General features: G+C 37.8%; 3 protein-coding genes and 2 long non-coding RNA genes across 9 annotated transcripts; 4 read left to right on the top strand and 1 right to left on the bottom strand.

Annotated features, from left to right (window-relative positions):
• Positions 1–14,215: 14,215 nt before the first annotated feature.
• LOC122030185 lies at positions 14,216–15,247 on the bottom strand. Its single transcript, XM_042589387.1, has one exon. The coding sequence runs from the start codon at positions 15,245–15,247 to the stop codon at positions 14,216–14,218; it is 1,032 nt and encodes a 343-aa protein (XP_042445321.1).
• A 5,568-nt stretch (positions 15,248–20,815) lies between these two features.
• Positions 20,816–34,925, top strand: LOC122043185. Of its 2 annotated transcripts, XR_006129462.1 has the most exons (6): positions 20,816–21,452; positions 21,543–21,642; positions 31,872–31,946; positions 33,387–33,503; positions 34,255–34,380; positions 34,446–34,925. It is a non-coding gene; the product is annotated as an uncharacterized LOC122043185 (long non-coding RNA). The 2 variants fall into 2 exon arrangements; XR_006129461.1 differs by lacking the exon at positions 31,872–31,946 and having other exon boundaries at positions 34,446–34,921.
• A 911-nt stretch (positions 34,926–35,836) lies between these two features.
• Positions 35,837–39,186, top strand: LOC122051620 (auxin-responsive protein IAA27-like). Of its 4 annotated transcripts, none has more exons than XR_006131482.1 (4): positions 35,846–36,073; positions 36,151–36,852; positions 37,820–37,924; positions 38,818–39,186. XR_006131482.1 is itself a non-coding variant. In XM_042612832.1 (3 exons), the coding sequence occupies exons 2-3, from the start codon at positions 36,449–36,451 to the stop codon at positions 38,876–38,878; spliced, it is 465 nt and encodes a 154-aa protein (XP_042468766.1). In that variant the 5' UTR covers positions 35,837–36,073; positions 36,151–36,448; the 3' UTR covers positions 38,879–39,186. The 4 variants fall into 4 exon arrangements, 2 of the variants coding, with proteins under 2 accessions (XP_042468766.1, XP_042468771.1); XR_006131481.1 differs by having other exon boundaries at positions 38,271–39,186; XM_042612832.1 differs by lacking the exon at positions 37,820–37,924 and having other exon boundaries at positions 35,837–36,073.
• Positions 39,187–39,227: 41 nt separating this feature from the next.
• Positions 39,228–40,548, top strand: LOC122043128. The gene is made up of 3 exons (XR_006129453.1): positions 39,228–39,388; positions 39,464–40,274; positions 40,489–40,548. It is a non-coding gene; the product is annotated as an uncharacterized LOC122043128 (long non-coding RNA).
• A 25,759-nt stretch (positions 40,549–66,307) lies between these two features.
• On the top strand, positions 66,308–70,433 carry LOC122051612 (zinc finger CCCH domain-containing protein 25-like). The gene is made up of 5 exons (XM_042612824.1): positions 66,308–66,465; positions 66,628–66,877; positions 68,822–68,931; positions 69,026–69,219; positions 69,815–70,433. The coding sequence occupies exons 2-5, from the start codon at positions 66,705–66,707 to the stop codon at positions 70,121–70,123; spliced, it is 786 nt and encodes a 261-aa protein (XP_042468758.1). The 5' UTR covers positions 66,308–66,465; positions 66,628–66,704; the 3' UTR covers positions 70,124–70,433.
• Positions 70,434–72,089: the final 1,656 nt, after the last annotated feature.

The following is a 72,089-nucleotide window of genomic DNA, read 5'->3' as shown; positions in this document are numbered from 1 at the left end:
AGTTCAATAATGACCCTTTAGTGGTATGGGTTATTATTGATGAACTTGGGTTGGGTGTTCGGGTCGAACACAGGAAGCTTAAGTCCATCAGGAGGCCAAAACCAATTCCTCATCTCGGTCCCTGTTGTAACCTCTCTATATATAAAGTCTCACATCCACCCAAGCCCTGCTTCTTACCCAAGCAAGGGGCCGGCCAAGCCTTGCTTGTTGCCCAAGCATAGGGTCGGCCAAGCCTTGCTTGGTTCCCAAGATAAGGGTCGACCAAGCCTTGCTTGGTGCCCAAGCAAGGGGCTGACCACAATAGGAATAAAAGGGATATTTTATTTAAAACAGAATTTTATTAAAAAAATTTCTTTTATAGCTATTTACAATGGTTTAAAATAGAGATTTTAATTTTGTTAAAATCTTTCCTTTTTTATAACCATCCACAATAGGAATAAAAGGGAAATTTTATTTAAAACAAAATTTTGTTAAAATCTTTCCTTTTTAGCCGCTAGCAAAGATTATAAAAGAAGAGAGGGTGGTGCCCAAAAACTAACCTAAGAATCCTCTTCTATTCTCTTGTGGCCGGTGCCTCTCCTCTCTTATTTTCCCCTTGCTTCTTTCCCATCCTCTTCATTAGGGTCGGCACCCCTTTGGAGAAGAGTTTACTTTGTGGACGGTTGCTTGGAGGAGAAGGAGAAGAGAATGAGGCATCCTATTCTAGCATCTCTTGGTGGCCGAAAGATTGGAAACAAGAAGAAGGAGTCGGGTGGGTTTGTCTTGGAAGATCGTCGCCCACACGACGTCCAAGAGGAGAAGAGTAATACAGCAGAAGATCAAGAGGTCTTAGCATACGAGGAAAGGTACAACTAATTCTTATTCCGCAATGCAATTAGTCTGTTTTTCTTCGTATGGATCCTGAACACCAACACAAGAGGCCAGCGATCTTGTGCTTCGATCAAGGTGCGCTTTGATCAATCAAGAACTTGCTTGATTGATCACACACATGTCTGATCGAATATGTGGGTTGCTAGGAAAGGTTCTGTACTCATACAAATTTTTGTACAAGGGATTTATACAGAACGGAATTCCCAGTGCCAACATTTGGTATCAGAGCAGGTTTTCTACCTATGAGTGTTTGGTTTTAGATTAAATTATGAACTGTTCATATATAATTTAGGCAGGATAATAGTAGGATATGCAAAAATAGATTAACTCTGTGGTTGCAGGCATCCTAGTTCCAACTATTATGGCCTATTGTATTTGTATGTGATTTGAACCCTCGGGCATGTTGGTGTTAACCATTTCCATGTCACGTGGCACATCAAATTAATAAAGATTAAGAACTCGACCAGCTAAAGTAAACTCGTGTAATATTGAGTCCCAAGTCGTATTTTTCCGAGAGCTACTAGTGAATGTGTGATGCCTAGAATATAAAATTCATGTTGAACTTTATTCTGGAAAGGAAGTTTGAATTTGTTTCAAATTCAGAATTTAAATTGCTAACTCTCACAAACAAATGCAATATAATTAAAGGAGATGCATGTTGGATCGAGACCACGCTAGAGGGGGGGGGGGGTGAATAGCGTTTGTGGCTATTTCTTTCGATTCGTAAAACAAACGAGTAAAAACGCAGCGGAATAAAGAAATAACAAACACAGAGAGACAGGAAGATTTACTTCGTTCGGAGCCTAAAGCGACTCCTACTCGAAGGCTCGCGATCCTTGATCGCTTTCCGTGGGCAACAACTATAAGCACGATAAAACTATTACAGATTAACTACAATTTAAAGCAGTAAACAGATTATACCGACAACAAAAGACTAAATCGAAGCTCCGGGTTGTCGGGGTGTCGTTGCAGCACTTTCTGGATCGAGTCGTTAGCAGCTTGTCGCAGGGAGATTACTTAGGTTCTTGTGTGTCTTGAAGCTGCACCTTGACCCTTCTTTTATATGATATTCCGGGCGCCTGGATCCCTTCCGGGCGCCTGGAGTGTGACGTGGCCAGCCAACCAGGATGCTGCACGTGTCACAGTCACGATCAGGATAGAACTTGTCCTCCGGGCGCCCGGACCTCCGGGCGCCCGGATCCATTCCTAGCGCCCGGACAATCTTTTCCAGGAGTTCCTTCTCCTACAAGAAAGAGTTAGTCCGAGCAAATATATATCTTGCAAAACAGAGTTAGAATCTAACAAAACATCAGTAAAAGAATTGACAGTCTTCGGATCGTCCGAATCTGACTTCGGATTTCCAACCGAAAATCCTAGGTCGACCCGACGCCTACTGTTCCCTCTACGGGAACGCGTCCTCACCTACTCCACTCAGGAGAAAGACTGATGCTTCGACTTCTGGACATCCGCTTCCCGGCTAGTCCAGACTTTCACCTGGTTCGCGACACCAGGACTTTCCACCTAGGGTTACCACCCTCTAGAACTTTTGCCTGAAGCCATCGACCTGCCAAGACTTTTCGCATAGGGTTACCACCCCCTATGACCTAGGATTACCACCCCCTAGGGTTTTTCCCTTTGCCTAACCGCAGCTAGGACTTTCCTGAAATACTCATTCAACCATGTTAGATTACAACAACCCTTAACTTTGAATCCTTTGCCATTATCAAAACTCAGGTTCGATCGTCGGATGCTTCCCGCACCAACAATCTCCCCCTTTTTGATTATGACAACCCAAATTCAAAGTTAAGTGAAAAAACAAATGCATAAGTATATTAAGCAAGCTTAAGTATCTAAATTCAAATGAACGCCTAACTTAAGCTAACACTTAAACTTTTTGTAAACTTTTTGTGAAGTTCCCCCTTAATATAGGGTTTCCTTTTTTCTTTAGAATTTCTCTACTTTGAATTTCTCTACTCTCCCCCTTTGCCATATATCAAAAATGAGCTAGTTTTGAAAAACTTAATTTTCAAGACACAATTAAAAACATTTTAACTTAGGCAAGGAAAGTGAAGGACAACACCTTAGAATTTATTTTGTTTGAATAGACATAGAAAAACATGAGCTCTTTTTGAGTCTATAGAGTCTATAGAAAAACATTGATTTCCAAAATTTTCATAGAAAAATTTTCAAAATACAAGTTTCAACTTTAGAGATTTTCAAATAAATTTGCAAGGAAAAATAATTTTTAAAGCTTTAACAACTTAATGAATTTTCAAAAGGGTTTTAAAAAAAAATTTCAAAGAAGAAGATATTTGAAAGTTAAGTTTGGAGAAAAGGAATGTTTTTGAGATAAATTTCAGGAATACTTAAGGCAAAGGAGAAGAGATAACCTTAATTTAGTTTTAGTAAGGTTTCAGTGTTCTAAAAGTCCAAGCATGAGTCAAGATTTGGTTTTGATCAGGTATCAGTGCCCTTAAGTACAAACATGCTTAAACTTTAATATTGCCTCCACCAACTGTCTAACCATTTAGCTACTTGCTGATTGCCTAGAGGGCAACAGTGTTCACCTGGTTAGTCAAGTCAAGTCAATTGATCCAGTTAGATTTGACTAAGGCTGGAAGACTTGATTTGATTACTGTTAATTATGTATTTAATGCCCAGACTCATATTGATGCACAGAAATAAGCATTCTTGAGTCCAGGCTGTACCCTATGCATCTCACACCGTTCTATGTTTTACAAACACAATCAAGGTAAACCTAGGTGTTTGTGAGATGCTCTGGCTGAGTCCTGGAGGAACATGATTTCTAAGGGTACAATCCTAGACTAAATCCAACTTTCGAAAGTCTAGTAAAGTGGGGATTTTGGTAAATCAATTTTGCCTAGAATTTTGAAAATGTTATTAAGAGACTGATATATTAGATTGAGGTATAGTCAATCAAGTCTGAAGTAAAACAGTCTATTAGATAAATAACACAGTAACAAAATAGCTGCTATCTGCTGTACTAGGGTCATAATAAAGCTATAGTCAGAGCTACTGAGATGATGAGGGTGGTGGTCCGGAACCCAGCGACCGGAGTAGTGTCAAGAGCTCAGTGTGACGAGCTCGGTCGTCATCTCGTAGATCTCGGCGCAGGTTGGAGAGCTCCTGTCGTGCGTCTCGTCGTAAGTCGGAGACCTCCTGTCGGACCTCTCGTCGAAGATCGGAGACCTCTCGCCGTATGGACTGATGAAACTCGGAGGTTTCGTGCTGAAGACTCGACATAGCCCTCTCTAGTCCGAAAACTCGATCGCCTAGAGTGCGGGGAGCTGGGTGTGGTGCTCGAGGTGGTGGTGGGGCAGGAGCAGCCTCCTCAGGAAATAGTGCTAACATGAACTCATCATGCTCCGCGTCCTCCGCCTGCTGGTGCTGTGCCCCTCTACGCCAGGACATGGTACCCTCATCGTCTATATGGATATGTGCTAGGGAGAAGTTCCTAGCTCCTATGATGTCAAACTCGGTCATGTAACGAATGTCACCTCTGGTGATATCAATGTGTAATGAGGACATGAAGGCTGTCAGTATGTGACAGTAAGGCATATGTACTCGTCTGCTGGTCACGTATCCAGATGCGTAAATAATAGTAGAAAATATGTGCAGGCTGATGTCTATGTCTAACCTATGACATATGGCATAGAGAAGAAAGGAGTGAAATGGACGCATTACCGCAATGTCGTGAGTGGTCAGTGGTAGAATACAAAGTACTATAACCCTATAAAGGGCATAGTCCTGAATTCTAAGGTTAAGGGACCTAAACTGGGTCTCAGTGGGATCACGCTGGTCCTCGAAGAAATACGAATAGATCGTATCGAGGGTGATATGTGAGTAGGGATCTCCAAAAGGTAGCTCCCTAGGGGGATAACATAAAAAAGTGCAGGATGACTCTCGTAAGCCTAGAAACTCACGAATGGTAGTGGGAGATAGTGAGATGTCCGTGCCACCTGCCCTAGTGGTATAGTAGTAGTCGTCTATTTTCACTAGGTTGTTGTAAAATTCGGCACATAAACTAATGTTTACTGGGCTGGTGCACTCAACGAGGTTTCGCAACCTATAGTGGTTTATAGCCTCGGAGACTGGGATACACGATCGTAAAAAGAACGATCTATCTATACATTTGGTCCTAATGGCCATGTAATTTGTGGACATAAACTTAATTCTAAGTTCTTCGGTGGGAAACCTAGGGTCAATGCTAGGGGTAGAGGGCCCAGCACCAGATTTAGTACGCTTCCTAAATTTCAAACTAACATTACACTAAGAAAAAAAATTATAAGAAAGAAAGTTTAGAAGAGGATAAAAATTTTACCGAGGAGCCATTGTAATAAATTTTAGAACTGACGACCTCGGTTGAGTTACGACTCCGGATCAACCACGGAAAATTTTAATTTTCAAAATCTTTGCAAATAATCTAGGAAGCTAAGGAGGAAGATTTGTGTGCAAGGGTAGGGGGCGCCTGCTGCCCCCTATATATAAGGGGTTCCGGGCGCCCGGACGTGTTCCGGGCGCCCGGGGTCGTGTGAGGCGGGGCGCCCGGGATCGCTGCGGGCGCCCGGGGTCTGAATACCGGGGGCTCCCGCACCCGATTTTTGACCTTGTTTCGTTCAAATTTTTTTTTTTTAATTATTATTATTAATTTAACTTGATTAACACTGTTTAGGTTGGAGATACCAATATTTGAATTAATTTGATTTTGAAGGATGTTTAACTTAACTTTAAGTAAGATTTAAAATTTAGTTTGCTTAGTCATCTCACCCGATCTAAATTGTCAATCAGGGAATCCTATAATTGATGTGAGATGATTTATTGTTGAATTCAAAGGTCTGGTTTAACTTTGTATTAGATTCAGGTTTAACTTTGGGTTCAACAAGTAAGCATTCTTTGGATAAACTTCTGGGCTATGGTGAGTTACACGGAGTTCATTAAAGTAACCATGCCTTCGAGGTTTTCCAAATAGTCCTACCCACTGAACTTAATACTAACCCTTGGTCTAACTAGTTATGATCCATTTTAAGGGTAGCTTCGGTCAGTTTCACTTGGCCAAATGCACCAGGTCGATGCTCAAGCTTCCCTAACGTACTATCATCCAAAAAATTTCACCAGTACCGTGGGTCAAGTTAAACCTAGGCCCATTTTACCTAACCTCAATTACCCTGCCGGGTGGTCTACTCTTGGTTACCCTTATCGGGTATATTAAGTTTGTAGGTGCCAGATAATCTGGAGCCTTCCTTTTAATTTGATTTGAATTTTGAATTTATAATTTAATTTCGAATTTTGAATTTAATTTTTGAATTTATAATTTAATTTTGAATTTTGAGTTTCATTTTTGAATTTATAATTTAATTTCGAATTTTGAATTTAATTTTTGAATTTATAATTTAATTTCGAATTTTGAATTTATAATTTAATTTCGAATTTTGAATTTAATTTTTGAATGTATAATTTAATTTCGAATTTTGAATTTAATATTTGAATTTATAATTTAATTTCGAATTTTGAATTTAATTTTTGAATTTATAATTTAATTTCGAATTTTGAATTTAATTTTTGAATTTATAATTTAATTTTGAATTATTGTTTTTCTTTTTACTCCCCTGGATCACGGCCTCGATATGGTCTATCGAGGTAATGTATTTGATCCTTCGGGACCCAGTATTGACCAAGTCCAACTTGATTGATCAATTTGGACTTGGGGACCCATGCTTGGGCTGTGTTACTACTTTGTTTGTTTATTAAGGATAAGTAAGATTTATATTTACTTTTATATCCTAGCCCAGTTCTATTGTAAATGGCCCTTTGTGTCCCAAGAATTAAGTCCAAGTTCTTGGAGCCCAAAGAAAACCGTTCTAAAGTAGTTTTTAAATCTTTAACCTGATTTTTTAGACTTGAATTTTCTTCCTCAAGTTTATGAACTTGAGTTGGAAATTCAGTCTGACTCTGGTCAGGTAAGATTTTAGTGTCAGCCACTTCTTTAAGGATAGATACTTCCTTTAGAAGTGACTTAACTTTCAAGTTTGACTTAGCTAATTTGCGCAATAAATAACTAACTAAAATGTTTAACCGGGAGATACTTACAGCGGGGTCTGGTCCTTCGGAGACGGATACGGATCCGTGGCTTTGCTCGGACTCGCTCTCGCTTCCGGATTCGACGATTTGGTCCCGGGCCATTAATGCGAGTAGACTCGTCTGTTCGAGCTCGTCGTCGTCGTCCTCCGATGAAGATTCGTCCCATGTTGCCTTAAGGACCTTTTTCCTTCTTTGCTTTTTGACCTCCTTCAGGTTAGGGCAGTTGGATTTGATGTGCCCTTTTTGTAACTTCAAACTTCATCTTTGAGTTCTGTGAACCTTCCTTCGTTTTTACTGCCTTTTTTAGATCTCTTTTGTTGAAGCCCTTCGTTTTGTAGAGCTTCTTTACGAGGTTTACCAGCTCGGTTGTAATTTCAATGTCTTCATCGTCTGAGTCTGGTTCAACCTCCGACTCCGGTTCCGTTCTTCGTCGTGATCTCGGTTCCCGTGTTCGACTTGTACCTGCAACCAACGTAATACCTTTCTCGGTTGGATGTGCATTAGTCTGCTCATGAAGTTCAAATTCACAAAATAATTCATCTAATTTTATTGAAGACAAGTCCTTGGAAACTTTGTAGGCATCTACCATTGATGCCCACAATGTGTTCCTTGGAAATGAGTTTAAAACATACCTTATGACGTCCCGATTCTCTATCTTCTGTCCGATTCCGTGAAGAGAATTGAGGATGTCTTGGATTCTCGCATGTAGAGAACTTGCCGTTTCGTCTTCCTGCATCTTTAGATTATATAATTTATTAAGTAAAAGATCTCTTTTACTTACCTTGGTGTCGTTAGTGCCTTCGTGGAGTTCGACTAGCTTTTCCCAGAGCTCCTTTGCGGAAGAGAACGGGCCGACTCTGTTGAGTTCTTCTTTGGTAAGGCCGCACTGGAGGGTGCAGGTAGCTTTGGCGTCGGCTTCCACCTTTTTGATTAGAGAGGCGTCCCACTTCTCGCAGGGGGTTGGTTTGTCGTCGTCATCGGAAGGTAGCTGAAGTCCCGTCTTAATGATCATCCATGTTTCGAACTGAATCTTCAGATACGTCTCCATTCTTCCCTTCCAATAACCGAAATCATCTCCGGAGAATAGTGGGGGACGAACAGTACTGAACCCCTCTTGTTGAGCCATTTGTAATATGCAACAAAAACAACAAAAATATATGTTCCAAGACTACGTCTTGGATTAGTAGTGCGGGAATAAAGAATAGTAGTAATAACGAGCTCGAGTGGTGTTGCACCAACTTCGGGCAAAAGCTGATTCGATAAAAGAATTAGAATAAAGCTTTAGGCTAAATTCTAATTGACTCCGAAAAATATAAAATCGAAAGAAAATTTTGTTTTGAAAGGTGGTTGCACCAATTCAAAACGACCCCGCTCTGATACCAGTTGTTGGATCGAGACCACGCTAGAGGGGGGTGAATAACGTTCGTGGCTATTTCTTTCGATTCGTAAAACAAACGAGTAAAAGAGCAGCGGAATAAAGAAATAACAAACACAGAGAGACAGATTTACTTCGTTCAGAGCGACTCCTACTTCAAGGCCCGCGATCCTTGATCGCTTTCCGTGGCAACAACTATAAGCACGATAAAACTATTACAGATTAACTACAATTTAAAGCGATAAATGATTATACCGACAACAAAAGACTAAATCAAGCTCCGGGTTGTTGGGGTGTCGATGCAGCACTTGTTAGCAGCTTGTCGCAGGGAGATTACTTAGGTTCTTGTGTGTCTTGAACTCTGACCCTTCTTTTATATGATATTCCGGGCGCCGATGCCTGGAGTGTGACGTGGCCAGCCAACTAGGATGCCACGTGTCAACTTCGCGCAGGGATAAACTTTGTCCCGGGCGCCCGGGCGCCCGGATCCATCCCGGACAGCCTTTTTCCAGCAGTTCCTCACCGCAAACAAAGGTTAGTCCGAACAAAATCACCTGTAAGACAGTGTTAGAATAAGACAAAACATCGTGAGTCTGACTTCTGATTTCCAACCGGAAATCCTAGGTCGACCCGACGCCCACTGTTCCACAGGGGAACGCCCCTCACCTACTCCACTCGGAGATTTACATTGCCGATCCTCCGGATCGACCGACTTTGCTCAAGACTCGATGCTTCGGACTTGGACATCCGCTTCCGCTAGTCCACTTTCACCGGTTCGCGACACTGGACTTTCCACCTAGGGTTACCACCCCTAGGACTTTTGCCTGAAGCCATCGACCTGCCAAGACTTTCCGCATAGGGTTACCACCCCCTATGACCTAGGGTTACCACCCCCTAGGGTTTTTCCCTTTGCCTAACCGCAGCTAGGACTTTCCTGAAATACTCATTCAACCATGTTAGATTACAACAACCCTTAACTTTGAATCCTTTGCCATTATCAAAACTCAGGTTCGATCGTCGGATGCTTCCCGCACCAACAATGCATGCTTAATAGAATTTATTTTGTGCTAAAACTTTTTATCCGAAATAAAACTAGCTTGGACTTAAAGAGCTAATAGCAACTGATCTTAAGCTTGAATTCCTATAAAATCTAAACTACTGATACAAATCAATTAAATCCTAACTGAACTTATTGCAAATTTCTGTAAAATCAAAATTCAAACTGCAATGTATCATAGAGGAATCAAATTAAGGAAACAAATCTTGACAACAATTCTAAACTAAATTGAAATCTAAGAATTTGAAACTCATTAACAGAATTGAATCTAAATCACGAATTAAAAGTTGAATCCTAAGTATGAATTCAAACCCTAACTTTCTATTTTTGATTTCATTTTCAAACTAAACTCAATTCTCTACGACAGAAATTCAAACAACAATTCATCATGAAATCTAACATAACACATTCACTGGGTTTTTCTCGTAACGGAAAAAAAAATGAAATCAATAGATCTAACAATCGAAACTAAGTAGAAACACAATTAAGAAACATCCACAAATTCAATCACACTTAAGCTCTGTCTCCCTGCTATGTCACAAAGAAGCTCAAGAAAACTCCCTTGAACAATCACAGCAATGATCAAATTCCGTTGCTAAAGTTTATGTAAATTGAAGCTAGCAAAAACCTCCCTACGAACTTGCAATCACATTAGATATTCATCATCCGAGAAACAGAGGAAATGACGTCACGATCCCCAATCGATTGATCGGTTCGAATCTGAAATCGCGAGTCCCTGATGAACGGAATATCGACAGGTACTCTGGAAAAACTCCTCCGAAGCTCCTGCGATTTGATAGGATCTTCCGGATCTAGAAACCTCCCTTGATCTGGATTTCCTGTGAATGGCGAGATATGATGATCACAGAAGAGAAGAACTCCCTCTACTGTGATCTAACGATCGGAAGATGGTCGCTGGTTCTTCAATCAATCGCCGGAGATGACAGAACTAGAATGTGTCTCGAATTGTGGATGGAAGCGTCGGTGTCACAGAGGAAGAAGACGATGAACAGTGGCGTTGTCGCGATGAATCCGAGCTTGAGGACACTGTAGCTTCTCGCTTAAATCCTCCTCAGTTCTGATCCAACGGTTCAGAATCGTCGAGTCCAGATCAACGGTGGGAAATAGCCTAAAGCCTGATCCAACAGTGTTGATTCTAATCTACGGTCCAGATCTTCTCCTCATTAGGTCGGATGTATCAGATGCTTGACGGATGGCCCAGATCTCTCCAATCTTCAATGGACGGTCCAAATCGATCCAGAGCTCAATCGCCTCGTTAAAACTCCGATCCAAGAGCAAATCTGGTTCCAATCCATCCCATCCGAGATCATTTGATGCCTATAATATAACAATCAAATATTAGCATCAAATTAACCCATAGTAAAATAATTTACAATTAAGTCCAAATTCGATACAATGATTAAAATAGGATGTAAATATGGGTTCTATATATGAAAACTACATCAAACCATGATTGTATGAATGAGAATAGCGTAGTAAAATCATGGTTATCAAATTCCCCCATACTTACTCTTGAACGTCCCGTGAAAGTCAAGAAAAACTAAAATTCCTACTTAAATGACACCCCCTAAATAAATTCCTAAACATGATTAGAAAATAAAGAAAGTAAACCATCTAAGATTATCACATTCCAAAATCTCAAGCATTCATGGACTTAAAACTTTACTCTTGGTTAACCACATAATAATTTCCATCTATCATGAGTAAATTGAAATTGATTTTACACTAAAAACCTCACTAGATAAATTTTTTATGGCCCTCATCCTATCTCACATGTAATCACAAAAATAGAGGGCACTCATGCTACTTGTGCTTCTTGGACTACCATATGCTTGCTTATCTTCTACTCTCTACCATGATCATAGATATCAATCACGTTTATAAAAGTTAATCATGGAAAAGAAAAAAAAATGTAAGAAATATGAATCAAGTGCCAATCAAAACATTAGTTGCACTAAAAGATAAGAAAAGGAAAATTTTGCTCAAAGAAAAGATAAGCAAGAAAGATTTAGCTTTAGTGGAAGACATGGATACAAAGAATGCTATATAAATGAATTCTGGCCACCACTTCCAATTTCATCTCAACTGTTAGTTAATCTCATTTCCAAACAATTCAGCAACTTCAATTCAGAAAACTCAATGTTAGATGTGCTGTTTTAAATCTAACTATCTGAGCTTACTCCCTTAGATTCAATCATAGAAAGACATCCATTCACTCTCAGTTGAAGTATATCTTCTTAACTTCCTTTCCATTCTCAGCCCTTTGAATTCTTGGCACTCAAAACAGCTTCAATTCAAATTTTTCTTACAATGCAGCTTCAATTCTATCAACATTCCTGCATATAGCTTTGCAGATTCCAAGATTGATATGATCATATTTGCAACTTGTAACTTACTTACTTAACTTCCTTCCAATTACATAAACATCAATCAACAATTTCAGTTCTCATTCCTTTAATCCAATGAATGTAACTCTAAGAATTCAATTCAGCTTAGCAAGGTTATTCTTCTTTTCATATTCAGAATTCTGCTGAGATTACATCCCTAAAAACTAACCCTTGAGAAACATTTCATTCCTTCCCAATTCCAGTAATATTCATTTACTTATCTTCAGTCCTTAGTCTTTCACAATTCCGGCACAAAACCTGCACAATTTCAAAAATCACACTGCCTTCCTGAACTTGTAACCTCACTGTCAGCTGCCTATTTCTTGTAATAGACAACACTTCCAGAGATAAGGAGGATTGCTACACATTTGTCTCAAGCAATAAAAGACCTTCAAATAACTCCTCACTGAATTAAAGACTAATAATATCAAGTTGATACAAACTTTGACATTCCTTGACACTAAATTCTGTTTTGTTTCCTGAAAATTAATTCTGTTTCCAACACTGGATTGAACGCTGACAGCAATTGCAAGTTTTCTGATTTCTGTACAGCTTCTAAATTTTGTATCAACACATCATCTGGCCTCTTAAAATCCCTATCAACTTAAATTTTTATCCATTAAATCAGATTCAGCAAGCTCACTGTTATCTGCAGATTTTAAGCAATGAACATTTCCATTTCCAGCTTGTTTCATTTCCAGCATAACTCAATTCCAAAATTCAAATCCACTGCTCGACTTCAAATAAAGCTCAAGCTCTCCCCCACACTTAAACTTCATTCCGTCTCGGATTGAATTAAGATGACCCCAACTCTAGATTCTGAAATTCTTTACAATTCCAGATTCTGAATTTCTTCTATTCTCTTTTCTTTTCAGCCATTGATCATTTAATACCATTTGTCTATTCATGTTGACAGATTTCCCATAAACATTATCTTATGCTTGATGCTACTTCCAAATCTTGATACACATTTGATCACAGCAAACACAAGGTTCCTGACTTAACAGCACAGTCCAACAAGCTTCAGCAAAACATTTCTTCAGTACTGCCCAGATTCAGCTCTTCCTATCATTTTGCCCTCTATTATTAGCCTTGAAATCAATTCCGGAATTGAATCTTAGCAAAACATTGATACTAAATCCTTTATTTCTGAATCTCCAATTTCAACATCTTCCTTACAAAAAAAAAAAAAAAAATCTTATCTTTAGATAGTTAACAAATTCCTTCTCACATTGGCATACTTGAATCATTCCCATTTCAAACATCTACAATTCAAGGTCTGTTTCATGAAAATGCAAAGAAGATGCTCATAGTTTCAGTTACTGAAATTTCCAGCCATAAGTTTACAACTCACTTTTCCAGCATTTTTATTTCCTAATCACCATGCGATTGGAACTACTAAAACTTAAGGTTCAAAAAACTGTTGGATCATTTTTATTGCACATTTGATGAAATGTTATTGTTACTATAAGAGTGCATATAACAATACATATTTATTTGTCTTATCATGCTTTTGTTAATTTAATTCATGATTTTTTTGTCAACTTACTGTGTTTTGATTTAAAGTTTTCAGTTACAAAACATAACATGATGGTTCTTTCTAAATTGCAGTTTGCAGGTTGTGTGAAGAACCAGTACTATACGCAGACACAATATGATGAAGTGAGAATTGAATGGAGTGAATTTGTGTACTCGTATTTGAAGTGAATTGCAGGTTGTGTGAATGAACCAGTACATGTTTTTGGTTTTTTTATGGCTTATTTTGATCATATTTAGGGAGATTTGTTTTGTATAAACATATGCTGAAATCATGGCTTATTTTGATCAAGGATTATGAAGTTACCTTTTGTGATGCTCAAAATTACTGAAGTCTAAAAATAATGAAGTAAAAAGAGAAAAAAATACTTCACTTTATTCATAAAATCCGAAGTAAAATCTACTTATAACTTCGAAGCAATACAATTTGTTGATGTAAAATAGTATCAACTACTTTGGTTATTACCAAAAATTCCGAAGTAGTATCTATCTATTACTTCGATCCAGAACGAAGCTAAATGTAATTTAATCGATAATTACTTCAGGAATTAACGATATATGACGAAGTAAAAGTAATCCATTACTTCATTTTTAACCGAAGTTAAAGTAGGTATATTACTTCACAACAAATACTAAATGATGAAGTCGAAAAGGATTAATTACTTCGGTGTTTTTAAAAACCGACGAAGTTATATGCACTTTTTACTTCGTAATATGTCCGAACCCGACACCCAATACGACTTCGTTTTTTCTAGGCCTACGACTTCAGAGTTTATCCGAAGTAAAATGAATCTTTTTACTACACGCGTGTCTACTTTGGTAAAAATAGGTCTTTTACTTCAGGTAATCAACGAAGTAAAAAGTCATTTTTCACATAGTGAATGTCCATCCAATAGCTCTCCTATGTTGCCTCAAAATCTCCAATAATCTTCTTTCTTGATCTGGTTCTAAATTTTGAGCTATGATGACAAGTAACTGTTGATTCTCTCCCAAATAAGCATACTTTAAATGTGGAGGCAATGGCTTCAATTCATCCTTAGTCTGGTCAACTGAAGGTGATCCTAGGGATAGAGCTTCTCCTAAGCAATCCCCTACGCATAATTCCTCTTCTCTGGGCGATCCTAGGGATAGAGCTTCTCCTAAGCAATCCCCTACGCATAATTCATCTCGCTCACTTGGAAATAATCCACAAGATTCATCATCCACTCCCACGGCTGAAATACCCTCCAAAACCGAAGATAATACATCACTCTGATCATCCACTACGAAATCTGAATCACAACCTGAAAAGAAATCCATACTATTCGGCTCCTCTGAAATATCTAGGCTAAGAATAGAATGATCTTCTCTAGGATGCTTCATAGCGTTAAAAATACTGAACTGGACCACTGTATCTCCTATCTCCATAGAAAGTGTGCCCGCATGAACATCAATCTTAGTCCTTGTTGTCTTCAAAAATGGGCGTCCTAAAATGAGTGGGGACCTACTGGCCAGATAGTCTCCCTCCATATCAAGGATATAAAAATCTGCAGGAAAGAATATAAGTTCCCTCACCTTAACCAATACATCTTCAATAACTCCAGCTGGGTGAGTCTGACTGCGGTCTGCCAACTGAATCACAACCCCTGTAGGTAATAATGGTCCAATCCCTAAAGTCTGAAAAACTGATATTAGAATCACGTTAATTGAAGCCCCCAAATCCAACATAGCATCCTTAAACAAACTACTCCCAATCTCACAAGGTACTGTAAACACTCCTGGATCTTCGCATTTCTGGAGAACTGGTTGAATAAGAGCAGATACATTCTTTCCCAAGCTGATCAATTCATTCCCCTTCAACTTCTTCTTATGCACACAGAGATCCTTAAGAAACTTTGCATATTTTGGAATTTGCTTGATCATTGTAAGTAAAGGAACATTTACCTCCACCTTGCTAAATAAGTTCACTAGCTCTTGAAATTCCTTAGCTCTCTCCTCTTCTACATTCTTCCTTGGTTGAGTTTTCCATTGAGGAAAAGGTAATGGAATGCTTGGCTCTAAACCTTCTTGAACAGAATTCTGAATCCCTGAATTTCCAGTTTTGCTGGAATTTAGCAATTCTGCTGGAAACTGTTCAGCTGGCAAAATGTTACTGGAAATTTCTGGATTAGAACTTCTATTCCCTTGTGCATGTTCCAAGTTCAAAGGATCGACAAGAATTGGATTAAAATTTGAAGATGGTACATTCTGATCTCCTCAAAATTCTTCACTGCTAAAATCAAATTGCTGGTTTTCTGGAAAATTTTCAGCAGCAGTTTCTTCACTTGAAAAATCTGCAACTCTTCTCCCACTTCTCAAAGTTAATGCACTAACATTCCCTTTAGGATTAGGAGTTGTTTGAGATGGAAATTGGCTCGATCCCTATGCTTGCATTTGATTAATGCTGGAAGCTAACTGCCCAATTTGCCTTTCTATATTCTGAATTGCTGAATTTGTCCTTTGTTGGTTCTGTTGCTGTTGCAACATATTTTGCATCAATTCTTCAAGTTTTGTCTGTTGAAACTCTGAATTTGAAGCATTACTAGAGCTACCTTGAGTTAAACTCAACCTTGAAGGTGCTGGAAGTGTTTGCTGCTGCTGGAATTGAGTTGCAGGCTGAAATTGTGAGTTCTGAAAATTCTGGAAACTATGCTGATTTTGCTGATTTTGATTGGGTATTTGCTGATATGACTGAAATTATCTCTGAGAAGGTTGGAATGGCTGCTGGAAACTTTGTTGAGGCTGCTAGAAACTCTGATTCAAGGATGGTTGTTGATGAAATGAATTACTATACTTCAAATTTGGATGATCTCTCCAACCAGGATTATAAGTAGAGGAATATGGATCATACTTTTGGGAAAATTGGGCTCTAGAAAATGTTGCTAGAGACTCATCTTGATGAAGATTAGGACATAACTCTGAATCATGATCTTGGCTAGAACAAATACCACAAACTCCCCTTGATTGATATGGAAATTGTACATTCGGCAAAGTGGAAGTTTGATTAACATTATTCAACGCCAATTGCTTCACTAAAGATGTCAACTCTATCAATGAATTTCTTATCTCCTTTTGTTCATTAGAAAACATTCGCACTTCTCCTACTCCTCTTGTAGTTAAAGCTCTACTTCCAAATTGTTGAGAATTTTCTGCCATATTAGAAATGAGCTCTCTAGCTTGTTCTGGAGTTTTATTCACCAAAGCTCCCCCAGCTGCTGCATCAGCAGGTTTTCTACCTATGAGTGTTTGGTTTTCGATTAAATTATGAACTGTTCATATATAATTTAGGCAGGATAATAGTAGGATATGCAAAAATAGATTAACTCTGTGGTTGCAGGCATCCTAGTTCCAACTATTATGGCCTATTATATTTGTATGTGATTTGAACCCTCGGGCATGTCGAGGGTATTTTGTGTGTGCATGATTGTAATTATTAAATACAGCCGGAGTTGTATTAGTTTATTTTACATTTTCTTCGATCTAGATTACATGTACATTCCTTCGTGGAATATATGATCGAGAAATGTAATTTTTTATTTCTTATTATTGCGGCTTGCTATCCGTGGTGCTACCTTGAGGTCCGGAGGCGCGACGAAGAAGGAAACAAGATAGACTCGATGACATAAACCCTAGGGTCGGCAGCTAGGTTTTCTCCTCCTCACCTGGCTAGGGTTGGTGGCAAACGGAGGACAGCGATGGATGAGACCATAATAGTTGAAAATTTATTTTCATATTTATTGTTGGACCCCGTGGTTGTTTTGATGTAATCAACCAAGTTAGTTAGGTCATGTTTATTTTTGATCCCTGTGTCTAAGTGTGCAGGAGCTTAGGAGCACAGGAAGTCGAGCGAAAGACGCAGCTAGCGAGAAGGACGACACGGGAAGGGACCCGACGGGCTCGGTGCTCCGAAGGATGAAAGAGCTGCGGAAGAGTACACCGGTGGGCGAGCAGAATGTGCATGACGTTCGAGGGACGTAAAGCCGGGACGGAAGACTGCTCGAGGAAAAGGCCAGAAATTGGGTTCGGGTGAGCCCTATTTCGGTTGGCCGATATCACCCAAGCAAACGGAGCTTCGGAAGTCAAAGTAAAGGAGAAAGCAAGCTGGAAATGCAGCTCAAGGCGCCTCCATCAAGATTGGAGGCGCCTCCACCTTTGAGGTGCCTCAATCAAGCATTGGATGCGCCTCAAACCTTTGAGGCGCCTTCAAGCTTGTTTGAGGCGCCTCAACCCGGGTCAACTCGACCGTTTATGCGCGGATAGAACTTTATCCGCTTGACTTGGCTTGAGGCACCTTGAACCTTGTTGGAGGCGCCTTGGACCCTCGAGATAGACTTTTCAGGAGCTATTTAAAGGCCCCTGGAGCTAGGAAATATTCATTCATTCAAGCAATCAACTCTGTAATCATTCCTAGCAACCTCTGAGCATTCTAAGTGTATAAAAATGCTTCTCTGCCTACAGTGAAGAAGATACTCTAGTAGAGTTGTTCAACCGCCTTGGATTAACAACCGTCTTGGTTGTAACCAAGTTAATTTCTGGTCTCCTTTTTATTTTTGCTCATTTTACTTTTTATTAGTGTTGCATTTTTTGAAGTTGAAAGCCTTGAGGAGGGTATACTCTTATTTTGCAAGCAATTCACCCTCCTCTTGCCGACCCTGCTGCACCAACAAGTGGTATCAGAGACCGACAGCCTCAGAAGGACTAACCGCCGACTGAAGCACAAAGATCAAGATGATGGCCGGAGTAAACATTCATCCCCCGAAGTTCGACGGAGACTTCGCTACGTGGAAACACAAAATGAAGGTATTTTTTAAGACCAAATTTGATATTCTTTTAATAATGAAATATGGATATACAACGCCGAAAGACAAAGAAGAATGCAACTGGACGAAGAAGGAGCAAGCCGATTTCGTGGCCAATGGAAAGGCGGAATTCCACCTACTCAGTGTGCTGCCGCCCCAGGAGGTAAGTCAGATCGGGAGCTACGATTCCGCTAAAAACCTCTGGGATAAATTCCTAGAGCTTCACGAAGGTACCTCGGAAGCTAAGCTAGCGAGGCGCGACATCCTCCTGACCCAGTTAACGAACCTTCGGATGAACAATGGTGAGAAGGTAGCGCAACTCTAAGCGAGGATCAAGGAGCTGATAACGCAACTGACGAATCTCGGAGAATCGGTAACGAACCGAGATTCCATCCGGTAAGCGCTCAACGCCTTCCCCAGAACTCCGGAATGGGCTTTCTTATTAGATGCTTACTACATCTCTAAGGACTTTGAGGTAAGTAGTTTAGAAAGTTTATTCTCTACCTTCGAACTTCACGAGTCTCAAATTGCAGAGCCTAAAGAAATAGTGAAGTCAAACCTCGACATCGCCTTACAAGCCAAGTTAGACGATCCCGACTCCGAAGCTTCGATCGATGAAACTGAAGCAGCGCTACTAGTAAGACGTTTCAATAAATTCCTTAAAACTAATAAATTTCGATCACAGTCGAGAAAGCATCAGCACAACAGAAGGACGATCCAGTGCTACAATTGCAACAAAGAAGGGCACATTAAGGATGATTGCCCAAAAATAAAGGAAAAGACAAAAGACAAGGAGAAGGTAAAGCACAAGTCAAACACCTCCAAGCACAAAATCCTGAAGGACACTTGGGACGATTCAACATCCTTCGAATATGAAGTCGAAGCCTTCTCGGGACTAGCGATGATGGCGAACCACCAACTAGAAGAAGAGTCAAGTTCAAAAATGAGCATAGATGAAGGGGGAGGAACATCAGAAGAGGAAAGCTATGATGAAGGGGGAGCATCACAAAGTAAGGTAAGTAAGGTACGTGCTCTAAACCCTAAACAGTCGTTTCAATTTATTAAAGCTCTTTCTAAAGACTTAGCTGAATCAGAAAAAAAAATTGCTAACTTAAATAAAATGTTAGATAATTTGAAATCTGAAAATGATAAATTAAAACTTCAAATTGAAAGTTTAAAATCTGATGCATGTTTAAACACTAATGTTTTTCAAAAATCAAAAATTAAAGTTTATGGAAAATTAAACTGGTATATAAGAAAGCATCAGGGACAACTTAGACAAATTCTAAGAAATTATATACCCCCTAAGTTCTTAAACAATCCTGTAGGAAGGAACCTATACTGGGTTCCAAAATCTTTGCTAGTTTAAATTATTTTTAAGTTAGAGCTTACAGCGAGAAAATTAAATATTACAATTTCTTTATGAGGTTTTGTCTAAGGAAGTGGTTGTTGCTCCAATAACCAAGAAGGTCTAGTGCCTCGCCACGACCTAGAAACCAAAATATTGAAATAAAATATTTAATTAACTTTCTGGTAAAGTATTAAAATTGAAATTAAATAATGCTTTAGAAAGTTTTTTTTAACATCTTCTTAATTTCACAAAAATAGTTCTTGCATAAATTTTTTTTTACTTAGGAAAATTCTCTATAATATTTTTTTCTTAAGTTAAAAATTTCTTCTGAAATTAGAACTAAATTTTAAATTTCTTTTTCTTGCCTAAGTTTTAACATAGAGAATTCTTTCAAAAGTCTCAGAAATTTATTTTACATGACTTAGAAATTTTTTTTACCCCATTTTTTCTGTGATCAAAGGGGGAGAGTTAGGTAACAAGTTTAGAGGGAGTTAGGAATATTAACTTTTTTTTTACTTATGCAAATTCTATTATTACAATTTATGTGCTTAAAATGTCAAGTTAGTAATTTTCTTAAAATTACTATTTGTTTGTTTTTACCCTAACTTGAAATTGGGTTGATGCACATCAAAAAGGGGGAGATTGTTGGACCCCGTGGTTGTTTTGATGTGATCAACTAAGTTAGTTAGGTCATGTTTGTTTTTGATCCCTGTGTCTAAGTGTGTAGGAGCTTAGGAGCACAGGAAGTCAAGCCGAAGATGTAACTAGCAAGAAGGACGATATGGGAAGGGAGCTGACGGGCTTGGTGCGTCCGAAGGATGAAAGAGCTGCGGAAGAGTACACCGGTGGGCGAGAAGAACGTGCACGACGTTCGAGGGATGTAAAGCCAGGATGGAAGACTGCTCGAGTAGAAGGCCAGAAATTGGGTTCAAGTTAGCCCTATTTCGGTTGGCCGAAATCACCCAAGCAAACGGAGCTTCAGAAGTCAAAGCAAAGGAGAAAGCGAGCTGGAAATGCAGCTCAAGGCGCCTCCATCAAGATTGGAGGTGCCTCCACCTTTGAGGCACCTCAATCTGTAAAATATCGAAAAATGACGAATAATGATAAGGGAATTTTTCAAAATTTTTTTGGAATTTTTCGGAGATCGTATGGCTCAGATTACGGGGATAAAAACGGGGTCTGGGGAAAACATGTTTAGGTTACCCCATTTAAACGAGGAAAATTTAAAATTTTCTTTTTGCTTTTCTTTTCTTTTTTCTATTTTCTTTTTCTTTTCCCTTCTTCCACGTCGTGCCCGATGACTTTCCCAACCTCTCTTCTCTTCTCTTCTCCTCCCCTCATGGTTTCTTCTCTTAATTTTCCCTTACCGTCGTCGCCGTCAACCCGATGATGCCCCTGTGACACCTTGTCACCTTCTCTCCCTCTGCCCTAGCAACGACAGTCGGCCGCCGCCCTTGTGCCGAGTTCTTCTCCTCTTCTCGCGTCGCCATCTGTTCTGTTGCCCCGTCGAGCACCGGCGCAAGGACTTCTCCTCACCGGCACAATCCACTGACCGGTCACCAGGTCCCTTCCCTCTGTGCCCTCCGTCGAACCACCGCTGTACAATTTCGGCTGATTTCCCGTGCCCTAGGTTGGGTTCACAACCGGCCACTCCCGATCTCCTCTCGCCAGAAGCCGAGCATCGCAATCCACCGTCGAACCAGATCCATCGGTGCCTGTACTCTCTTCCTCCCCACTTCAGATTTCCTCTTCCTCTCCTGATCCATCGCCACCGCTGGTTGTGATTGGGGGAGGAGAACAAGTATCAGGAGGGAATCCCTATTCCTTCACAGCAACATTTAGGATCTTCATCGAAGGGTTGTGGGATGGCATGGAGAGCTTCCTCTTCATCAAAGCAGCCACTGGATCCTTCACGGAGTGGCTACATATTTGGATTGGGGTATGACGTGTTTGGTATCAGACTTGTAAGGATCTGATCACACTTTCTGTATTAGTATATCGTGCTTAATTGGTTGATCGACCTTTGTAGCTTCAGTTATTCCTATTGAGGGCGATCCTCAGATCAGGTCACTGTTTTTCTGATCGCGAATCCCTCTGGTCGTGAGCCATCAGTGAACATTATCGGATAGGTGAGTATTGGCTTAGGTAATTGATTATGCTTATTTCAAGTCCTAATTTGAATGGATTAGTAAAAATTGATTGAGGAGTTAGATGATCCAATTAGGGTTTATAATTGGATTTGGATTTATGTTAGCTTCTCGAGGATTTGATTTAGCTAATTTATTTATATGTAATTAGCTAAATCTGTATATCATCTATTACTGGACTTTGATTTGAGACGGTGTCCCGACGAGGGATCTATTGCGGATATGATCCTTTCTATTGGAGGCGGGTACCTTGACTTATCTTTGATAATGTCATGTTGATATGTTTAGTAGGTTATAACCTTTAGTAATAATTATGTTCGTCCTTGTTTCGGTATGTCACTACCGGATACCTGTTACATGCTTGTTTCCTCACCTGTTATGCATTTTATGTTGGTACCCACATGATTATATATATGCTCATAGAGATAGTGACATACCATGCCTTATTATGTTCAGGACCTAGGTTTTTATTTATACCATACTTGACTTGTGTACCTTAGATCTTCGGATCTAACCATTGATGCTAGAGTACACATTTTATATATATATGTGGATAGGCTCAGGATATTGCCATGCTTAGTGTCATGCATCATCTCGCATGATTGCATGCTGTTCGATAGTCTGCTCCATTATTGTCGAGCACATCGCCAGTTACATGGATCTGCACACACCACCACTCATGGGTTAGTGGTATGTCAGGCAGGTGTGTGACAATTCTGCTGTTAGGCTCCGTTGGTCCGGTGACTCAGCGTGGTAGCTGGCAGACAATTCTGCTCTGTTAGGCTCCGTTGGTTTAGAGACGCAGCGTGGTAACCGGTAGACAGTTTGCTCAATTTAGCTCTGTTGGTCCGCTCATGGGTAGTGGACGCAGCGTGGTAGCCAGCAGGGATCCCTCCCCGTCATCATGTACCAGGAGATGAGAGCATTATGCTCCCCCACTTATGATTTGGGATAGGAGGATAGGTGTACTCTGACATCCTAGGGGGCGGTAACCCTAAATTAAAATCATGGTGTCGCGAACCGGGTAGAAGTCTGGATGGGTCAAGGACCGGACATCCAGCATGAAGACCGGAAGCTTAGGACGCTAAGCAAAAGTCTAGTCAGTCTGGAGGACCGAACTGGCAAAAGGTAAATCTCCTGAGTGGAGTAGGTGAGGGCGCGTTCCCCGTAAAGGGAACAGTAGGCGTCAGGTCAACTTAGGATTTCCGGTAGGAAATCCGAAGTCAGACCCGGACAGTCGGGAGACTGTCAATATATTATTTACCTTGACTATTATGTGCTAACTTTGTTTTGCAGGGTATGTGTTTGGGACTAACACATTTTGTAGGAGCAAAGGAGCATGTTATACCTCGGATGAACAGTGTCCGAGGCGCCTCCATGGAGCTTGGAGGCGCCTCGGGTGCAAAGCTGGAGCTGGCTGCGAAGCAGTGTTGGGGGCGCCTTGGATGAAGATGGAGGCGCCTTGGAGTGGCTTGAAGGCGCCTTCAACCAGATAAGTTACGACCAGTTCTGTGCTGATCCACGTGGGCGACTCGAGAGGCCTGGAGGCGCCTTGGACAGGCTTGGAGGCGCCTCCAGCAGTATATAAAAGAAGCTCTCGAGGCAGCACTCAAGGTATTCAATTACAAGCGACCTTTCTACATCCTGCTGCATAAGAGACGCCCTGAAGTGTTGTTGCAAGTCCCCGACGACCCGAAGCTCCGAGATTCTGATTATTGTCGTCGGTATAAATTTTTATTATTGCACTTATTGTAATACATATTTGTAAACATTTTGCGCGATATACTTGTTGCCCACAATAAGCGATCAACGATCGCGGGCCTTGGAGTAGGAGTCGCCCTAGGCTCCAAACCAAGTAACTCCTAGTGTCTTCTGTGTTTGTGCTTATTTCTTTTAATCTTTCCGCTACTTTATTCTGAACGAGTTCTACGAATACGAAACGAGTGAAAGCCACAAGCGCTATTCACCCCCCCCTCTAGTGCTTCTCGATCCAGCAGAAAGGACTCTGTTTCCCTTCGTCTCCTGTAACGCCCAACATCTCCCACTCGTCCAAGCTAATCCATAAGGTTATATGGTCACATAGACCATGTCAGCCACATAGACTACAAGGTGATCATGTCACGAAGACCAGAGCAAAATTAGTCACAAAGACCAAATAAGTCACGTAGACTTTATGAGGATCAAGTCACAAAGACTAGAGCAAAATTAGTCACAAAGACCAAATAAGTCACGTAGACTTTATGAGGATCAAGTCACAAAGACCAGAGCAAAATTAGTCACAAAGACCAAATTAGAACATTCATTCCATATATCAGGGAAAATGGTCCGTCCGACAGTAAGCACACTGAGCATTCAACTGCTAAGAAGATTGTCACACCTTACTTAGCTGCTCCATAGAACGAATCAGAGGCATAAATGTCCATAGAATGAATCAGAGACATAAATGGTTTGCCTTTACCCCAGATTAAATTATTTACATCATTATGAATATCTCTAATCCCTCATATTGACTATATGTCAAGAGTATGTTCAACATCTCCAATCAAACAAATTATTCACAATTATATTTTATGTACTGAACTAAAAATGTAACTGGTACTAGTGAATAAATGTCACAGATGTAAATCAATCTTAATCTTCATTTTTAGCTAGAATCTATTCATTCTAATCAGTCGCTTTCCTAGTTATGTTTCATATACCGAATCATCCATAGCCAATAGAAAACATGCTAAAGTAGCAGACACTGATCAGAACTTCAAGTAGACAGCTAAATAGTCACTTATGGTAAGATCAAGATTAACTTGTAATCTCAAGGGTCTCACATAGTAGAGAAGCAAGGATCCATTCTCCTACTACCCTTCTTGTCGCCATAGCATATGTGGTATGAATCACATACTATGATGTTATTCTCTTTACTAAAAAGAACGCATGTTTTTCTCAAAGTTTAACATCGTACAGATTTCGATCTAGACATACCTAATGTCTAATCCTGAATTCAACATATGAATTCTAATCTGGCCTTTAAGCAGATTCAGTAAATAGTGGGTGCATTTACTCCAATCATTACACAAATGATCTCATCTTGACACATTTATCAAAGCGACCTTAACTTATGGGTATGTCTCTATTCACAGCTACATAAGCTGTCCCATAAGCAACGGTCTTACCTCTATTTGTACTTAACAAATAGAGATGATTGTCCATGTGAGTGGACTAATCTCAATCTGCCAACATGCTTATCGAGACTTTTATTCGAATGTAACAAAGACATATACACTGAATAGATCATGACATTTTTCATTTATCAAAATGTATTTACAATTAGTTACATTCTTCAAAGTCCCAAAGACTTCACATGTTCATGAAATGACTCTTTAGTCAATGGCTTAGTAAAAGGATCAGCAAGCATATTTCGTGTAGAGATGTACTCAAGAATAACTTTTTTCTTGTCAACAATATCCCTTACAAAATTATACTTAATTTCTATATGCTTGCCTTTGTTGTGATATTTGGGATCCTTGAAAAAAGCTATCGCAGCTTGACTGTCACAATACATTGTAACAGGACTCCCACTATCCTCAGCAATCTTCAGATGCTTCAGGAACCTTCTTAACCAGACAGCCTCTTGCACAGCTGCTGCACAAGCCACATACTCAGCTTCCATTGTCGACAAGGCTACACAAGCTTGCTTCTTGTTGTTCCATGAGATGGCGCCACATTCAGCAAGAAGACATAGCCAGATGTGGATTTTCTGTCATCAAGGTCCCCTGCCCAATCTGCATCTGAGTAGCCACTTAGGCTCATATATGATCCTTGGAAATAGAGGCAATAATTAGTTGTTCCTTTGAGATATCTGAATATCCTCTTCACCGCTTTCTGGTGTCTCGATCCTGGGTTTGACTGGAAACGACTAACTAAGCTAACAACATAGCTTATATCAGGACGAGTACACAACATAGTGTACATCAAACTACCAATATCACTGGCATATGGTTTCTTCTTCATTTCAGCTATTTCCTTAGGAGTCTTGAGATACATACTTTTGCTCAAAACAGTACCTTTCGCTATAGGCGTTTGTTTAATGTTGCAATCTGACATATTGAAGTGTTGTAGCATCTTAGTGATATAATCTTCTTGAGACAAACCTAAGAGCCTTTTTGATCGGTCTCTAACAATCTTCACTCCTAAGATGTACTCTGCTTCTCCCATATCTATTATGTCAAATTATGATGAAAGCAAACTTTTGACTTCTATCACACACTTTATATCGCTTCCAGCTATTAGCATATCATCAATATATAATGATAAAATGACAAACTTTTCTTTCTCATTTCTTTGGTAAACACAATGATCCTCATTGACCATTTCGAAACCATAAGACAATATTACTTCATTAAATCTTATATTCCATTGTCTTGACGTTTGCTTTAGCCCATATATAGACTTCCGAAGTCTACATACTCTTTTCTCTTGGCCTTCAGCAACATAACCTTCTGGTTATACCATATAGATTTCTTCGTCAAGATTACCATTAAGGAAAGCCATTTTTACATATATCTGATGTAATTCCATATCATATTGTGCTACTATAGCTAGGATGACACGTATTGACACAAACTTCACAACTGGGGAAAATGTCTCTTCAAAGTCAATACCCTCCATTTTGGTATATCCTTTTGCAACTAATCAAGCTTTGTATCGATTAATCTATCCATCTGCTTTCCTCTTTACTTTGAGAATCCACTTATTCCCAATAGCCCTTCGGCTTGGAGGAAGATCGACTAAATCCCAAACTTAATTCTTCCTCATTGACTCCATTTCTTCATCCATTGCAATTTTCTATTCTTTTCTAACCGGGCTTCTCAAAGATTCCTCAACTATTCGAGGTTCCTCATCATCAACTAGGAGAACCATCAATGCCTCATTCTCAATATCAAACCTTCTCCGAGGAATAATCTGACGACTACTTCTTTAAAGGTTAGACTGTTGAGAAACTGACTCATTCAGTGGCAAATTACTCCCACTCGGTTGACTAGATTCAGGCATCTCCTGATTTGTTGATAAAGGAATATTATCCTCCTCCTCTATCTCATATAGAGGAATTGTCTTATCAACTTCACCTCGTGTTGGGAACTCAGTTTCTAGAAAAGTAGCATCTCTTGACTCTATTTTAGAGATGGTTCCATCTTGTCGCTCACTAATAAAAATATAACCCTTATAAGTCTCAGAGTACCTTATAAAGATACACTTCTTACCCTGGATCCTAATTTTTCATGTTCGTGAGTCTTATCATGAACGTAGGCAGCTGACCCCCAAGGTCTCAGATTACTTAAATCTGACTTTCTGCTTGTCCAACGTTCATGTGGGGTAGATGGAACTGACTTTGAAGACACTTTGTTAAGCATATAGGCCGCAACTAATAACGCATCTCCCCAATAGGAGATTGGCAAATTAGCCTACGTCATCATAGACCTAACCATTTCAAGAAGAGTCCTATTTCTTCTCTCAGCAACCCCATTTTGCTGTGGAGTTCCAGGGATAGTAAGCTGTCTAATAATCCCTTTCTCATTACATATTGTTTTGAATTGATCAGACAAATATTCACCTCCACGATCAGTGCACAAGGTTTTAACCTTACGTTCTAATTGATTCTCAACTTCATTCAAGTAACGAATAAAGCAATCCAATGCTTCAGATTTGTGAGAAATCAAATACACATGACTAAAACGTGTGAAGTCATCCATAAATGTAATGAAATAAGAACTCTCATTTCTAGCCTTCATATTCATTGGACCACAAATATCCGAATGAATTAATTGCAATGGTGATTCAGCCCTGATAGCCTTATCAAATGGTTTTCTAGTCGTCTTTCCAGCAAGACAATGCTCACATATAGACAAGTTAATCTTAGCATGAGTGCCTAAAAGACCCTCCTTAGGTAATTTATTCATTCGTTCTTGTCCTATATGTCCTAGCCTAGCATACCAAATTTCATCATTGACATCAGCATTACTAGTAAGAGCAATGTTTGAAAAATAACCATCATTATTATTTGGTTCTACATCAAGAACCATAAAACCATTTGTTATATAACCATACCCAATTAACACTGAGTTAATTCGAAGTTCCATACAACAGCTATAAAAATTTACATTATAACCTAAATCAAGAAGACAAATGACGGAAACCAGATTTCGTCGAATCTCAGGAGCATACATGACATCATGCAGAAACAAGGTACACCCGCCACGCAGGTTGAGCTTGGAAGTGTCAATTCCTTTGACTTCAATTCTTGCATTATTTCCTACATATATCCATTTGTTGCCAGCTGGTACCCGACGGTACTCCACATATGTAGCTCGATCACGTGCTACGTGGTTCGTTGCTCCTGAATCCTTTTAGGCTCAGCACACTCCCGAGCAAAATGGCCCTTCTTGCCACAATTGAAGTTGTTGGAACCCCAAGGTTATTTTTGGTGTGATCAACAAGTTAAGTTAGGTCCTGTGTGTTTCTAACCTTGTGTTTAAGTGTGCAGGAGCTTAGGAGCACAGGTAGTCGAGTGGAAGACGCAGCTAGCGAGAAGGACGGCACGCGGTGCGTCCGAGGGATGAGGTACTGCGGAAGAGTACACCGGCAGGCGAGAAGGAAGCGTGCGGTGGTTCCGAGGGACGAAAGTCGGAGCGGAAGACTGGTCGAGGAGCAAGAGACACAGCTAATAAGAAGGATGGCACGCGGTGCATCCAAGGGACGAAGACTGTAGATGAGTACGTCGGCGGACGAGAAGGAAACACACGGCGATTTTGAGGGACGAGAAGCTGGAGCGGAAGCCCATTCGAGAAGACCGGAAGTTGGGTTCGGGTGAGCCCTTTTCCGGATGGCTGAAATCACCCAAGCGAGCAGATCCAGAGTTGAAGACCCAGACCAAGGCGACTAGAGCCGGAGCAGAGGACTCGGACCGAAAAAGTCAACCAGAGTTGACTTTTGGGTCCGGGGCGCCCGAAACGTACCGGGGCGCCCGGAACGTACCGGGGTGCCCAGAAGTCCATCTTTGACCAGATCAAGTCTTTCGCGATCTGAACGTTGGGGGATAAAGTTTTATCCCCCCCAGGGCTCCCGGAACCCTTCCAAGCGCCCCGACCAAGGCTATAAATATAGCCTTGGTCTAGAAGCTTTTAACAACTCAGAGCAATTCATTTCCAATGCTTGTACGCTTCAGTTTTAGATTAGCTTCTTTGTTTTGAGCTTTCACTGCTGTAAGAGGTTTCTTCGCCCAAACGAGATACTAGTGTGACTTTCCTTGGATTAACAACCTCCCCGGTTATAACTAAGTAAATCCTTTTGCCTCTTCCTCTCTTTAGTTTCTGTTCAATTTATTTTATGCAAGTGTTTTGTTGAAAGTTCGAGAAGGGTGTTTTTGTTTTTGCTTTATAGGGCTATTCAACCCCCCCTTCTAGCCGGCTGCAACCGTCCTACAAGTGGTATCAGAGCCAAGGCACTTTAGGAGGACTAACTGCCAATCGAAGCAAAGATTATGGCCGGACCAATCATCCACCCACCGAAATACGAAGGGGATTTCGCAACCTGGAAGAAACTGATGCGTATTTTTCACAACAGATTTTGAATTAATTTTAATAATGGAACTTGGCTTTGTAGCTCTAGAGGGTAAGAAAAAATATCAATGGACGAAAAAGGAGCAGGCTGAGTACATGGCGAACGACAAAGCAGAATACCATCTGTTAAACGTTCTTCAGCCACAAGAAGTCAATCGAATCGGAAACTACGACTCGGCAAAAGAACTTTGGGAGAAGTTCCTCGAGTTGCATGAAGGAACGTTCGAAGCCAAGCTCACCAGAAGAGATTTACTTTGCAATTAGCTCACCAGCCTGGGACTTGGGGAAGACGAGACAGTTGCGCACCTGCACTCAAGAATCAAAGAGATCATCACCGGACTGTCGAATCTTGGAGAAAAGGTAAGTAACCGAGATTCGCTAAGGTACGCGTTAAATTCGTTTCCGAGAAATTTAAAATGGGCATCACTAGTAGATGTCTTTTACATTTCAAAAGATTTAGAAAAAATTTCATTAGAAGAATTTTTCTCGACTTTTGAAGTGCACGAGTCAAGATGTGCAGGTTCGAAGGAGCCCAAGAACAACCTCGCCCTCAAAGCTTCAAGAGACGAACCTGAGTCAGAATCTTCTCTGGATGACGAGGAAATGGTAATGATGGTAAGAAGATTCAGGAAACTTTGTAAATCTAGATCTACTAACCATCCGCAGGGGAAAAAGAAAAAGATGATCTGCTGCTACCACTGCGACGAAGAAGGGCACGTCAAGGATAACTGCCCCAAGCTAAAGAACAAGGACAAGGAGAAGGGTAAGAAGTCTATCCAAAAGCGAAAGGCCCTAAAAGCGACGTGGGACAATACGTCGTCGGAGTCGGAAGTCGAGGCATTCTCCGGACTTGCGCTAATGGCAAGTCATCAAGACGACGATTGCGAGTCAAGCTCTTCCGAAATGAGCATCGAGAGCATCGATTAAGGGGGAGCCACGTCGGAAGAAAGCAGCAATTCAGGGGGTGAAACGGAGAACGAGATCGACAAGGTAAGTGAGGTACGATCACTTCCTCCCGATAAACTATTTAAGTTTGTTAAACTATTAACAAAAGACTGTTGCAAATTAGAAAAGGAGATTAAAAATTTAAAAATAATTTTGGCTAAATCTTGTCCCTTAAAAGAATTAGACAAATCAAAATTAGAAAACGAGAAATTGAAATCAGAAAATAAAGATCTGAAAATTCAAGTAGATAATTTGAAAAACTATGCATGCTCATCTAATTTTAGAAAATTTAAAAATTTAAATTGGTATTATAGATATCACCAGGATAAATTAAGAATATTTCAAGAAAATATGTACCTACGAAATATTTAGTTAATCCAGTAGGCTGGAACCTATATTGGGTTCCTAAATCTTGCTTAGTCTAAATTTTAAACGAAATTAATGTTGGATCGAAAGCGCTAGCACTACAAGAAAAAATGGTTTTCCTGACACTTTCTTCATGACATTTATTTAAAAGTGTAGTTGATTTATATATGTCATGACATTGATTAAAAATAAAAAAAATAATAAAATTAAAATCATATTAAGTATATTATTATGACACTTTTAATTAATGTCATGTAATATTTTTTACCCGCGCGCCAACTTTTTTCCTCACTCCCTCCAATAAAATTCTCACCCATCGAACCTTTTTATATCCCTAAGTGTTATTTTCTCGATTATTCCCGTCGACGTCTCTACCGATCCTCCCCCAACCCTCGACGTCTGTACCGATCATCCCCCAACCCTCAACATCTCTGCCCGATCCCCCCCCAACCCTCGACATCCTTGTGCGCCATCTGCCTTGCCGTCTTCCCCGCCATCCGCCCCGCCGTCTGCCACACCGAAGCCTTCTTCTTTCCTCTTCTAGCGTCTCGTGATCAGAAGCCCTAGGTTGCAAGTGTCTATGCGTCGTCTGCCCCGCCATCTTCCTCGTCGTTTGTGACGCCAAGGTCCTATTCTTTCCTCTTTTCATGATCCGAAGCCCTAGGTTGCAAGCTAAGTATTTATGCGTTCTGTTTCTTTTGAAGATTTTCTTGTTTCTTTGAAGATTTTCTTGTTTCTTACTATGATTTTTGGTGGTAAATAGGTTTCTTTGTTGTTGATTTTAGGTGATTTCTATTAATTTCTGTGAAACCACATCTTGCTTTGATACGTTCAGTTTGAAGGAAGTTTTAAGGTTTATTTCAGTCTATCTACCTCTCTTCTCTTCTTTTGTTGACTTGATTTCTTTGTTATTTCTGTTGTATTGTTGAGCTGAGAAGGATTAATGATATTTATAAGAAAACATTAGTTAGTAAAATATCTAGGCTACAAAATTTATGGGATGTTGAGCTTTTGTATCTAGTGTATTTCTAGGCTACATTAGTATATTGCATCTCTGTTGAGCTCTCTGATATTTATAGGATATTGTATTTCTAGGATACATTCAGTGATATTGAGCTCTCTAATATTTATAAGAAGACATTGTATCTAGTAAAATATCTAGGCTACATTAGTGTATCGTTATATCTAGTGTATTTCTGTTATATTATTGAGCTGAGAAGGAATAATGGACATTATATTATGATTTAAACCTCAAGTTGTTTATATTTTCTTCAAACAATACTTGTGTAGATTGTCAAAACATTCAAGGTGCATCAAATAACCAAATAGATGAAGCTTCAAATCAGCAACACAATGATGTACAAGGTATTAGATATAAAATATATGAAACAAACTCTGAGAGTTTGTTGCATGTGCATATTACTTGTAAAATTACAACTGTGTGAATTTGACATTGGGATTCTCTTGTTTCATGGCTAGTCTTTCTTGTTGTAATAGTCACATTGCACGCAGTGGCTTGACATGGCCACTGCCTATCAATCTATTTAACATTTTAATCTATTAGATAATCTATTTGAACTCTATTAACAGCCTTTTTTTAAACCAATCAAGACTCAGTTCCCAAACAATCTATTATATTATTATCACCACCACCACCAAGTAGTTACAGAGTATTGAGATGACTGACATGAACTAATGATGTCATTCACTACTTTTCCTTGCTTTCCATCTGCTTATTCTCTTTCGGAGTAGATGATGGGCATTTGACCTGACAGAAGTTGAGCACTTCGAGCGCATCTATTCGCCCTTCTCTTTGGATGAACAAAGGCTTTCTTCTTCATTTAATTAGAGAAAGCTTGTTCCTACCTAAAGTCTTTTAGTTTATTATTATTGGCGTGTGTTATAAGCAAGACCTACAAATTAAATTAAACAACAAATAACATATTTGTTTTATTCCATTCGAATTAGTAAATTATTTCCTTCTTAATCTTATAGTAAGGAAACAAAGATTCTTTATGTTAATACTTACAAATCTGATCCTAATTTTGTAAGTTTATTTTGCATGCTTAATGATTTTCATTCCCTTTTGTTCTACATTGGCAAGAGAGGTGGTGATTTATAGATTGATGGAATGGACAGTGGATACTTAATTTGGTTGGTTGATGAATTTTCCTATGACAAGTGGTATTACACTGGCCCTTGTTCCAGTGTTTATTAGGCTAAGTGGGTTGGATTATGGGCTAGAGACAATATGTTTTGTCAACTAGAGGTGGCGTGTGTGGTTGGGAGGGGAGTTATGATGCTCACTTTAGCTGCATATCAAGATGAGAGTCGAAACATCCATATTGTAGCTAACTTTAGTGCACCTGTGCTACAGGCTTCTATTTATATGATGCCGTGTTGGTTATTAGTTTATTTTAGTTAAACTTGGAAGTTGAAATACATAAGTCTATGCCTTTTCTCTAAAGGCCTTAGTTGCCCTTCTATTTTCAGTATGATTTCTCTGTGTTATATTTGAAAAGTTCAAGCTGTTCGGTACATCTAATATAGCAGATAATTCATTATTAATGTGGCTCAGACAATTTGGTCCTTAGCTGGTTCTTGATCTTGTTAGTAATATACCATTCCTATTCATCCATCAGTTTGGGATTGTTTGTCTCTTATGTCAAATTCACACAGTTGCAATTTTACAAGTAATATGCACATGCAACAAACTCCGATAGTTTCAAAATATTATGTTTTGATATAATTTGGTGTAATGATTATTTCATGCTTTATTTATCTTATATAACTTGTCTTTGATAGGAATGATCCTTAAAAGTAAAAATAATGGGAAACCTCATTTTCAACTTCAAGACGGGGCAAATACTCAACCACAGATTTTGATTGGCAATTACACAACTCTAAACTCAAAAAAAAAAGGTAACATCTTATTTTATACATCAACACTCTATTATTTTCTTTTGTATAACTCTTATTTGACTTTTTCTTTTATTTGTTATATACTTTATTCAAGTCTATTATGTAAGGGAAATTGAGAACTTGGTAACTAGCGGAAAATGTCAGAACTCTCTTGTTTATGATTTAAAACTCAAGTTGTTTATAATTTGTTCAAACAATACTTATGCAAATTGTCAAAACATTCAAGGTGCATCAAATAACCAAATAGATGAAGCTTCAAATTAGCAACACAATGATGTACAAGGTATTAGATATAAAAATATTTTATTTGAATACTATGGATCAAATTACTAGAAATATTGATTTGCATCAATCATTTTATACAGTTTTACCCTTCTGCATCGTTTGCATCAATCTTTTTACACAGTTTTACCCTTTTGCATCAATTGATTTGCATCAATCTTTTATTACTAGCTCAAGTGTTTTAAAATCTCAAAGTGTTTTTTAATGTCCCATCTCTAATTCGTGCTTTTATTACTAGCTCAAGTGCTTTAAAATTTATAAGTGTTTTTTAATGTCCCATCCCTAATCCGTGCTTTTTTTTTTCTTTTTTGCTCATTTTAATCAATATTGTACTATTCATTAGCTATTATGAGGCTTACTTATTTTAACATAACTTGCAATTTTCAATATGAGGATTAACTTCAGAATATGCTTGATTATAATTTAAAACTCAAGTTGTTTATAATTTGTTCAAACAATACTTGTACAGACTGTCAAAACATTCAAGGTGCATCAAATAACCAAATAGATGAAGATTCAAATCAGAAAGACATTGAGTTACAAGCTTCAAATCATATTGTTGAAAATAATTTTATGGATGAAGAATTTGATCGAGGTAAATGTAATAAATTATTTTACTATATTTATTCAATCATTTATTTCTCTTTTTTTTATATGTAGACAGAGAAAGTGAATCTCCTGATGCTAAGAAGAAAATTAGAGGCCCTACATTTATGAATGACATTTGGGGTTGACCGAGTACGCTGCCACGTATTAAGATCCAATGTGATGGTATGGCACGTCCTATAGGATCCATCACGAGTTGAATTATTCCATGCTTGCTTCACTAAAGGTTGACAGTTGGATTACTTTCTAATCCAGTTAGTTTATCTCTAAAGGTAAAGTCTTTATCTAGTTTTATTACTTTATTATTATATTGAGTTAGTACTTTGTTGATTCGGCATGGTCTTGGGGTTAAGAATATAAGTTAGATGCGTAAATGATTTTTTGTTGTTTATTTTGATATTATTTATTATTTGATGAGCCATAATGAGTTGGAGTTTGCTTTCTTGTAAGCTACTGATGTGGTTTGTGTGAGATTATAGTTATTTTGAGTTAGCCATTTATTAATGTTTTGTAAGCTATGTTTTTGTGTGAGATTTTTTAGGTCTTGTTCATTTTCTGCAAAAATTTCATTCTACTGCCAATTCACTTGTATTGATAAGTTAGAGTTTGCTTTCTTGTAAGCTATATATGTTTTTGTGTGAAATTAAATTATCTTGAGTTAGTTATTGGTTTTGTGTATGTGTATTGCTGCTTATTGTGAGAAGTTGAGAATTCAGTTAGATTGAGTAATAATGTATAATCTTATTTAGCATAATTGTTGTTGTTGATGGTATATCATATTTGTTTTCATCATAGTCTTCTCTTTTTGCATTGTTAGATTGGATGTTTTGTCTCGATAAAAAGTCTATTTGGTTCGATGAAAATTGTGGCAAAAGGAGTTGTTCGTAGTATGAATCCAAATACTGAAGTTGGAAGATAGGTGTTGGGACCAAATTAGTGTGAAATACAAGTTCTAGTTGTCCTAGAATGGGAAGAAAGTTTGATTAGGTCATATGATCTTTTACAAAAGTTTGAGGATGTACTTGGAGGAATGATAGCTTGACCTTGTCATATGGTATGATGTGCAATTTTTTAATTAACTACTATTTATTGTATATGTTCATCATGTTATGACACCACTACAAGAAAAACCCTCATAGACATCGGTGGAATAACAACGATTTTAAGCAAAAACCGATGTCTTTGAGTATTTTACACCGATTTTTCAAAAAACCGATGTCTATGAGCGCAGATTTTCGCTCATAGACATCGGTTTTTTTAGCCTATGTCTATGAGCGTCTTTTTTTTTGTTAATGGGCATCGATTTTAACAGCGATTTTTAAAACCCGATGACTATGAACCAAAATAAAATAATATAATTTTTTCACCAATACTTAACCAAAATTTACAACAATTCACTCTTCCCTCCAAACCTAAACCTATATCGCGCCGTCACCACCACTTTCCTCCTCGCCCTCAGCCTCATCTCCCTCTTTCCCTTCCTAGATCGCCCCATCCTCTCCCGATCAGGATCAACACACGGAGCCCTGCTCGTTCATCCAACCACACCGCCGTCGTCCTGGAAGCTGCATAATTTTATTTTCCCCACTCGTAGCTGGGGCAACCAGCGCCATCTACATTGCACCAACCTCCCCTTCGCCGGTCACGAAGACACTGGAGCAATGTTGACCCTCTCATTCAAGGTGGTTTTTTTTTGTTTTTGTCTCCTTCTTCTTCTCCTCTGAAACAGCCGTGTGAATTACTCAACTCTGTGGTCCAGCCATGAGCCATGGATGCAAGCGAGCACGGCCAAGCTTTTAGCTTTTCTTCTTTATCGGTCATGGATTTCGTAGACCGTATTATTATGCTTTTTGGCATCCAATCACTGTCCAGTTTGTGGATAATCTAACAAGGAGCCCCGTGTCCAAGAAGCTGCCGTGGTGAATCGACGACAAAACCAAGCCCAAAGATGGCTCCTTTTCCACCTTTCTTTACTGTCTCCCTTGTCTTTGCTGATCTACCGCCTGAGCGGCCGTCGGATCGCCACCAGTTCGATCTATGATTTGCTAGGGAGGTAGATGTCGCTGCGTGTGGAGCAAGACTACATAGGCTCCTCGGAGCGGGAGTTTTCCGTTGGAGGCGCCGAGGAAGGGGCTCTCAACCTCAGGGCGACGGAGCTCAGGTTGGGGCAGCCTGGGTCAGAGTCGCACCACCGGGACGACAAGGTCGGGCTAACCCTAGATCTTCTCCCCAAGAGCTTCGCCTCCGGCGCCAAGAGGGGGTTCTTCGACGCCATCGATAATGCCGGGAAGTGGGAGTGGGGCCTTGCGGTCGGCGAGGGCGGGTCTGAGGTGGACTTGGTGAAAGGCGGCTGCTTGTTATCAACCTCGGGCCAGGCCTCAGAACAAGGGAATGTAGGGAAGGTGGCAGCTCACTGCGGCGGTTCCATTGGGAGAGATCGCTCGGTGGCTCCGGCGGCGAAGTAAGTTGCTCCGGTTGTGATTGAGACATTGAAAGTTGAGATTTTTGGCATCTTCATATGCATTGAAAGTTGAGATTTTTGGATTCAGTTCCTTTTCCTAGATAACTAAGTTTATATCTTCATAGTTGAAGAAAGATCTTCATAGTTTAGATCTTCAGAAACGAGAGGGAACTCATACAGAGGTTTTTGAAGTTTGAGAAATAGAGATTTTTTGGATTATTGCTAAATAATCTCATACAATTGAAACTTTTTCTTAAATGATATGACTTGAAGAATGTTATGTACTTGTAGTAGAAAGCGAAGTTATTCCATCTGGTCAAGGCTATTGGGATTGAGATCCTATGTAGCAACCATGAGGAAATATAGGATTGAATCACAAGTTCACAAGATTCTAGCCTAATTCAGATCCTAATTAAACTCTAGATTGCTTAGGTCTGTTTGGGTTGTAAGATCTTAAGTTCCATATTATCATTTTAACTCTCATGGTTGTCATCACAGTGGCACATAGCTAAGTCACTGTCAATGTAGGTTATCATCACAGTGGCACATAGCTAAGTCACCCTTGTTGCTATCCTCCATTTATAAGAAGGTTGTTTGCCCATTATATCTCATAATCTCTTGATTTAATAATGAGTTTCTGTATGTTGTCTCAGTCATTGCGTGCTCATACTAATTACTCTTCAATCTATTGGCATTCTCTATTGTTCTTATGTCTTGAAGGGAGCTTAGGTTTTGGTAATTGTATTGCAAGCTTATAGCAAACTTATAAGCTCAATAATACTAAGATCTAGATTCAGGGGTCGTGGTAATAAATCTTGAGCATCATCATTTAACATTTATTGTTACTATAGCAATCTTTAGACAAATAGGACCTCGAGTTTTGCTTCTCAATATATGTTATTGAGTAGAGTTGTTGTATACTATATTTTTCATTTATTTGTAAGTTAGTCCAACTTGTATCTAGCAGGAGCATGGCGCTACTCCTGGAAGAGATGGGTTTCGGACCTGGATAATTTTGAGGAAAAAAGGCAAACCATCATGTATAGAATAAGGAAGCAATGGCCGTGCAATGGTAATCTCTGTAGAGTAATATTTGCAGTTAATGTAATTAATTAATGCTTCAGGAGAGATTGATTCCTAAATTGTTGAATGCATGAGATTTCATAAACCACCTCCGAAACAGAAACAAGAAGAAATGTGTTGGTTATTGAGGCACATGTAAGATAAGAGGATGAAGTTTATAACGTTTTTCGCTCTCAGAATAATGGATCATCTGTACACATTATTATCTGCTACCATCAAATATACAAGTTGATTAAATTTATATGTTCAATTTAAATTCATCTGTACACATTATGTGTCATACCTTCTTAAGACGCTGCTTCTTATCTTCCCCTGAAATATCTTCCAATGTGCAGTTGTACCAACAATCTGCAAATACTGGCCTATCTCCATTAGGGGTGCACACAGAGCTTCTTGGAACTGATGTTGCAGAAGGTTCACCAAGCTGAAATAACACCAAGACCAGAGAATGGTTCATGCTTATAAAATACAGGAACTCATTGTCCATAATTGAGCGATTTATTTTACTTTAACAGATTGCTTCCCAAAGATGACAGTGATCCAATGATTCTTTGCTGGGTTTGATATGAATGAAGAAATTGCATATTTAGTATCCACACTTCTACTTTTTGTGTGAAGGCTTTTACACTATTTGTCTTTAGGTCTCCTTAATAGTTGTAACTAAGGGTTTGATGTTGTTTCTCCCTGTCAAAATGTATTAATTGGCTGCTATATGAAACATGTCTATTTTTTCCTCTAATTATTTCTATTTTAACTAATATATTACTTATTTTTGAAGTACATGATGATTTGTTGTTGACTTGCATACAAAAGAAGAGAAGTTTATTTACTATGTGCAGTTCTTGTTTGTGTGAACTCTTAATCATTTTCTATTTATTTCAGGTTCTTCATAACATTACTGTTGCAGAATACTTTTACTGGAATATGCTACGTGATTCAATAACTCCTATTTTTCCATTGGACTGTTAATCTCTTTTTGATTTTGTGGATAACTTTGCTGCAAACTATGCTCTGAAGAGAGTTTATTATGTCAACTATGCATTGGGGATATCTGGACGCAGGAAACCTTGCTGGCATCTATTATGAACAAAGTCAACTTGACATGGCAATTTTGCATTACAAGCAAGCTATCAATTGTGATTCTACCTTTATTGAAGCTTACAATAACTGGTAAGTTGATAATGGTCTAATATGTCAAAATGTGGTATCCTTCTTTATGGTGAGCCAGGTTAGTTAATGATCGACTTTCTTGCACATTAAAGAGAATGCTTCAAGAACGGCCAGAGCTTGTGGACATTATAGGGTGACTTTTTAATTTGGATATTTTTATTCTCTTAAGTTTTTTTTCCTTGTTGAATAACTTCATTTTAATAATTTTTCCCAAGTCATGCTTTGCTTTACAACCTAACCATCCACAAGCATTGTCAAGCCTTGGCAGCATATACATGGATTGGTAAGTTTAAAAATGTTTGATGACAATTGTGCGGATAGTTTATTTTTGTTCCTTAATGAACTTCTCTTCATGCAGCAACATGATGAGTGTTCCTGCATCATTCTATAAGGCAACTTTAGCAGTTACAACAGGGATATCTGCGCCCTTCAACAACTTGGCTATTATATACAAGCAACAGGTAGAGTACTATATCTGCCTTTTTCATTGCAATCATGTACTAACAACATGTTCATTGCCATCACGCCCTCGCAATCATGCTTGGTTTTTTGTCAAACAGTTGGCTACAGCACTTTAATGTTTTAACAGGATACAGTTAGAATGCCATCTAGATTGCTATGAGATTGAAGTGAGAAGGATCATCAGTGATGGATGGTCGTTGACCATTTAGTGCAACTACCTCTCATTTTAGTGGGGAAGCATCTACATTGGCTTTGACAAATACAGTTTAAAATATTTTATTGGATCAAACTTTTCTTAGGGATATGAATTCCAGTTTACTATGTGGAATTTTTGTAAAAATCACTTCTCGCTTTTATTTCTTCCTTATTCAATCATGAGATTTTTGTCTGTTTATATTGGCAAGATACTTCGGCTAATTTTGTTAATTTGGTAGATACTAGGCAGCACCTACACAGCTACACTGCTAGTTCAACCTTTGCTTCCTGTGTGGATATTCAATCATGAGAATTGCTGCTTTCTTCTAGTTCTTCACAGACTGTTGTTGATGGTCTTGTCAATAGAGGGAACACATTTAAGGAGATTGGTAGAGTTGCTTCAAGGAGATTGGTAGAGTTACTGAAGCAATTCAGGATTATATATGTGCTGTGAATATCAGACCAACTATGCCTGAAGCCCATGCAGATTTGGCTTCAACTTACAAAGATAGGTAATTTCTTCTTTGAATTTGTGCCGGTGTTGGACTATATCAGTATCTTACATCTATGATTCTTCTTTCTATTTATTTGTGGTTGAGATAATTGATGAACGTTTCTCTTTTTAAGCATTCCAATTACTCATCTTGTTACCTTGTGCTCTTATTGCTTTTTCAACTATGATTTTTGGTCTTGATTTACTAATATATTATTTATGTGTTTTTACAGATTACAATTCTCAAGTACTCCAGAGTTGAAATTGATGAAGTGCGGTTCGAGTGGATTGAATGCATGCTAGATTACATTTTAAGTGTGGTTCTACCTTGATGTGTTGTTAAAAGAATGTTCTACCTTGATTCTGATATCTATTAGCTTTTGATGTAAAAAGAATGTTTATGTATTTTATGGATACTGTTGTAAGAAGATTATTTATGTAATTTGTGAATATTTGTGTATTTTATGGATACTGTTGAATGAATAATATTTGTGTAATTTATGTATTTTTTTTTGTTACTGTCGGTTTCGGAAATCAAATTTGTGTTGTTAAAAAATAATGATATTACATCGGTTTTCCACCGCTGTAAAATCGGTGTTATTAACTAATATTACATCGGTCGTATACCGCTGCCAAAACTGGTGTTATTAACATATAATATTACATCGGTTTTACACCGTTGATGAAACGGTGTCGTTAAGTGATACTACACCGGTTAATAACCGATTCGAACACCGATGTCGTTAAGTGATACTACACCGGTTTTAACCCGATGTATAAAATGGCAGACCTTTTACATCGGCTTCATAGACATCGTTCGAAAATGTAATAGACACCGGTGGAAAACCGATGTCTATGAGGGTTTCTGTTGTAGTGCACTTTTAAAAACCAATATCAATTATATTTATAGTTGACAGTTAATGAAGAAGGCTTCTACTAGGTGCATTTGGAGTTTTGTGGCACAATAGTAAGGTAAATGTTAGTGTCTTTTAAAACCAATTATATTTGATGCTGTGGAGCTTTCCCGGCTTATCATTTGATAAATATTTACAAGTTCGAATTAAATTTTAATTTCTTTAGTTTATGTTTTTTTAAGTTTTTTTTTTACACAAATATATGAATTTTTATTGTAGGTGACAAGAATATTGGATTTTGTTTAAGATGTGATGGTTGAAGAATGAAGATGCACCACAAGTTTGGTTATGTTTTGCTTTAAGAGATTTAATTTTTTGCTAGTTCTTAAACTAAATACATTGGGTACATTTGTAATTGATATATAGATATTTTTTGATGTGACAAATTTATTAGCCTTATGGATTGGAAAATTAATGACAATTATTGATTAACACTTTAATTTCTATTTTAAAACTTTTTATGTGTATTTATGATAATATGTTATATGCGTGAATATTATGTCATGAAAATATTGAAAATGGATGACATATTTCATAATATATGTCATTTTTATTATCACAATAGAATATCAAATCCATTAGAGACTTTTCAAAAAAATATCATAAATAACAATTAATGATAATTTTTAATGTCCTTATAGACTAATATAGAAGACATTCGTAAGTGTCATTACAAATTACATAATGAAGCATTTTAAATTAACCTGATAAACTATCATTAAGGACAATTTTTATTGTCACTATAAATAAAATACAAAACATTTATAGTTGTCCTGTTAAATGATTTTAAAGGACATATAAATTTGTCATCATTACTATAATAACAAGGCAGACATAAATGTCATTACAGATTTTATAGTGACATTTTTTTTGTCACTATAATAATTATTTATGACATTAATGGTGTGATTAATTTTATGCTATAGTGACATTAGGAAATTCATGAGACTTTAGACGACATCACTATAGAGGACATTTTGACTTAATGTCACTATATCAAAAATGTCAGTATAAGTAGTATATGATGACACTTTTAAATGCCATTAAAAGTATATATTCTTGTAGTGTAGAGGGGGGGGGGGGGTGAATAGCGCTCGTGGCTTTCACTCGTTTCGGAATCATAAAACAATCGAGAGTTTAAAGCAGTGGAAATGAAATAAAGACAAACACACATAAACACGCCAAGATTTACTTGGTTCAGAGCCTTGAGCGACTCCTACTCTAAGGCCCACGCTCGTTGAGCGTTTACGGTGGGCAACAACTATTTTTCGTAAAATCTATTACAAGCTAAGTACAAATAAACTGTAAGTAAACTTTATACCGACAACAACAAAATAGAAATTGAAGCTTCGGGTCGTCGGTAAGTTGTTGTAGCACTTCGGGATCGTCTCGTAAGCAGCTTGCAGCGTAAGGATTGCTTGGAATTCGTTGTCCTAAGCTGCTGCTCGAACCCTCCTTATAAACAGTGCTGGAGGCGCCTCCAAGCCTGTCCGAGGCGCCTCCAGGCCGCTGAGTTGCACACGTGGATCAGCTCTGATCTAGTCGCGCCTTATCCCACTGAAGGCGCCTCCAAGCTGCTCCAAGGCGCCTCCAACGCCTGGTCCAAGGCGCCTCCAACGCCTGGTCCAAGGCGCCTCCAGTGACCTTCGAGGCTAAGTGTGCTTCTTTGTTCCTGCAAAATGTGTTAGTCCCAAACATAAACCCTGCAAAAATAAAGTTAGCACAAAAACAATATGATAGATATAATTGACAGTCATCGGGCTGTTCGGGTCTGACTTCGGATTTTCTACTGGAAACCCTAGGTCGACCCAACGCCTACTGTTCCCTCTACGGGGAACGCGCCCTCACCTACTCCACTCAGGAGATTTACCTGTTGCCAGTGCGATCCTCCAGATCGACTGGGCTTTTGCTCAGTGTTCGAAGCTTCCGGACTTTCTACTGGACTTCCGCTTCCCGGCTGGTCCAGTTTTCCACCTGGTTCGCGACACCAGGACTTTCCACCTAGGGTTACCCCCCTAGGACTTTTGCCTGAAGCTCTCGTCCTACCAAGACTTTCCGCATAGGGTTACCACCCCCTAGGGTTTTCTACCTGCCTAACCGTAGCTAGGACTTTCCTGAAACACTCAATTAGGTACATTAGATCACAAAACAACTTAACTTTGAATTCCTTTGCCATTATCAAAACAACGATCGATCGTCAGATGCTTCTCGCACCAACAATCTCTCCCTTTTTGATTATGGCAACTGAAATTCAAAGCTAAGTAATATAGATGCATAAAGTTTAAGTGAGCAAACTTAATAAATTTTAAATGCACGCATGGTTAAGCTAAAACTTAAACTTTGTCAGGCTCCCCCTTAATAAAGGCATTCTTTATAAATTTTTGCTTTTGAATTTCTCTACTCTCCCCCTTTGTCATTTATCAACAAGAATGAACACGTTTGAAAAAATCTTAACTTTTCACAAAGATTTTTAGGACAAAGATGAGAGAAAAATGACTAAGTAAGGAATCTTTAAGACACTTTGTTTTTAAAAAATGATATTTCTTGTAAATCTAATCGCTAAGTAAAATAGTTTGAGTTCGAAGTCAGTTTTCTAAAACTTTATTAATTAATTTTGCTAGAGAAAGATTTTTCTTTTTAGCATAGCAAAAGCAATTTTAGTTTTAAACAACTTAGTCAAAATTTTGAAACCTTAGGGTTTTAAAGAGGAAAAGATATTTTGGTAACACTTAGCTTTTTATAATTAATATCTTTGGCTAAGTGAAATCAAGGTCTAAAGAGCAATTTTTCTTTCAACTGAGTTTAAAAGGCTAATAAAAAGTTGACTTTGAAATATAGCTTTAGCCAATTTTGAAACCTAGTTGAATTCTTTGAAAAACATGTTTTTGAAAGTTTTAGCTAAATTTTCAAAATACTTTTGAAAGCTTAGTCTAAAAGGTACAAAAGTGACTTTTGAAAGTTGAAAACTTAGCTAAATTTGAAAGGATTACCTTAAGTTAGACGAATAATCAATTTAAAACTTTTGAGGGCAAGGGAGGAGCTTAAATCCTTAATGTCCAAGCATGAGTTGAGTTAGATTAATTGTAAATTAGCTAATTTCTCTTTAAGTAGGGTATCAGAGCCCTAATGTTCATGCCTGAGTGAACTCAAAAATTTAAAAGTCAATCACTTAGGTTTTTGGCCACATGTCTAACCATCTAGCTACTAGCTGATTACCTAGAGGGCAACAACTTTCACTTGGTTAGTCAAGTTAAGTCAATAGATCTAGTTAGATTTGACTATGGCTGGATGACTTGACTTGATTACTGTTAATTAGATGTTTAACGCCCAGACTCATATTGATGAACAGATATAAGCATTCTTGAGTCCAGACTGTACCCTATGCATCTCACACTGTTCTATATTTTTCAAACACAAGCAAGGTAAGTCTAGGTGTTTGTGAGATGCTCTAGCTGAATTCTAGGGGAGCATGATTTCTAAGGTAGAGCCTAGACTAAGTCCAAATTTGAAAAACTAGTAAAATTGGGATTTTGAAAACAAACTTTTGCCTATAATTTAGAAGCAGATTTTGAAAACAAGTAAAAAGGTCGGAAACTAATATGAAAATCAGGACCTATTCTACCCAACACGTTACCAATTGTGCAGATTGTAAACAACTAGAACTAGTAAACATAAATAAGTAGAGGTCAACCAAAGACTAGTACAATCAGAGAAGACAAATAGGTGTCTGTCTAAGATACATCAAGTGATAGTGTCAAAAGGCATAATCATCGAAAGCAGGATCAACATCTAGAGGGTTGTCAGCTGGAGGTGGTGTAAGAGGCTGCTCGGGTGCAGGCTGAGGCTGTCCCTGGCACCGTATCTCACCTCAGAGAGACGCGAACCCTGCAGCTATCTCGGATCGGAGAGATCGGAGGAAGCGATGGCTATCTAGTACAGCCCGTCTCATCTGAATGGACTGGATCTCGAGCCGAGCGAGTCTGTCCTCGACGGAAGGAGGTGCCGAAGTCGAAGGCCCGGCTGATGTAGAGGGCCCGGCTGAGGTGGAAGGATCTACGAAAAACTCCTCAACTAAGAAGTCTGGCCACTCCTCACCCTCACCTGGTACGTCCTCGGCCTCTAGAGCACCAGGAGCAGCGACTGGCGGTGGACGACCCTTCCAGGCCAGAATCCCCTCGGCAGTGACCTCTGTTAGGACCGATGATCGCGGCTAGAGAGGGGGGGGTGTGAATAGCCGACCCCAAATTCTTCGTTTTCTTCCTACGATTAGGGTTAGCGCAGCGGAAATAACTAAATAGAAACGAAAAAGGAGAAGCAAACCTCAACACGAATCGATGTAACGAGGTTCGGAGATGATACTCCTACTCCTCGGCGTGTCCGTAAGGTGGACGAGCCCTATCAATCCGTCGGTGGATGAGTCCCCGGAGAACCGGCTAATAAATACTCCTTGTGGGTGGAGAAACTGTAGGATCGAAAAGAATTTAGATATCTCCACAATAGCATGATATTGTCCACTTTGGGCCTAAGCCCTCATGGTTTTGCTCTTGGGCTCTCCCCAAAAGGCCTCATGCCAATGGAGATATCTTTCTCTTATAAACCCATGATCGTTTCCATGTGTTTTCAATGTGGGACTATGTTTGCAACCTTGCAACCCCAACAATCCCCCCCCTCAAACAAAGGACCACGAGCTTTCCACGTCCGATCCTCGACCCACTAGGTCTTCCTGCCCCTCGGTCTACCCGACCTACTAGGACTTCCTGCCCCTCGGTCCACTCGACCTACTAGGACTTCCTTGCCTAGCCGCAACTAGGACTTCCTGCCTGGTGTCTGGTCCTCTTGATCTGAACATAGGAGCCCCCACTTTCTTTGTTCGAGGTCAATATTGTACTCACATGGTTCAATCAGACCATAGCTCTTGTGCACAGTCGGTGGTTAAACCTTCTGGCAGTCTGGGCTCTGATACCAATTGTAGGATCGAAAAGAATTTAGATATCTCCACAATAGCATGATATTGTCCACTTTGGGCCTAAGCCCTCATGGTTTTGCTCTTGGGCTCTCCCCAAAAGGCCTCATGCCAATGGAGATATCTTTCTCTTATAAACCCATGATCGTTTCCATGTGTTTTCAATGTGGGACTATGTTTGCAACCTTGCAACCCCAACAGAAACCTCGCCACAATATCTTTGCAACAGCAATAAGGAGTACAACAGAAGAGAAAGCAAACAAGAACAATCGAAATGTAAAACCCTTTGCTTGCCTTCTCGTTGTCGACTGGAATCCTGATGAAGCAGCAACTTCTCGGATCCAAGCTCAGCTAGAAAACCAGCAGGGAAGCTCACGCGAATCTTCAAGAACAAGGAGCTCAGCAAAGCTCAGTAAGTACAGAAGGAACCAGGAAGAAGAAGAAGAAGAAGTTGTAAGAACAGTAGCTCCTCAACCCTTTTATAACCTGCGAAGAAGACACAATAGAAACTAGCCGTTGCTACGCAACGGCTAGGATGTGGACCGATCAGGCTTCATCCTGATCGGTCCACAAGGGTCCTGATCGGTCACAGGACAGATCATGCCCTTCCCTGATTGGTCATGGTGACCGATCAGGTCCTTCCCTGATCGGTCCCATGACCGATCAGGGCCTTTCTCTCCTTCTGATCGTCTCCTTCTGATCGTTTCCTGATCGGTCTGCAAACCGATCAGGAACTTCACTGTATGCTACTCATCGATCGCTGATCGGTCTCCAGTCCGATCAGATAACACACAGAAGCTCACTGTGTGGTCACTGATCGGTCACCAGACCGATCCAGATACCCAATGTATCACTTGATCGATCCACTGATCGATCCAGAGCTTGGTTTTCGCCCAAACCAAGTCTCAAGCCTTCCAAACCAACATCCGGTCAACCTTGACCTGTTGGTACATCATGCTTAGCATCCGGTCACTCCCTTGACCTGCTAAGACTCCCCACCAAGTGTCCGGTCAATCCCTTTGACCCACTTGGACTTTTCTCTTCGTGTCAAGTATCCGATCACTCCCTTGACCTACTTGACCTTCTCAACACCAGATGTCCGATCACCCTTGATCCATCTGGATTTTCCCTTGCCCGGCTTCACTCACCAGGACTTTCACCTAGCTTCACTCACTAGGGTTTTCACCTGGCTTCACTCACCAGGATTTCCAATCTGCCCGGCTTCACTCACCAGGACTTTCCAACTGCCTGGCTTCACTCACCAGGACTTTCCCACTGCCTGGCTTCACTCACCAGGACTTTCACCTAGCTTCACTCACTAGGGTTTTCACAATTGCCTGGCTTCACTCACCAGGACTTTCCCACTGCCTGGCTTCACTCACCAGGACTTTCACCTAGCTTCACTCACTAGGGTTTTCACAACTGCCTGGCTTCACTCACCAGGACTTTCCCACTTCCGGTCCAGAGAACGAGCTACCGAGCCCTCTCTGACCACAGTTCGGAGAACGAGCTACCGAGCCCTCTCCGACTTCCACTTGCCAAGTTCCCATACTTGGACTTCTCCGTGCCAAGTCTCCATACTTGGACTTTCTCCCGTGCCAAGCTCCCCGCTTGGACTTTTCCCATGCCAAACCCCCTGCTTGGACTTTTCCGAGTCAGGTCAACTCACCTTGGGTCAACCAGGTCAACTTTGACCAAAGGTTGCACCCACAATCTCCCATCAAAATACAACTCTTTTGTTCTTATCAAACATCAAAATACAACTCGAGTCAGGTCAACTCGAGTCGGGTCAACCAGGTCAACCTTGACCTAAGGTTGCACCAACAACCTCTACACCCGCTAATCTAAGACTACGCTGACCTAACTCATCATATATGGTAAGTGGGATGAGTGTCCCTCTGGTAGTGTCTATCCTAGAGGTGGAGAAAATCTGGGTCAAGATATGGCAGTAGGGCATATAGATCACTCTAAACGTGACTGTACTAGATGCAAGAATGATGTTATAAAACATATGCAGTGTAATGTCTATATCTAGGCACTGGCTAAGAGCATACAAAAAGAATGAGTGGGATGGTCGCATCTTCGAGACGTCTCGAGATGTGATGGGCAGAATGCAAGCTGGCAGGACTCTGTACATAACATAGTCCTGAACTCTAAGAAGGGTCGACCTGAACTCAGTCAGTCCAAGAGGTCTCTCCTCCCCAAAAAAGTGCATATAGATGTCATCTAAGGTAATATGGGAATAGGGATCACCAAATGGTAGATCCCTACTCGGGTAACATAAAAATGTACACTGAGACTCCCTAAGCTCTAAGCTAGTGTGAAGCAGGGAGGGAGTAAATTGAATATCAGTTCCACCAACTCTGGTGGAATAGGTGCTATCATCAACCTTTTCAAGGTTGTGATAGAACTGGGCACACAAGTCTTGATTTACTGTGGTGTTGCAGTCAACCAGTTTTCTTAGGTGATAGTAATCTATCATCTGGACTGCGGGGAGATAAAATTGGGCAAAAAAATGCCCTACCTATATACCTAGGTTTAATGGACTCAAAGGTAAACCTAGCAAAATCTATCCTATGTTGTTCGAGGGGAATCTAGGATCCATAGAAGTGGCCCTAGCCGATGTAGGATCAACGATGTGACGTTTCCTATTTTTGACAGTATACAAGCAAAATAGAAAAACTAGTACGAAATTTATGTAATAGATGATTGAGGGAGGTTTAGAGTATACCTAGGAGGCATTGCGAGGAGTCGAGGAAGATGTGGGTTGAAGGCGCCTTGGTTGGGGAGAAATCGCATGAGAATCTCGTGCTCGGCTTCTGCAGAAAATGAACAAAAACCTTCTGTTCGTGGCGATATTCCGGGTGGAAGGTGCCTTAAAGGTTTCGTAAGGCGCCTTTGGAGGCGCCTCGGAGATGATCCGAGGCACCTTAGGTAAGTCGGCGGGAGTTTTCCCGCCGCTGTTTAGGGCGCCTCCCTTGTGGGAGGCGCCTCTGACTGGTGCCACGTGCCTTTTTTTTTAATTGATTAAAAATTATTAATTGGTTATCCTTTTTAACTTTAAAGAGGTTTATAAAAATTTGAAAGAGATAAAAAAAGTTATTAATTTCTTAAGAAATATTAAGTTAATTAATTTTGAAAGAACATTTAAGTTAATTAATTTTGAAAAAATATTTTAAGTTAATTAATCTTGAAAGAATATTTAAGTTAAAAATTTTTTTAAGTTAATTAATTTTTGAGAATTAAGTTAATTTAATTTTGAAAAATATTTTAAGTTAATTAATCTTGAAAGAATATTTAAGTTAATTAAAAAAAATTAAGTTAATTAATTTTTTAGAATTAAGTTAATTTAATTTTGAAAAATATTTTCAGTTAATTAATCTTGAAAGAATATTTAAGTTAAAAAAAATTTTGAAATAATATTTTAAGTTAATTAATTATGAAAAATATTTAAGTTAATTAATTTTGAAAAATATTTAAATTAGTTAATTTTTGAAAAAATATTTTAAGTTAATTTAGTTTTTAAAAAATATTTTAAGTTAATTAATTTTTGAAAAATATTTTAAGTTAATTAATTTTTGAAAAATATTTTAAGTTAATTTAGTTTTAAAAAATATTTTAAGTTAATTAATTTTTAAAAAATATTTTAAGTTAATTTAGTTTTTAAAAAATATTTTAAGTTAATTAATTTTGAAAAATATTTAAGTTAATTAATTTTGAAAAATATTTAAGTTAATTAATTTTTGAAAAAATATTTTAAGTTAATTTAGTTTTTAAAATATATTTTAAGTTAATTAATTTTTGAAAAATATTTTAAGTTAATTAATTTTGAAAAAATATTTAAAAAAATATTTTAAAAAATAATTAAGTTAAGTTAATTTTGAAAAAAAATTAAGTTAATTTAATGTTGAAAAATATTTAAGTTAATTAATTTTTGAAAAAATATTTAAGTTAATTTTGAAAAATATTTTAAGTTAATTTTGTTTTGAAAAAATATTTTAGTTAATTTAAAAAAAAATTAAGTTAATTATTTTTTGAGAATTAAGTTAATTTAATTTTGAAAAATATTTTAAGTTAAATTAATTTTGAAAAAAAATATTTTAAGTTAATTTAATTTTGAAAAAATATTTTAAGTTAATTAATCTTGAAAGAACATTTAAGTTAATTAAAAAAAATTTAAGTTAATTAATTTTTGAGAATTAAGTTAATTTAATTTTGAAAAATATTTTAAGTTAAATTAATTTTGAAAAAAAATATTTTAAGTTAATTTAATTTTTATAATTTTAATTTGAAATTGAATTTTAATTTTAATCCTTAATCATCTCACCCGATCTAAGTTTTTATTCAGAGAAACCTATAATTTTTGTGAGATGAAATATGGTTCAAATTTAGGGTTTGGTTTAACTTTGTGTTAGATTCAGGTTTAGTTTTGGATTCAACAAGTAAACATTCTTTGGATAAACTTCTGGGCTATGGTAAGTCACAAGGACATAATTAAAGTAACCATGCCTTCGAGGTTTTCCAAGTAGTCCTACCCATTGAACTTAGTACAAAACCTTGGTCTAACTGGTTAGGATCCATAGAGGGTAGCTTCGGTCAGTTCCACTTAGCCAAATGCACCAGGTCGAAGCCATATCTCCCTAGACATGTGATGACTAAGTTTCCCCAACGTACTATCATCCAATACTTCACCAGTACCGTGAGTCAAGTTAAACCTAGCCCATTTTAATCTAACCTTAATTACCCTGTCGGGTAGTCTACTCTTGGTTACCCTTATCGGGTGGATTAAGTTCGAAGGTGCCAGCTACTCTGGAGCCTTCCTTTGGATTTTAATTTGATTTTAATTTAATTTTAATTAATTTAAATTTTAAGTTTATTTAATTTGAATTTTAAGTTTATTTAATTTGAATTTGAATTTTATTTTATTTTTAATTTAGTTTTATTTTAAGTTTATTTAATTTAGTTTTATTTTTATTGTTTTTTTTTTCTAGCTCCCCCTGGATCATAGCCTCGATATGGTCTATCGAGGTAATGTATTTGATCCTTAGGGACCCAATATTGACCAAGTCCAACTTGATTAATCAGGTTGGACTTGGGTACCCATGCTTGGACTGATTTATTATTTTGTCTATTTACTAAGGACAGGTAGGATTTATATTTTCTTTTAATTTTATAACCTAGCCCAGTTTTGTTGTAAATGGCTCTTTGTGTCCCAAGAATTAGGTCAAGCTTCTTAGAGCCCAAAGAGAACCGTTCTAATGTATTTTTTAAATCCTTAACCTGAGTTTTTAGACTGGAGTTTTCTTCCTCAAGTTTTTTAACTCGAGTCGAACTTCCAGTCCAAACTGGGTCAAGCAAGGTCTTGGGGTTAGTCACTTCTTTAAGGACTGCTACTTCCTGTAGAAGTGACTTGACCTTTAGGTTTGACTTAGCTAATTTGCGTAGTAAGTAATTAACTAAATTGTTAAGTCGAGGAACAATTACAGCGGGGTCAAGCCCTTCGAAAATGGATACGGATCCGTGGCTTCGTTCGGACTCGGCTTCTGACTCACTCTCGCTCTCGGACAGTTCAATCTGGTCCCGGGCCATCAGCGCAAGTAGACTCGTCTGATTGAGTTCATCGTCAGTGTCTTCTTCTGAGGATTCTTCCCAAGTTGCTTTCAGCACCTTCCTTTTCTTCTGCTTCTTTGCATCCTTCTGATTTGGGCAGTTGGCCTTAATGTGCCCTTTCTGGTTGCATCCGTAGCAGATCACCTCGAACTTGACTCTTGAGCTGGGTTGACCCTCCTTGGATTGTCCTACTTTCTTCAGGTCTCTCTTGTTGAAGCCCTTCTTCTTCTTGTAGAGTTTCTTTACAAGATTTACTAGTTCGATTGTCAACTCATCATCTGAGTCGGGTTCGACTTTTGATTCCGGTTCAGTTCTTCGACGTGATTTTGGTTCGTATGTTCGACTGGTACCTGCAACCAAAGCAACCCCCTTCTTGGTTGGCTGTGTATTAGTCTGTTCATGCAATTCAAATTCACAAAATAACTCATCTAATTTTATAGAAGATAGATCCTTGGAGACTTTGTAGGCATCTACCATTGATGTCCACAATGTACTCCTTGGAAACGAGTTTAGTGCGTACCTTATGATGTCTCAGTTCTCGACTTTCTGCCCGATTGCATGGAGGCCGTTGAGAACGTCTTGTATGTGCGCGTGGAGTTGACTTGCCGTCTCTCCTTCCTGCATTTTTAGATTATATAGTTTATTGAATAGAAGATCTCTTTTACTAACCTTGGTGTCGGAGGTGCCCTCGTGGAGTTCGATCAGCTTCTCCCAAAGCTCTTTTGCGCTGGAGAACGGTCCAACTCTGTTGAGCTCCTCCTTGGTCAGTCCGCACTGGAGGGTGCAGGTTGCTCTGGCATCAGCTTCCACCTTCTTGATTAGGGTCGGTTCCCATTTTTCGCAAGGTGTCGGCTTGCTGTCTTCATCGGTTGGCAGTTGTATTCCAGTCTTGATAATCATCCAGGTATCAAACTGGATCTTCAGGTAAGTTTCCATTCGTCCCTTCCAGTACCCGAAGTCTTCTCCGGAGAAGAGCGGGGGACGAATGGTGCTGAAACCCTCTTGTTGGGCCATTTGTTAAATATGCAAAACCAAAATAGCAGAAATATCCCAAGACTATGTCTTGGATTAGCAGTGCGGGAAATAAGATTAAGAACTAACGAACTCGAGTGGTGTTGCACCAGTCTCAAGAAAAAACTGATTCGAAAAAAAATAATTAGAATATAGTTATTAAGCTAATTCTAATTGACTCCGTAAAATTGAAAATACCACGAAAAATTACGTGATTGGTGGTTGCACCAGATCAACGCGACCCCGCTCTGATACCAATTGTTGGATCGAAAGCGCTAGAGGGGAGGGTGAATAGCGCTCGTGGCTTTCACTCATTTCGGAATCGTAAAACAATCGAGAGTTTAAAGCAGCGGAAATGAAATAAAGACAAACACATAGAAAAACACCAAGATTTACTTGGTTTGGTGCCTTAAGCGACTCCTACTCCAAGGCCTACGCTCGTTGAGCGTTTATGGTGGGCAACAGCCATTTTTCGTAAAATCTATTACAAGCTAAGTACAAATAAACTGTAAGTAAACTTTATACCGACAACAGCAAAATAGAAACTGAAGCTTCGGGTCGTCGGTAAGTTGTTGTAGCACTTCGGGATCGTCTCGTAAGCAGCTTATAGCGTAAGGATTGCTTGGAATTCGTTGTCCTAAGCTGTTGCTCGAACCCTCCTTATAAACAGTGCTGAAGGTGCCTCCAAGCTTGTCCGAGGCGCCTCCAGGCCACTGAGTCGCACGCATGGATCAGCTCTGATCTGGTCGCGCCTTATCCCACTTAAGGCGCCTCCAACGCCTAGTCCAAGGCATCTCCAGTGACCTCCAAGGCGCCTCCAGCGTCTCTGGACAGCTGGCTTCGGCTAGCACTCGAGGCGCCTCCAAGCCCCATGGAGGCGCCTCAGACACTATTTATCCGAGGCTAAGTGTGTTTCTATGTTCCTGCAAAATGTGTTAGTCCCAAACACAAACCCTGCAAAAATAAAGTTAGCACAGAAATAATATGATAGATATAATTGGCAATCATCGGACTGTCCGGGTCTGACTTCGGATTTCCTACTAGGTCGACCCGACGCCTACCGTTCCCTCTACGGGAAAGGCGTCCTCACCTACTCCACTCAGGAGATTTAACTGTTGCTAGTGTGAACCTCTAGATCGACTGGGCTTTTGCTCAACGTTTGAAGCTTCCGAACTTTCTGCTGGACTTCCGCTTCCTGGCTGGTCCAGTTTTCCACCTGATTCGCTACACCAGGACTTTCCACCTAGGGTTACCTCCCCCTAGGACTTTTGCCTGAAGCTCTCTTCCTACCAAGACTTTTCGCATAGGGTTACCACCCCTTATGACCTAGGATTATCACCCCCTAGGGGTTTCTACCTGCCTAACCGCAGCTAGGACTTTCCTGAAGCACTCAATTAGGTACGTTAGATCACAAAACAACTTAACTTTGAATTCCTTTGTCATTATCAAAACAACAATCGATCGTCGGATGCTTCCCGCACCAACAATTAATGCTTTCAGTAATAAAATTAAACAGTGAATTTCTCTATGAGGCTTTGTCTAAGGAAGTGGTTGTTGCTCCAATAACCAAGAAGGCCTAGTGCCTCGCCACGACCTGGAAGCCAAAATATTGAAATAAATATTTAATTAACTTTCGGTCAAAGTATTAAAATTAGAATTAATTAATGCTTTTAAAGTTTTTCAAACATTGTTTTTTTAAAATATTTTTATACTTAGAAAAATACTTTTACGTGAAATTTTTACTTAGAAAATTCTACTTTAGGATTTTTTTTTTGTATTTTCTTTCAAAAATAATTCTTTTTAAAGACTTAAAAAAAATTCAAAAATAATTTTTTTACTTAGAAAATTTTTTTGAGTATTTTTTCCTTAGAAAAATTCTCTTTTATATTTAGAAAAATTTTTAAAAAATGTTTTTGCAAAGTTGTCTAAGTTAGAATTTTTCTTATAATGTCACTTAGAAAATTTTCTTTAAATTTTACTTAAAATTTTTTTTACAGAGACTGTTTATTATTGCAAAATTTTTTTTAAGGATCTCAAAATTTTCTAAGTTTTTACCCTTAGATTTTTTCTAGGAACCCTATTTTTTATGTGATCAAAGGGAGAGAAGGAAAAGTATAAGTCTAGGGAGAGGTAGACCAAAATTTGACTTGTTTTATTTTTACACTTAATTGTAAATTTAGTTAAGTTTATTTTATGTCTATTTTTACCCTAACTTAACTTGGGTTGCTCACACCAAAAAGGGAAAGATTGTTGGAATCCCAAGGTTGTTTTTGGTGTGATCAACAAGTTAAGTTAGGTCTTGTGTGTTTCTAACCTCGTGTCTAAGTGTGCAGGAGCTTAGGAGCACAGGTAGTCTAGTGGAAGATGCAACTAGCGAGAAGGATGACACGTGGTGCGTCTGAGGGACGAGGCACTGCGAAAGAGTACACCGGCGGACAAGAAGGAAGCGTGCGGTGGTTTCGAGCGATGAAAGCCGGAGCGGAAGACTGCTCGAGGAGCAAGAGACGCAGCTAGCAAGAAAGACAGCGCACGGTGCGTCCGAGGGACGAAGACTGCGGATGAGTATGTCGGCGGACGAGAAGGAAACACGCGACGATTCAGAGGGACGAGAAGCCGGAGCGAAAGCCCACTCGAGAAGACCGGAAGTTGGGTTCGGGTGAGCCCTTTTTCGGATGGCCAAGATCACCCAAGCGAGCGGATCCGGAGTTGAAGACCCAGACCAAGGCGACCAGAGCCGGAGCAGAGGACTCGGACCGAAAAAGTCAACTAGAGTTGACTTTTGGGTCTGGGGCGCCCGGAGCTGACCGGGACGCCTGGAAGTCCATCTTTGACCAGATCGAGTCTTTCGCGATCTGAACGTCGGGGGATAAAGTTTTATCCCCCAGGGCGCTGGAACCCTTCCAGGCACCCCGACCAAGGCTATAAATATAGCCTTGGTCCAGAAGATTTTAACAACTCATAGCAATTCATTTCCAACATTTGTACGCTTCAGTTTTAGATTAGCTTCTTTGTTTTGCGCTTTCACTGCTTTAATAGGCTTCTCCGCCCGAAGGAGATACTAGTGCGGCTTTCCTTAGATTAACAACCTCCCCGGTTGTAACCAAGTAAATCCTTTTGCCTCTTCCTCTCTTTAGTTTCTGTTCAATTTATTTTATGCAAGTGTTTTGTTGAAAGTTCGAGAAGGGTGTTTTTATTTTTTCTTTACAGGGCTATTCAACCCTCCCCCCTCCTTCTAGCCAGCCGCAACGGTCCTACAGAAGCAAGTCAACTTGCTTATAGGTCTTTATCCATATCTCTTTCCTTTCTTCTTGATTTGGTTTTTAACAGCAACAACACTAGCCTCCTTTCCTTTTCCCTTTCCTTTCTTAAACCGTCTTTTCTTATTCTTGGAACCAAAACCTTCAACTACAAAAGCTTAACCAGAAATCCTTGTGGATTCAATCCTCTCCACCTCAAGTTTAACATAGCGTGAGACATCGGTGAAAGTCTTGATACTCTCACTGTGGGTCAGATTCTGTTTTATCGTTTCCCAAGAATCAGGAAGGGAACGGATAACTTCTTGAACTTGTTATTTATCGGTCAGCGCATAACCAACAGTCTTAAGCTCTCGAATCATGTTACCAATCTCCCTGAGATGTTGGGCCATAACAACATTCGAGTGCTTTTTACAGCTATCAAACTTGATAGTTAGCTGACGGAGTTTATTCAGACTGACTCCACCTTATTTCTCTCTAAGGGCTACCTAGACGGCATGAGCAGATGGTAATGGATCATACTCAAATATCAGGTCATCCACCATTGAACTAATCAACATACGCTTAGTAATGGAGTCCTTCCTTTTCCATGCCTTATAGGCATCAAGGTCACGTCTGTGTTGTGTTGTAGAACCATCAGCTGGTTCTTCTATGATTTGATTTACAACCTCTAGAACTTCTTGTTCCTCAAGAACGTATTGTATCTTGAGGTGCCAGATTTTGTAGTTATCTCCATATAATTTCTCACCCTTATTGAGTTCAGCTATGATGTTTTTAGTTGCCATGATCTACATAAATAAACACATTATTTATTATTTCAGTGTAATTCATATATGTGCAATTATTTATTGACTCAATGTAAATTAGAGTTAGTTTACAAAATCAAGTGGTAACTGTTAGAGTGTATACTAAAAACCTAGCTTTTTGTATAAATATTTATTTAGAAATAAGAATCACATTGGTCAAATGTCTACATTTATATGCTAAGTGTAGTTGTTCATTTAATTTATATTGTAGATAACATGGTGTGTGGTGTCACACACAGAAGATCATGTTATCAGTTCCTTATAAATTATAAATAGTAGCTCACGACTAAGATGGATAGGAACAAACCATTGGAATAGTCATAGTGTAATTTGATATTAGTTTATCTTGACTATAAAATTACACTAGTACACTCAGAGTGTATTGAGCTGGACCATTTAAGGTAATTTCTTTTTATACTGACTGCATAAAAGAACAAAACTTTTGTTATTATAGAAGTGTGTGCTTTTAATCCTGATATAATAACAAGCGCATATATCTAGTATTTATTTCTTTGACTTATCAATGGGTGAGATTTAGCTCGATAAATCAAAAGGCCCGATAAGTTGAGAAATGATATTTTTATAGTGTGTGTTGTTGATTATAGAAGGAAACTGTGTCCTAGGAATCTAGGTTGATGATGTCCCCAAGAGGAGCTCATAAGGATTGTCATGTTAAACCCTGCAGGTGGACTTAGTCCGACATGACAATAAGGTTGAGTGGTACTACTCTTGGAGCTAGATATTAATTAAGTGAGTTGTCAGTAACTCATTTAATTAGTGGGCATTCAATATCTTAAACACAGGGAGATTAACACACTCATGATAAGAAGGAGCGTATATAGTAATATGGGATTGGTGCGGTAGTTCAATAATAACTCTTTAGTGGTATGAGTTATTATTGATGAACTCAAGTTGGGTATTCAGGGCGAACAGGGGAAGCTCAAGTTCATCGGGAGATCAAAACCAATTCCTCCTCTCGGTCCCTGTCGTAGCCTCTTATTTATAAAGTGTTATACCCACTCATACCCACCTTCTTACCCATCCTAAGGTGGCCGGCCAAGCCAAGCTTGGAGCCCAAGCAAGGGTCGACCAAGATCAAGCCTTGATGGAGCAAGTAGGTGGTCGGACCTAAGTTGGAACCCAAGTTGGTGGCCGACCACAATAAAATAAAAAGGATTTTTATTTTTTAAAATCTTTCCTTATATGGAAGCCATGATTTAAAAGAGAGTTTAAAAATTAAATCTTTTCTTTTATAGTCTCTACAAAAGATTAAGAGAAAGGTTTGATATCTTTCCTTATTTGTAGTTAAAAGGAAGATTTTAATTTTTTGATAAAACTTTCCTTTTTTGTAACCATCATCATGGTTTTAAAAGAGAGTTTTAAAAAATTATAAATCTTTTCTTTTATAACTTTCTACAAAAGATTAAAAGAAAGATTTGATATCTTTCCTTATTTGTAGATTGAAAAGGAAGATTTTCATTTTGAGAAAACTTTCCTTTTTGTAATCATCCACATATTTTAAAGGAGAGATTTTAATTTATAAAAAGTTTCTTTTATAACCAACCATGAAGGGAATTTTTTAAAGAGAAATTTTTATTTTAAAAATTTTCGGAAACAAATTAAGAAGTTTTAATTTTTGTTTAAAAATTTCCTTATTTGGAGGACAATGAGGTGGCCGGCCATTAGAGGTTTAATAAGGAAATTTTAATTAAACATTCCTTCTTAAACATTGGCAAGGAATATAAGGAAGTTTTATTTATAAAACTTTCCTTATTTATCAAGACCAAGGAATATAAAAGAGAGGGTAGAGGTGCCTCACCTCACAACTACATATCATCTATTATTTCCTCTCCTCTCTTCCTTGGTGCGGCCGACCCTCATCCTCTCCTCCTTTTCTTCTTCTTTGGCCAGCGGCATCAACTCTCTAAGAGACTCTTGGTGGTTGGATTTTGCTTGGAGAAGAAGTAGAGAAAGGAGACTTTGTTTCTTTGCATCCCTTGGAGCTTGGTTGGTGGCCGAAGACCTTCATCTCTAGGAGATTCTTGGTGGCCGAAACTTGCAAGGAGAAGAAGGAGCCTTGGGTGGATTCTCGTCTCGGTAGATCGTCGCCCACACGACGTCCGAGATAAGAAGAGGAATACGGCAGAAGATCGTGAGGTCTATAATGTAGGATCGAAAAGAATTTAGATATCTCCACAATGACATGATATTGTCCACTTTGGGCCTAAGCCCTCATGGTTTTGCTCTTGGGCTCTACCCAAAAGGCCTCATGCCAATGGAGATATCTTTCTCTTATAAACTCATGATCTTTTCCATGTGTTTTCAATATGGGACTATGTTTGCAATCTTGCAACCCCAACAATCCCCCCCTCAAACAAAGGACCATAGGCTTCTCACGTCCGATCCTTGACCCACCAGGTCTTCCTGCCCCTCGGTCTACCCGACCTACTAGGACTTCCTGCCCCTCGGTCCACCCGACCTACTAGGACTTCCTTGCCTAGCCGCAACTAGGACTTCCTGCCCCTCGGTCCACCCGACCTACTAGGACTTCCTTGCCTAGCCGCAACTAGGACTTCCTGCCCCTCGGTCCACTCGACCTACTAGGACTTCCTGCCTGGTGTCTGATCCTCTTGATCCAAACATAGAAGCCCCCACTTTCTTTGTTCGAGGTCAATATTGTACTCACATGGTTCAATCAGACCATAGCTCTTGTGCACAGTCGGCGGTTAAACCTTCTGGCAGTCCGGGCTCTGATACCAATTGTAGGATCGAAAAGAATTTAGATATCTCCACAATGACATGATATTGTCCACTTTGGGCCTAAGCCCTCATGGTTTTGCTCTTGGGCTCTACCCAAAAGGTCTCATGCCAATGGAGATATCTTTCTCTTATAAACCCATGATCTTTTCCATGTGTTTTCAATATGGGACTATGTTTACAATCTTGCAACCCCAACATATAAGCTACAAAAGGTATAACTAGTTATAAGTTTCCGTATCATAACTAGTTCATCTTTTTGTTTAGATCTTGAAATACCAAACACAAGAGGCTAGTGATTCTAGGTTTCGGATTTGTGATTCGAATTTATGTTTCTTTTGGTTTTTTCGATCTTATGATTTGATTATTCTTAATGGTTAAGCCTAGGGTTACTATAAGGAGACGGAATATTGAATTTCTTTGAAAGGCTTTGTCGAGGCAGTGGTGGATGATTCCATACCCAAGAAGGCCTAGTGTCTCACCATGTTTGACCTGGGAGTCAATCTCAGAAATAAATATTTAATCGAATTTGTAACATGGGTGGATTTAGATCAATAATGTTAAGCATCGTTTGCGATCTAAGTCTAAACTTCTAAGAATAGATAAGTTAAATTTGGAATCAATAATGTTAAGTTCTGTTTGCGATTCCAAGTTTAATTTCTAAAGAACACAATAGGTTGTTAGGAAAGGTTCAGGACTTGTGCAAAATTTTTGTACAAGAGAACCAGTACGATATTCCGAGTAGCAACCAACAATAATATTGTTTCCACTCATCATTTGTATGTTCTAATCTAATCAACACTGATCAATCATAGTATACATATCCCATCTAATGAACGAAACATTATTAAAATGAACTAATTATTTTTCATATGAACTAATCGTATGGATATATGAACGAATCATATTCATATGAACTAATCATGTCATGAAATGAACTAATCATTTCCAAGTTTGTTAACATATAACATAACTTTTCATTATATAATTCTGTTCGTACATAACAACAGAAATTATTACATGACTCAAAAACTGGATGAGCTAACACTGTTCGTACATAACGACAGTAAACAGAACACTAGTAACATATATAAGCTAGTACTACTCCCACTAGGATAAATACTAGAGCAGTGGGTAATTGCATCCCGTTTGTCCCAAATTCTATGATGGGTGGTTCAGCCTCAAATGTATCCATCAGATCCATTTCTGGATCTTCTACACACTCTTGAGGATCCTCCTCTGATTCTTTGGGATCCATCTCTAGATCCTCCTCGGGATCCATCTCTGGATCCTCCTCAAAATCTTTAGGATCCATTTCTGGATCCTCTTCAAATTCTTCGAGGTTCATCTCCGGATCATCCTCAGATTTTGCGGGATTTGGATCCTCCTCTAAATCTTCAGAATCCATTTCTGGATCCTCTTCAGATTCTTCGAGGTCCATTTCTGGATCCTCTTCAGATTCTTCGAGGTCCATTTCTTCGGGATCCGGATCCTCTTCAGATTCTAGAGGACCCCATTCTGAATGAAGTAACTTCCTACACATCTCTGAATATAAGATGTGCCCATCAAAATCATCCCAAAGTTGAAATGATATCTGCCTTAGATGTTCCGATAATGAATAAACCAGAGACCATCTTCTTTCCTTTTCCTAGACTAGATACCCTTCTCGCTCGAGATTCCAGAACAACCAATCGAGCCGACCAATAAGCCTACCGACTCCGTGATCCGGGTCATATTCCAGCTTCTTGATCTCCTCCCATAACTCATGTTGTCGTTCATAGCGATCAGTCATCGTGTATATCGTTCTTTGTATCTGGAATTGAAAATCATGATGTCAATACAAAATCGACATACCAGTAACAAAAACCGGTCTATTTCAATTCCCACATATAGAACAAAATATACAGAATGCACAAGCAATTAAGAAAAACAAATTTCCTTATTTTGGGGAGTCTCATGTGACTGACATATTGGACCGATCGATCAGGAATCTGGATCTTAAGTTTAATCTATTGTCCTCATTAGAACTAATCTAATTGGACAGATATTTCTGACCTATATTCTGTTATTGGTTAAGCTCATTTGAGTCAATCTCAGACTTATTGATCAAACTTAGGTCCGTTTGATTCGTCCAATTACTCATTGGATTAAGTCTGACCCATTAGAACAAATCTACTCTTTTTGATCAAATCTGATACAATAGAACTAATCTGGTCATATTTGATCAGCCCAACTTCTGTACTCAAGATCACCCCAATTGATTCAATAATAAATCGAACTGGTTAAATCAACAAATAATTTGAACCAGCTTTAGGTATCATTGAATCAAACTGGTCTACTTAAATCAATTAATAATTTAAACCAAACCTGAGTTTGATTGGACAAGTTGGTATGATTCCATTTTCAATAAATTGGACCATAACTTAATTAAATATTTATTTATTAATTAATAAATACATTTCCTTATGTATTTAATTAATTAATAAATATATTTAATTAAATTTTATATCACTGTTCATGTACGTGAAAAAAAAATTAAAGGATGCATGCACTTTGTTTTTTTTTTCTTTAACACGATTTTTTTTTTCTTCGTCACTGTACTTCGTCAAAAGCATTCTGCATCTCCTTTTTTTTTTTCAATCTCAATTGATTCATGAATCGATTCGTTGTTTTGTTTTTTTTTTCACTCTTGAATCGATTCAAGTGCACGGTACTTCGTCAAATATCACTGTTCATCCTTTTATCTCTTCAATCGATTCAAGAATCGATTAAATTACTGTACGCGATTTTGAATTGGTTGAAAAAAAAACTCAATCGATTCAATTGATGAACAGTGCTCACTGTTCATCTTCTTCTTCGCGATAGAAGAAGAAAAAATGTAATTTTTTTCGCGTTGATTTTCATACTTTCAAATCTATGCTCTGATACCATTATTGGTTCTTTTGAGAGCATGAAACAAAACAAAATTAAAGCGGTAACCACTCACAGTGATATCCCGAAGAAATCGTCGAAGAACCGTCGGAGAAGTCACTGCTGCTGTCTCCGAGAAGATCACCACTCGGAACTTCCTCGAACTTTTCCACGAACCAAATCCCAGCCTCTGGACGTTCTCTAGCGCTCTTTGATCACCTCACACAATTTCGCTTGCACTCTCTAATCACCTTCGCAAACCTTCTGCTGCGATCATCTAATCTCTTCTCAAAGGCTTGGACGCACCTTTATAAGAAGACTAAGGAAGATGAAGGGGAAAGGACGACCCTTCGTCTCCTTGGCGTTTGCAGCAACGAGAGAGACGAAAGGACTCTGTTTCCCTTCGTCTCCTGTAACGCCCAACATCAATGAGCCCTCGTGTTTCAAAAGATGATATCCTTCACTACAAAACAGTTCAATATCACTTCTGTAAAAAAAAAAAAATTGAAATCCGGCAGCCCCGTGAGTGTCCATACTTATTCAATTCTATAAACATGATAATTAAAAAAAATGATAAATTCAATTAGTTTTTTTAATTATTCTTATGACCGATCCGATTCTATAGAATATTTTTATCAGTATTAGGATAAATTGAGAAATACGTACAACGAACAATCTAAAAGTTCAACATCATTTAATTATGCACCTCATTTACGCTTTGTCTGAGAGTTTTAAATTGGAGAGAAAGGAAAAGATTTGTATGGAAAAGTGAAAAAAAAATAATGTTTGGGAGTTTTTTTACGTAAAGGAAAAGAAAGTGAGGGAAGAGAAAATTTTCCTTTCATAATTAAAAGATTTTCTACCTAAAAATGGAAGAAAATGGAGGAAAACTTTTGTTGGAAAAAAAATCATTAATTTTTATTCCAAATAATTTCCTTTCTTTTTTTTCCTCATCTCTCAAATAAAACAACACATCATTTCTCTTTTCTTCCTTTCTCTCTCTTTCCTTTCTTTTCTTTCTCTTCTTTTCTTATTCCCTTCCAACTTCCAAACTAAGCCTTAGAGAAAAAATTTATATAATATCTTATCACGATACTATAGTCTTGAGGACATAATCATCATAATTAATACAGCTGATAATTAATACCGCTCCACGATTGAGGGGCACAATAACAGGCGAAGTATCTTAAATTAAAGTGAAAGAAGTGGACCGCAGTGTTCACGAATCTCAAAAATGAATAAAAGGTTACAGAATTTTTTTTTATAAAACAACCCCAAATTCCTAGGGTAGGAGTTCGGTGTTATTGGGCCAATCAGGCCAAGCTGTCACAATTTCGAAGAATCCAAAAATTTGTGTTCGCCGAACTACTATTCCATCGGCAAACTCGTAAGGTAAAATTGCAAGGCAAATATCATTCACTCTTTCATCTTGATCCAATTCACGTGTAAGCAATCCAGATGATGACTTTAGTCAACTAAGAAATTGTCTCCTAGATCTCATCATCTTTAGTGAATTCATATCTATATCCTTGATTTTGAGACAGTGAGACCAATAATCTACTTTATCGTTTAGAAATATCCTTTGGAGTTTTAAAAGAGTTGAGTGTGCATGAAATATGATATAACTTAGCTTACGGTTTGTATTTTCTTAAAATTATGTGAAATTCAGTTATTTTTTTATATGGAATCGCATTTAAATAAAAAAACACATATGCATTTTTGTCGTATTTATTTATTATTTTTGACATCTTTGAATTTTATTTATTAGATTGATTATTTTAACAAAATTTGAAGAACATCATGTAAATTTTAGTTTATTAATTGGAAATTATCTAAAAAATGCACTAATAATAATAATTCACACTAAATTTCTAATCTTCTAAACATAACTTGTATTGTAAATCAATTTAGAGTTAAATTTATTTTTTGCAGGTCAAAATTAAATTTAATTGATAATCTTTAAATTTTTATTAGTTTTAGTCAGTAATTTTTAATTTTTTTATTGATTGTAGTTGGATTTGATCAATAATTTTTTATTTTTAGTGATCAAAATTAGGTTTAATAAATATTTTTTAAATTTTTTACTAGATAAAATTAAATTTGATTAATAATATTAATTTTTTAATATTAAAGTTAGATTTGACTCGTGATTTATACTTTTTTACTGTCAAAATTTTGTTAATATTTTGTTAATTTTTTATTAATCAAAATTTGATTTACTTGTCAAAATTGGGTTTATCTAATAAACTAAAAATATTTAATAGTTATAGTTATATTTATTAGTAATTGATATTTTATTATAAAAATTCTTTTAAACTTTAAAAATATATTTAATATTACTTTTTTTATTTGTTTTCTTTTATTCTACTCTTATTTGTCATCATTTTATACTATTACTATGTGTCTTTATTCTACCCACGTCGTTATTGTATACACTTTTTTTTTTAATAATTTGTCGTTAATTTTAATAAAGGACTACAACTAAATATTTTTAATTATAAATTTATTGATAATTTATTAAAATTAAAATTAATCAATAAAAAAATAAAAATTAGAATGTATATTAACTAGTATTATAATTTATCATTTATTGTAAACTTTAATTAGTATTTTTAATATTTTATTACCAAATTTAACTTTGTTTAGTTCATTACAAATATTTATTAGTTAAATATATTTTTAAATAACCAATTATATTTAAAAATTTAGGATATTTTTTTAATTTTATTGATAAAGAAGTAGAATTTGACTCAATAAAAAAATTACTACTATTGCTAATGTCACAACTTTCAATTGCTAAAATATCTTTTATAATACACCAAACAATTCTTTTAAATTTTATTAATAAAATAAAATATTTTTAAGATATATATTTTTAAGAATTAATATTTATTTTTTTTAAAAAAATAATATTAAGGTTGAAATAGGAGCCCTATTATTAGGATCAAATATTTAATAAAGTATTTTATTTAATAAAATATTATAAAATATTTGATGGATCTCGCTTAGGGGTGTTAATTCAATTAATTTGATACTAATTTAATATAATTTTTTATTTATTAAATCAATCTGGTTAATTAGGTGTTAATCAAAATAATTAATTTTTAATTTAATTTGATTAATTCGATTTTTAATAAAAAATTTATTCCATTCGATTATCTAATATTAAATCAATTTTTAATTAATTTAATTAATTTATGTATCGAATTAATCGAAAGCAATGAGCCATGAAGGTTGAAGCTGAGTTTCTTCTTTTCACACCGCCTCCCACTATTAGTAGGCTTCCTTGTTCCCAGAGACCATCATTTTATGGGCTATACATTGAAGGGTGGCCTAATCCTGTTTCCTGATCATTATTATTTATATTTATTTAAAAAGGTTTAGGTTTTCTATCTTTATTTTTCTCTTGTGACAAGTAGAGAGAACAATTTTCATTCGTCAGAATGGTCGTGATAATTGTAATGAATTTTACCGTTTTAATTTCAATATCATTTCATAAAATAAAATAATTGTGAATACCTAAAATGTTAAACAATTAATAATAAGAATAAATAATAAATAAATATATATATATATATATATATATATAACAATAATAATTAAAATTAATATAAATTTAATCTAATTAAATTTATTTAGAATAATAATAATAATAATATAAATAATAGTTAATACAAAAATTTATATGATTATATAGATTTTTTTAAAAAAAAATTTAAATTATTTTTATTATATTTTATAATATTATATATTAAACTGATTATATTTTTAGAAAATGAATTTTATTTATTAAAATATAAGTTCTTAATTTCCATTAACCTGCGTCTTCTCTGTCTTCTCTCACGTTTCGCGCCTCACACGTCGAAACCCTAAATCGCCGCCCCCGCCGCCGCCTTCTTCGACAGCACGCCAGCTTGCCGATCAGGCCACGCCGGAGCGTCTCCGACGTCGTTGTTCGATTAATCCGGAGGGTCTCGAATCTCAGGTACTTCTTCAGTTCTTCTCTTCTCTCCGTCCAGCCTGTTGAGTTCGCCTCTCTTTCCGCCCCGCCCCCGCCCCCTGCGGCCTGCTCCTGCGGTGCGCTCGGCCGCGGGAGGCTCCATCGCTTGTTCCCACTGATTCAGCTTTTTTTTCGTGTTTTTTTTAGGACTCCGACGGGCATCTTACCAGATACTAGTTCATTCTAAAGCAAATCGAGCAATTAGATAGACAGAAAAAGAAAAAATGAACCCATTGACGCTGGTGAAGCGTACTCAGAAGATTAATTTGACTGAGGCGGCGCTAGGTATTTCGGATGGGGCCTCTTGGCACGCTAAGTACAAGGACTCTGCCTACATCTTTATTGGTGGCATTTCCTTCGACCTCACGGAAGGCGACCTTCTTGCAGTCTTTGCACAGTAGGTCCTCTCTCTCGTTAATATTATTATGATAATTGTTTGCTTACTCTTCTCTACTGCAAACTGCACTTAAATGTCAAAGTTGAACTTTTTTTCTTTAGATTATTATACATCGCTGTTCTTGGATTTGGGTTGGTGCCTGCATAGCCATGGCTATCAGTGTTGCTATATTGTTTCCTAATTTCCAGTAGCCTAAAAATTCTTAAAAAATAATGAATAAACTACTGATCTATCAAATGCTAGCTTTTATTACGCAAGCAATTCATGTTCTTCACATATTCAATTTATATAAAAAGGGGCAGCTGTGAAGCTCCCGCTAGTGCAGAGTCTTGGGGAAGGGTTGGACCACAGTGGGTCTATTGTATGCAGACTTATCTTATATTTTGCAAGAGATTGTTTTGGCGACTCGAGCCCGTGATCTCAAGGTCACATGACAACAACTTTACCGTTGCGCTAAGACTTCCCTTCAGTTTGTAATTTCTCTTAAATAAGTCCATGATAAACTGATTTTGGTTAAAATTCAGTGAAATCACGGACGAGTCCAATATGCATTGGTAACTACTAAGGCCTGCATCACGTTGTTTAAGCAGTTATAATTGAATATCATGTTCGGTTTAGTAGTCAAACTTGAAATAAATATGTCACATTATTATTGAATTATTTTCCGGAAAAGCATGGCATATTCAATTTTAATGTTGTAGCTTTTGTTTCTACAACTAGTAGAGCAATCAGCTGTTCATCCATGAAGTAAAAAAAATTAAATTGTCATCATCACTTAGGAGATTCAAGAGAGATTCATAAGATCTGTAATTGGTCTTAGCTGATAGAAGTTCATCAAAGTTTTCCAAAGAATATCCATCGTAACTAAAATTCTTATGACTAACTTGGATGAAATTAACTTATTAGGTCCATCTGTTAATCGAAAATGTTCCAGCTCTAGTTGATAGTAGACCACTCATCTAAGCTTATAAGACTTCTTTATTGGCTCACAACTCACCATGTGAACTAAGCTAGGACATTGCAATCTCCCTCACTTAAGGATTGACATCCCTTTAGAACACTAAGGGCAACTCATAGCTTAGAATCATCCCTAATCGGCATGCCTAATCAATGGCATGTAAGGCTCAATGGTGCCTATACCATCACATATGTAGCCTTCCAATGCCTCTCCAAGCATAAGATTAGGATGCCAATTTTTAAAGTCCGCTTAGAGGAAATAAGTGACCCATTAACTCGCTAGATCCATCCTCCGACCCAAATGCCTAAGCTCTATATGATAGTAGCTCACTTATGTAACCTCCTTATTAATTTACTACTTTGCATACGAGGCTAAACTGGTTGTCACAAGAATCCAGAAAAATAATCTTGAAACTATGGCAAGGGAATGCCTCAAATCTTTGCAATAACATACTAACCAAAGATCCCTTACCACTTCTTTTAGTTTTGGTAATAGGTGTGCAAAATAATGGTGAAATATTATACATCAACAAAGAAGTGTTTTTATAGGTTACTGGAAATCTAGCATATGCTAAATTACCCTTTATGCAACGTAAGAGCACTTTAGTTGAGCTAGGTAACCTTCCTGCTCTGTTGGTTCCTTGTTTGCTCAATTCCAACATTGATTCAATCACGCCTATATTTGATGTAAACCTTGCTGTTAGTCTTGAGATGCCTGATCCTATCTGGTTAACTTAGATTGTTAGCAACTCTCTGTGCATACTTAGGTTGTTCTAATCAAATGAAAACTAAAACTCCCATATTGATGTATTTGTCGCCTAACCAAAATCTTGTTCTTTGTAATGATTGTAGAATTTCTTGATCCTTTTGAGGGTGACACACCTCAGTCAAAGTACTTTTTTTTTTCATCTTAAAACTGCAATCGATGATTTTGATAACTCTGCATTGGCTTTATATTTACTGAGTACACTCTTATACAAATGTCAGGTATGGAGAGGTTGTTGATGTTAATCTTGTGAGAGACAAGGCTACTGGTAAGTCGAAAGGTTTTGCCTTCCTTGCATACGAAGATCAAAGGAGTACTATCCTGGCTGTAGGTGTGTTGTTTGTATCTCTATTTACTCTCTGTATATATTGCCACTCACATGTAAATGGCAGTTACAAATTTTGTGTTTGTATTTCCTTTTGCAGATAATTTAAATGGGGCTAAGATCCTTGGTCGAATTGTGAGAGTTGATCATGTTAGTAATTATAAGAAAAAGGAAGAAGAAGAAGAAGATGCGGAGGAGCGGCAAAAGAAGAGAGAGGCACGAGGTGTATGTCGTGCCTTTCAAAGAGGTGAATGCAAGTGGGGTGATGCATGCAAATTTTCTCATGATGAACAGGTATGATTTTTTTGATAGTTGAAACACATCAGTGTTAAAGTCATTACTTTCTCTAGTTGGAAATTTGAGAAAATATTAGCAATGGAACCAGTTTGAATCATTTTGGTTTCATTAGTTTGAGCTAAATCCCTTTTATATTTTTGCACCGTCTAGTATGATTCTTGTTAGGTTGAATTTAAGTACATTAATGCATATAGATTTGCCTAGTTTGGAGAGTCAATTGGTCTTAATTTATGCAAGGAGATCCTAATGCAGAACGAAGGATAATTCCTGCATAAAATGTACAAATCACTGCCATCACTTTGATTAGCAATGAGTCGTAAGATGCATATATGGGAATAGCTGTCAAATGACAATTTGCAAGTATGTTTCTTTTGTGTTAGTTACTTTGAAGAACTTAGTTTCCAATTACCATAACAGATGTTCCTTTTTGATAAAAATATAACATTTTTTTTGACAGATGATTCTCATTGCTCTTATATGTTTCTGCATTCTGAATTTTTTTTCCCTTTTTTCTTTGTAGGCTCATTACATGTTTTACTCTGTAATTGAATTGTTTGTGGCCATATATGATTGACTTGTGTTTATTTGGCAGAGATGTGCAAACACAGGCTGGGGAGCCAAGGACCGCGAGCCAAGATGGAATCATGACAAATATGATGAGCCTCCTAAGAGTCAAAAAAAAGTTTCACAACGGACGTCAGATCATAACGATTATCATCACAAGGCAAAGGACGGCGATGACGAGGACATACATCACAGGAAGTCAAAGAGGGACCACTACTCAGAGAGGTGGAGATTGAAAGGAGATCATGAGGAGAAGCGTCATAGGCACGAGAGAGAACGCTCCACCCGCCACCGGAGTAGGGAAGATGAAGAATCTCAAAGGAGAACTCGCACATAGGGACTTTTACTTTAGTGTGGTCCATGATGTACACTTTGATGATCCATATTGTGGACCATAATTTCTACAAATGTAAAGAACATGGTAATTTATTTTCAACCAACTTGAGGGCAACTGTAATGGGGGTTTATAAATAGGGTTTATGCTATAAACCCCTCATTATAAACCTCACCCTCCATTGCATGAGTGAGGTTTGTAATTTTTTTTTTATAAATCGGTCCTAAAATCTTGAGACTAGGTTTATAAAAAAAGTTGTAAAATGTGTTCATATTTTTTCTCTTAATCCCGTTGAATGTCCTTTGTATGTCCACTGCCTGCCCTTTGCATGTTCACTGAATGTTAGAGGGTAGACAAATTTATAATAATGGAGAGGTTTTAAAACGAGTGAAGTTTTTAATTTTTGATGTAATAATGATGTGGTGGGATATAATTCTTTGTACAGAGTTTACGACTGCGGGTGTTCTAATGGTATCATTTTCAGAAGTTCTTAAACCTTATTTACATAAATATATGTCGTCATATTGAGTGAGACCGTTTAGAAGTACTAAAGTTTTGAAACCAAACACTAGTTAATAGAAGTAAATTCAATTTTGCTTCCATTTGAATATGTTATTAATGATATTGAACAGGTTCAAATGGATTTAAAATTTTACATTTGGTATTAGAGTTAGGTTTGACCATGTTTTAGTTTTATTTAATTGTGTTTGGAATTTACTGTTTATATGCTAATTTTGTAAATTTATGTTAACTAATTTAAGCATAATAAAATTAATTCTTAAGTAACTCTGGTAAGCTTAGCTTCATATTGAATTTTTGTTTGTATAATCTATTGTTTATTTATTTTATACAAGCAATGCAATGTTTAATTAAATAATATGAGCACATTCTAAATTAAATTTATATTTCTTAAGATTTTATGCAATAATATGAAGTTCAGAAAATAATTGATGTTTAGTGATCATATAATTTAAATTAATTTAGGGGTTGCCTCTCCTTAATTGATTAAAATTATACAATAAAATTTATTTAAGATCATATATAGAAAATAAACATTAATAGTAATTAATCATATGTAATAATAGATCTTATTCCACATAAATTTTTATTATATTTTGTATGATTAATTAGGATAACGATCAAATTATATTTTTTAATTTATCCAATAGAATTAGAAAAGGCAATATGATTTGATAGTTTTATCGTTAGATTAAAATGAATCTAATTGAATTAGAACTTTAGCTCATAGGTAAATTTTATGTCACTAGATCTAAATTTTATTTGATTTTATATTGATAAAACATGCGACAAAAGGTGAAATCGTTCGCTCCCGTCGCACTCGATCCCATGCCATTACGAGGTAGAACATGTTCTATGGTTTGTTAACTTCAAATTTTAATGACGAGCAAATTTGTTAAATTAATTCAGCAAATTAACATATTAATTCGCTAATATGAAATCTGATGTTTCTGAGCTCAAAGGAGATAATTATAAAATTTGTAAGGAGAGGATTCTTCTTTATAGGCTGTGCTATTAAAAAGGACGAACCTCTTGTTATAACTGAAAGCAGCTGTCAAGATGCAATTGATTTTTACGAAAAGTGAGAGTGATTTGATCGCCTCTCTATCATGTTTATAAAGATCAAAATATCTACTCGAATATGGGGGTCGTTAAGTCAATTTGACAATGTTCAAATTTTGCTTAAGGCCATTGATGATTAATTTATGACTTTAGATAAGGTAATGGCTATCACTCTAATAATATAGTTCTCATCCCTAAAAGCTCACCAGTGTTAAGCATATGCATTAGCATATCATGCTCATGAGGAATATAACAACTCAACTCAAAGCATTAGAAGTTGAGATGTTAGAATCCTTTTTGGTTCACTACATCCTTTATAGGCTACCTCTACAATATGACCCATTTGAGATATCCTATAACACACATAAAAAAAAAATGGTCTATTAAG

The sequence above is a fragment of the Zingiber officinale genome, chromosome 1B (genome assembly GCF_018446385.1).
Source record: "Zingiber officinale cultivar Zhangliang chromosome 1B, Zo_v1.1, whole genome shotgun sequence".
NCBI classification, from domain to species: domain Eukaryota; kingdom Viridiplantae; phylum Streptophyta; class Magnoliopsida; order Zingiberales; family Zingiberaceae; genus Zingiber; species Zingiber officinale.
This window is presented reverse-complemented; position numbering and strand designations above follow the sequence as displayed.

Excerpts from the sequence above, each read along its gene's own strand:
- LOC122030185 (XM_042589387.1), bottom strand. The coding sequence starts at position 15,247 with ATGATCAAGCAAATTCCAAAATATGCAAAGTTTCTTAAGGATCTCTGT.
- LOC122051620 (XM_042612832.1), top strand. The coding sequence starts at position 36,449 with ATGTCGCTGCGTGTGGAGCAAGACTACATAGGCTCCTCGGAGCGGGAG. Across the intron at positions 36,853-38,817 it reads TCGGTGGCTCCGGCGGCGAA|GTTCTTCATAACATTACTGT; the intron begins GTAAGTTGCTCC and ends TATTTATTTCAG.
- LOC122051612 (XM_042612824.1), top strand. The coding sequence starts at position 66,705 with ATGAACCCATTGACGCTGGTGAAGCGTACTCAGAAGATTAATTTGACT. Across the intron at positions 66,878-68,821 it reads CTTCTTGCAGTCTTTGCACA|GTATGGAGAGGTTGTTGATG; the intron begins GTAGGTCCTCTC and ends TACAAATGTCAG. Across the intron at positions 69,220-69,814 it reads AATTTTCTCATGATGAACAG|AGATGTGCAAACACAGGCTG; the intron begins GTATGATTTTTT and ends TTTATTTGGCAG.